Source organism: Rhopalosiphum maidis, chromosome 1, assembly GCF_003676215.2.
Source record: "Rhopalosiphum maidis isolate BTI-1 chromosome 1, ASM367621v3, whole genome shotgun sequence".
Taxonomy (NCBI): Eukaryota; Metazoa; Arthropoda; class Insecta; order Hemiptera; family Aphididae; genus Rhopalosiphum; species Rhopalosiphum maidis.
In genome coordinates, this window is record NC_040877.1 from 61,194,555 (window position 1) to 61,266,643 (window position 72,089).

The 72,089-nt window shown below is 28.3% G+C and overlaps 6 protein-coding genes and 1 pseudogene across 7 annotated transcripts in view; 5 read left to right on the plus strand and 2 right to left on the minus strand.

The window, feature by feature from the left end:
* Positions 1-13,359: 13,359 nt before the first annotated feature.
* Positions 13,360-18,198, minus strand: LOC113561236 (MAU2 chromatid cohesion factor homolog). The gene is made up of 10 exons (XM_026967538.1): positions 17,980-18,198; positions 17,713-17,892; positions 17,491-17,613; positions 17,274-17,402; positions 17,097-17,205; positions 16,256-16,420; positions 15,939-16,189; positions 14,941-15,146; positions 14,268-14,470; positions 13,360-14,147 (listed from the first exon to the last, which is right to left on the minus strand). Exons 1-10 carry the CDS (start codon positions 18,196-18,198, stop codon positions 13,819-13,821), a joined length of 1,914 nt encoding a protein of 637 aa, XP_026823339.1. The 3' UTR covers positions 13,360-13,818.
* Positions 18,199-22,425: 4,227 nt separating this feature from the next.
* Positions 22,426-23,505, plus strand: LOC113549307. The gene has a single exon (XM_026950541.1). The coding sequence runs from the start codon at positions 22,541-22,543 to the stop codon at positions 23,312-23,314; it is 774 nt and encodes a 257-aa protein (XP_026806342.1). The 5' UTR covers positions 22,426-22,540; the 3' UTR covers positions 23,315-23,505.
* A 2,929-nt stretch (positions 23,506-26,434) lies between these two features.
* Positions 26,435-32,817, plus strand: LOC113548606 (glucose dehydrogenase [FAD, quinone]-like). Its single transcript, XM_026949568.1, has 5 exons — positions 26,435-26,683; positions 26,832-26,973; positions 27,069-27,197; positions 27,302-27,522; positions 31,687-32,817. Exons 1-5 carry the CDS (start codon positions 26,435-26,437, stop codon positions 32,815-32,817), a joined length of 1,872 nt encoding a protein of 623 aa, XP_026805369.1.
* Positions 32,818-36,278: 3,461 nt separating this feature from the next.
* LOC113560805 (glucose dehydrogenase [FAD, quinone]-like) lies at positions 36,279-42,071 on the plus strand. The gene is made up of 5 exons (XM_026966891.1): positions 36,279-36,727; positions 36,876-37,017; positions 37,102-37,230; positions 37,335-37,555; positions 40,430-42,071. Exons 1-5 carry the CDS (start codon positions 36,464-36,466, stop codon positions 41,558-41,560), a joined length of 1,887 nt encoding a protein of 628 aa, XP_026822692.1. The 5' UTR covers positions 36,279-36,463; the 3' UTR covers positions 41,561-42,071.
* Positions 42,072-46,512: 4,441 nt separating this feature from the next.
* On the minus strand, positions 46,513-47,633 carry LOC113550391 (annotated as a pseudogene).
* Positions 47,634-54,711: 7,078 nt separating this feature from the next.
* Positions 54,712-59,878, plus strand: LOC113560755 (glucose dehydrogenase [FAD, quinone]-like). Of its 2 annotated transcripts, none has more exons than XM_026966810.1 (6): positions 54,712-54,819; positions 55,062-55,307; positions 56,306-56,447; positions 56,542-56,670; positions 57,844-58,064; positions 58,536-59,878. In XM_026966810.1, the coding sequence occupies exons 1-6, from the start codon at positions 54,799-54,801 to the stop codon at positions 59,664-59,666; spliced, it is 1,890 nt and encodes a 629-aa protein (XP_026822611.1). In that variant the 5' UTR covers positions 54,712-54,798; the 3' UTR covers positions 59,667-59,878. The 2 variants fall into 2 exon arrangements, with proteins under 2 accessions (XP_026822611.1, XP_026822612.1); XM_026966811.1 differs by lacking the exon at positions 54,712-54,819 and adding an exon at positions 54,866-55,005.
* Positions 59,879-68,437: 8,559 nt separating this feature from the next.
* LOC113560581 (inositol polyphosphate 1-phosphatase) overlaps positions 68,438-72,089 on the plus strand; it is a 7,921-nt gene continuing 4,269 nt past the window's right edge. Inside the window, exons 1-2 of the mRNA XM_026966547.1 lie at positions 68,438-68,702; positions 70,796-71,066. Coding sequence (XP_026822348.1) covers positions 68,445-68,702; positions 70,796-71,066 — 529 coding nt within the window. The 5' untranslated portion in view covers positions 68,438-68,444. The remainder of the gene's footprint in view (positions 68,703-70,795; positions 71,067-72,089) is intronic.

The following is a 72,089-nucleotide window of genomic DNA, read 5'->3' on the forward strand; positions in this document are numbered from 1 at the left end:
TAGCGCGAAAAAAACGAGTTGTCGAGTTATTCTTTTAAGATTTTTAAGTATAAAATTAATGCATTTTTACGTGTTCTATGTTCATAATGAAACAACTCTGAGCAATATAGCTGTAGGTAAATAGGTATAAGTAGATGTTCTATTAAAATATCAGTCTTGTATTTATCCTAGTTTATAATAATAGGTGAGTACACTGAAACTACTAGACTAAATGGTATTGAAACTATTGAAGTATACACAATACGTCATATTTAATTACCATTCGAAGAAATCAAGGTGATAAAATAACTATATTACCTAATACGTTTTACAAATATATGTTTTTTATATGATGCTAATAAGATTCAATCAGGATTTATAAATATATTTTGAATTTGAAGTAACCTTTGAAGTAATTATACAAATTAACTATATGCAAATACAATAATTAATAATAACTAATAAACCGATCTCAATGCAGTTACAAGGAAATATGTTTTGTAAAAACCTGCAAGAGATAATAAGAATGATGTTGCAGGTTCTGCATCAGAAATTATTAAGTGGACAGGTATACTGCTGTTATAATTTGTTTCAACCGTTTATTTATAAATGTATTACATGAATAAATTAATAATTTTATATATTAGTAATAAACGAATAATATTTTGATTTTGAATCACTTGTGATTAAGTATATACGTATATTATCACAAATGACCACCATCATCATAATGATTAATGCTCAGATTAATTTAGTATATAAGTAGTTGCAGTATAATAAAAAATAATAAATTTAAATGTACCTTCGTTGGTAATGCATTCGTAATGATAAAGTTAGATTTCTATTTTTTCTAATTGAAACTAAAAAATTACAACACCCACTTACCTACTTGTTTAACCTTCACAAAACCGGTCAACTGGTAAAAATATTTTAATATATTTAATAATTGAAAAATAACCCGAATATAAAGAAAACAATCATATAGGTACTCATACAAATGCCTATGCCCTATAATATTAGATAAACGAACACTTTGTACAGTAAAAATAAACCAGGAATTAATTTTACGAGATAAGATAAAATTGCTGAAAAACTAATCCTAAAAATAATTTACAAAGTCTACGTATACACACTACACAGCATGAAAATAAAACAATATCAAATAACACATCAACTTGAAGTAATTTTTCATACTTTCAACTTTTAAATTTATATAATATGAGTTATAATTGACAGTGAATGTTTCAAAAATTCACAAAACCTGTGCATAGCACGAAAATAAAACTATTATAAAATGACTACATAACTATATAACTTACAAATGTTCACACAAACTTATAATTTTTAAAAACCAATAATTTTAAGTATTATATATTATTATATCAACTTATGATATTATTGACTTTATTTATTTCTGTTGGAAATCTACAATAAAACTTACAAAACTATAGGGTTACCTGTACCGGCTATACCTATGTCTATTTAAATGTGTAATAATAAATTATATACAAATGTACAGTATTTTCTACCTGTAATAGTACAAAATGTCTGCGGTTCAGTGTCCTACAGGCTACAAACATTATAATACTCATACAGCTTGTGCTCTACGGATTAAACAAACAACCGTTTTTAGGATTCGCCATAATAATATTATGACAGCTACATGAAGACGGTCGTTTTAATCTTCGAAAATATGTGTCGGTTACAAAAAACGTTCAGATCGTTGTACTACATTCGTGTCAACTACGACAAAATAGCATTTTCTCATATTTTATTACATAGATTAAACTATATAATAATAGGTAGATGTACACAGGTTGGTGTGTGCATTAGAAATTTCGATTTTTTCACATTAACGATTTGTGACATTCGTTTATGCTGTACCTTATTACATTTTGTTTCGACTAAATAAACTGACACTTACCAAGTTCTATGTATTTAATATGATGTGAGCCAGTAGTAAGCACCATACGATAGTTCTTTCAGTCTAAACATGCATTTTCGCTAATCGTATTAAATAATTATTATTATGATTAGTTTAATCAGTATAGGTACGAAACTTAAGGTACTTAGTACAGTGGCAACTGCAGCTGAACTGTTTCACGTAAGTGGCGTGGCGTGATGAACTCGAAATTGTTCAAAAGCTAATCTATTCCATCCGGCATCCACCTAGACTGTAACCCTACTATAGAGCCGTTTACTGCTATGTTTTCAATTAAATTACCTAACATAGTAATTACTAGAAAATACTATAAATACTATAAATTATTTTGTGGGTGACCACACAAATTCTTAAAAAATTAGAGGCCTCTGCCTCTCGATTACTCCTCTTGCCCCGTCGCTGTTCGTGTACCTATATTAATATTAAATAAATCTTAATCTAAATACATTTTCCTTGGAAAAGATCTTATCACATGAGATATATTAATATAGCCTTATTATATGAATAGAACTTTGAATTCTGTCAAACTAATATTTCACAGATTGTATTAATATTTACAAATAATTATTCGATTTGAAAATTATTTTTTTTCACTAAAGATAAAATACAATTTTTTATACTTACTCAAATGTACATGTATATATTTCAAAAAATATGTATTCGCCTCGTACATTGATGTGAAAACAAGGAATTAATTTATTAATGTAATTAAATCGTTCGCCTCTCTAAAAAATGCGACATAATTTTCTTCTTCAGAACTAGAGAGCCATAACGATCCATGAAGTCAATTACATTATTCGTATTATGCTTGTATAATACTAAATACTAAATACTAATACGCACGATTAACCCATAACTACACTTTTAAATAAGTACTCATCTTCTGATCTTCAGTTTTGTTAAAGCAATTTTATTTATGCACTTCAGATTATTATTATTTTATAATTAGTTTTGTATTTAACTTTTTTCACTTTTTCTAAAACTCTATCTTTACAGCAGATAGGCAAACGATAAATTTAAAATATGGTTAAATATGGTCAAATATGGTTAAAACGTATATTATGTTTAGTATGTTTATAATATCAACTCATTATATCTTTTTAATACATAGGTACTTATAGGTCTGTATAGTTATTAGCAGAACTGTAAATTTAAAAAACTAAAAACGATCATCGTTTTCAATTTTAAATACCTATATATCATAATATGTACATATATATATATGTAAATAAAATAATATTATTATTTTTTTTTATTATTATTAAAATAATAAAAAATACAACTTATTACTTACCACTTAAGAAGCAATTGTAGTATAATTTTAAAGTTTGAATAACAGTATGTGTTCAACCCATGTGGTTAGGTCATTCATGTATAGCTCTCTACTGTCGATCCAAGTCGTTTATGGTCGGAAAATCATGCATATTTTGCATAATGTAATGCAGAAATGATATTTTACAACGTTGGATGTAGAATGAAACCAGTGACGGATTTAACGGGGGAAAAATGGACATTTTCCGCCTGGGCCCCTATACAAAAAGGCCCCCCGTACCCAGTGTCCCAGTCATCAGTCCTTACTTATTTTCATTTATTTTTTTATTTCTTAAGTTTTTGAAGTTTTGGATTGTAACACATCAAGTAATAATTGGGATAACAATAATACTGTGTAATATATTTGTACTCGTACGTATTACCTATGTACAGTCAAATCCACACACCGGCATCATTATAACTATTTTTATTTATATTGTTTCATTACCTAAGTAGTTTAATAGTTTTTAAGATCTGATAGAAGGTGGGGGTAAAGTTCTCCACGAGTTAGTATTCACGACAGTTCAAAATTATTGGGCCCTTTATGTAATATGCCGCTAAGGCTTTTCTCCTTAAATCCGCCACTGAATGAAACACTCGTGTCGGCTTATAATATCATACCATCATATTTTATAATGTCATTTAAAAATATTAATTTTTCTGCCCACAAATTAAATTAATATTATGTCTCGCGTTAGGTTACGGCGAGTAAGTCTCTTTAATACTATATTAAAAAAACTTTCTCACTAATACAATAACACCAACTAAGTATTTCACAAGCTAGATTTTGATAACGAATAAACATCAAACAACGAATTTTTTACAAAGCAGCTGTAGCGCGTGTATAATGTGTATAATACATAATAATTTAAAGGAGTAACATCTAGGCACACAATATACACACACTTGGGTCTGTCAAAGTGTGAAAAGTAAATTAATTAATGTTTGCAGACTGACAGATTGTTACTATTTTATAGCATCGTAGAACAAAATGTTGATAAAATTCAATTGCTTCTTTTTGTGTAATTACAAAGTGGCGAACAAATAAAAAAGAATGTGCAAACGCATTATTAAGAACTCACAACCTTCTCTATATTATATATCATGCGGTTATTGTTACCTCTTAATGGTGCTAATTATTATTATACCGTACTGTCTGTACTTGTATATTACGATACTAAACGCCGAACAAAGACGTTTAATATCCCCAGAAAGACATCACAGCAGCTGCAGCGCGTTTACTACTACTAATAATAATAATAATTTAATTTTTCTTCGCAGGTACCGCCGAAACACTACAGCCGTTGTACAATCCGAAATGAGCCCGAGAGCGATAATAATTAAATAATATTATGACGAAATGCGTTTGAACAAGACAGAGCTGCACGTAGCACGTATTCTATGCATTATACTTGTACCTATTATGCTACACATATATAGAACGAATAAAGACTGTAATGTCGCGTTCGCGGTATGTCTTACAGCAGACAACCGACTAATGCCCTGCACATGCACACCCGAATAACAATATTCTGACGTATTTGCCGCCGCCGCTGCTGCTGCTACACATAATGTTAATACTGTATAGAACACGACGTGTACGCATACACATTACAATGCCCGCGATGATTGTGATGTAATTCTGCATTTGTTTCGCGTCTGTTGAACCCGCGTCGTACGAGATGGGCGGCCCGAGATTAGTTCACCGGGAAGTATTATGGTATTACAAGTACGTACAAGCAATGGGTGTGTTTCTGAGGCCAAGTCCCATGCGGGTTGATATACCCATTCTGGTTTTCGCATCCGCACGACAATAATAAATAACAATTGTTTTTATAGTGCGCACCGCGGTTCGTATCTAACATCTGCAGCTCCTGCACTATAATAATGTTATTTCACGCGTGTTAATACAATTCTTATTATTGGCGAAATGGCGAAATGGCGATGATGTATATAATACACATATATATATGTACGATTATCGACAACAATGGTTTTCCTTGATATGCGGGCCGAATTATTTTTTAAGTCCATTATTGTTATACATCTATATTCTTTTAAAGAATAGGTAATTAAAACACGTGTTCTTGATCAGTATCGTGATATATAACAATAATATAATATCAATACATAGAAGCGATTATTATATAAATATATGTCATTAACATAGTTTTTAGACGAAGATTTTTGCATAGCACGACCAACTTCACGGAACCCATCACAGTTCAAACAGATTACAAGACATTGTTCATAGTTAGTAACATTTGTAGGCCCATCCCTAAAATTTTAAAGTCAATTCCTCGGCCAATACGAACTTTTAAAGTTTATACCCTTCCATTTTATCCCAGGCTTTCAAAATAGTACCTATAGTTAGTTTGAGCCAACTTCATAGACGCTGAAATTTGACTTATTAATCGTAATAAGTCGTGATTCGAAACTTGAAACGATTTAATTTTTATTTTTAGTTAAGTAGGACTTAAGGTGTACTATTTTCTCGTGCACTGAACATTTAAATATTGTTTATTCCGAATTTCAATAAGTTCTGTAGGCATAAACGTCATAAAGAATAAACTGGAGTCTATAGAAATAAATTTATCAACGACATGGATATTAATTTATTCGAATTTTGGATCATCTGGATTTTTTTATAGCCGCTACAATGGTCGATTTGAAAAATAATCGTAAAGCTTTTTCTTATATTCGTACATATGTAGATACTAAAACCATTTAATCGACACCTATCATTATATTATGTAGTCATTTTCTCCTCCAAAATCACACTCTTCTGCGGTCGTGAGAATATAAAGAGCTCGATGGAAGACACAAGTGCCAAAATGAAGTAAGAAAAAAAACCATATCGTACAAAAGCACCAAAATTCTAAGTACCTGTGCATATAGTTGTCCTACAAATGTTGGCACAAATGTCATGTAATTTTTGCACCTTTGGCGCTTATTAAGTGATATGGCCAAATGGCCCAACCCTCTATTGGCTATATTATACTTAAACTTAAATATGTAATAAGTAATTGTGTTTATTGTATTGCGGTGTTATATGTTCGTTAAACCTTACAACTTTCTAGTTTCTTATATATCTTAACTACCTACTTAGATGTAACAAGTAACACATATTATATAGGTAGATAAGTAACTATACTTATACCTAATATTCATACATTCATCTATTATTTGCTGTTTGGAAAGTGCTAAGAATTGGTCAAATTAAGTACCTAATAACGGTGGCTTAGAGATTTATACGTTCGCTTCATTATAAGCATTTTCAATGAGTCATTATTCGACATAAAAAATTATATTTTAAAATATATTTATATATTATTTAATTTAAGTGTTCGATGATTTTCCATATATTATTGTATTACTGTGTTATAGATAAAATAAATATTCCCACTACCATTGATTATAAACATCACTTTTATAATCAATGGCCAATAGTTAAAATATAAATACTATTCCAAGATAAACTAACGGTGAAATACTTTTTATTAGTCATAGAAAACAAATACATCTTATATAAATTTTTACACATTTGTACAAAATATTTAATTGTCTTAAACCCAAAATTACGTATTCCTATAAATACATTTATATATATATAGCTGCTACCCATCGAGAAGTCAGAAAAATTAAATTATTTCGCTATTGACACCAAATGACCAAAAGAAACTATTTTTATAACCCATAAAATATTAATTTTTTCACATTTTTATGCTATAAGGGCTTTCTATGAAATATTAATCTTGTTTTGTATTTATTTAAATAAATATTTAATATTAGTTAACAATAATAACAAATACTAGCTGCAGCTTGATATATTATCTATTTTATTTTATAATCATGATATCGTTTTAGACATTTTGTTATTTTAATAATACATAAACATAACATTAATACAACATTATACAAAGGTGGGTAGATACTTAAATACATAATTCTACACGTTTTTAATTATATAGGTATATTGCGTTCACTTATTTATGTTAGCAACCTTGAATGCACCCGAGAAGATTTTACATACGTATGATGAATGTTTAATAATATTATAATTTATTCTTCAAATGTGTATTATGCATATATATATTATTATTTACCTATTTAATACATCATATTTATATCAAAATACCTACCTACTGAGTACTGGCTTCTTCAAACTTCAGATTTCCTTTATTATGTGGTAGAAATTCTAGTTATATAGGATCGTTATATTCTGGAAATAAGATATGTACGAGTATATAAAATTATATTTATAATTTGAATTAATTTACAGACATGATAATTTCCGTCTTTTTTATTTTTTTTTTTTATATAAAATTCATTTAAAATTATTTGCTGTGTTGAAAGTTGAAATTCTTAAAAATTTAATACAAGATTTCACAAAAGTTATCTTATATCTAAAAATGTTTAAAATAATTAGGCATGTATTTTTTTTATGTGCATTTGAAGTTAGAATTTTGACAAATTTCATAGTTCGTTAGAATCGTACAAAATTGCAAACTATTTTGTAGTTAAAACTCATAAAAATTTTTTTTTTTGTATCTAAGGTTTAAAAATGGAACACAAGATTCTTCATGAATAGTTCATACTGAAATTATAAAATGCAAAAAAATGTCTAAAGACAATTAATTTTTTTTAGACATTTCAAGTTCCAATTTTGACGAAATTTCTTATTTCAGCGATGAATAACATAAATATATATATATATATGTTAATTGTTTTGTTATAATTTTAAAACATTATTAAACTTTAATATATTTTATATTATTATGAATTTTACTATAAGCAATAACATTTTTGATTTATTTTAAAATAATATTATCTACAAATTACAGGTATAGTAAATCTATTTTTACTGTATTTACAAAAAGATATGTTATTACATTTTATGTTTCACAAGTTGGTATAGTGTGGTATAAATACATATATTATACTATTTATACTAGTATCTTATTAAAATAATTAAATACTTGTCATATAATAAATACAATATTTTTGGAAACGTACCATAGTCCAAAATACTAAAAGTAAAATAAATTACTTTAATAGCTATATCAAAAAAACATATCGCTGTTTGTCGTTTGATAATATAAGCTGATTGACCGTTTCCGTTTAGAATCATTTTTCGTATATAATAATGATAATATATCATTTAATTGATTAATTCAAATTCTAAACACCTATAATAGTGAACCACTCGACACCTAATATACAGCTGAGTGGTACCCACTTAGCTATTTTTTTTTTTTTTATTAATATATTTTGAATACAATTAACTTTACATAATAATATTTGCAACAGATTTCAAAAAAATGTGTTCATAAATAATTCATTAAAAGCGTATAATTAATTTAAACATTAAATTATGGTTAGTATTTATTATGTGTTATGCGGGAAAGTAATGGATGCGGATAAACGCGATCAATGTTTGTAGTTTCTTTTATCCAACAAAATTATATACAATAAAATGAGATATTCAAGTATGTTTAATTATTCAATCATATAATAGTGTTTCAAAACTAACTTTATAAGAAATTATAAATGTTTTGTTCTGTAATCTGTATCATACTAATATTTTTCTATGCTCGTTTTTGTATGGATGACATGTATTGACCGCAATACCACATATAGGTACGGCATAGGATAAAATAGAATAAAATCCATTGTAAAACCTATTAAAAAAATACTTAAGAATCGGGTTTTGTTTTTATTTTTTGAATGCTGTGAAGTAGTTATATTGGCATAACAGTATTTTTTTTCTCAATGACGTCGATATAGTATCTATAGATCACTGTCAAAACAGGATTTAAAACATTATTATTAATTTATTGGTTACGGAAATATAAATTTTTTCGTGACTTATAAGATGGGACATGCATTGTATCAAATAGGTACCTAACTCTCGCAAACAATACGATAACAAAAACGACAGACAATTGACATGTATGTGGTGACTAAGAACATAATTACATGGCGTAAAGTTTGCTACATCAAATGGGATGATGTGGACCCATTGGACCCCCTTGAAAATATTCTAGTTGTATTACTGACTTGGACATTAACTACGATAGTGTCATATGAATATAAAACTTTGATTTTTTATAAGCTTGGAAATTTGGAAGTATGTTACAGTTCAGTTTGGTGTTGCAGTTGGCAGTTGCTAGTTGCTACTAACTGTAAGCGTACCCCCTCTCGCTGTTTGTGTCCTGTGCCCCTAACGACTTTGCCAAACGACTATACAATGCGATTTTCATATTAACTAAGCGTGTACTATCAATTCGAAAAGCATTAATTTTTTTTCGTTTTTCGTACTTGGTTATAGATATAAAACACAATCCTATATAACATTTTATCGTTACTTTATTTTTCACACTTCAGTTTATTTGGTGAAAAAACTTTTGATTATTGTCAATTTGTAATGCGACCTATAACTTTTATATTACATCTCATGTGGAATATTTTTCAAAAGATGTCGATACACTTAAAAATTGAAAAATTGAACTTCAACTTTAGGAGGACAGCTATATTTATATAAACATGCGAATACGCCCCTATATCATTAAGAATATTTGTTAACTAAGATAACTCTGGGTGGCTTGGTCTCCACACGAATTTTTCTCAATGAGGTTCAGTAATTTTTTTGATATATTAATTCAAATAAAATTATATATATATAAGTAGGTTCAGGTTTATTTTGAGTTTCCCTTTTTATCTTTTTAATAATTATAATCATAGGTAGGTATATACATTCGCTTTCTCACAGTTATGTACACGTTGTTATTTCCTTTAAACACTAATACTTGTTATCTTAATTTCTAAAAATAATAAATACTTATCGTACTTATATTTTTATAAATGCCAAGTAGAAATATAATAGTTATTATAAGTATCTATTTTTCTGAGAAATTTTTCTACTCAATTAAAAATACTTATATGTATATAAAATGTAAATGTTTTATATACATGTATGATATGATATAAGTTTTATTATTTGTAAAAATATTCACGAAATTTATCAAAAAATAAATAAGTATCAGTTTTTTATATCATATTTCACCACTAGAAATCGCCAAATGGTGTAGTCTTATTAAAATAAACTTATAATTTATTTCCCATACATTGTATATAATCATAATTTATAATGTTATGATATGATAAATAATTTGAAAACGTTTGTGCCACAAACGCAGCATTTTCAATGCTATTTTCATAATTTAATATATTTTAAATGTGTTTAGACAACACGTATCATGTTGAAATAAACTTGATGTTTTGATAAATTATATGTTTGGTTATTATTATAATTACCTAAACTGTAATGTATATAGGTACTTGTTTATACTTTATACGTATTATTTAATAATTAATTATTGTACATAATATATCGTTTGTATAATTGTATAATCGCACAATTATAAAGTTATCTACAGGATATTTATGATTAAGGGAACAAATATATACTTAGAATATTTATTGAGACGCCGGTCATGGCCATGAGATGTGTGCTTAATTAAATAATTACCTTAACCCACTGCAAATGATCACGATGCTTTGGAGAACACCGTTCGTCGCGTATCAGCATCGTGCGTTGTTTTAGCGATCTCACAAATGATTTTTGTCAGGATCATATTATAGTTTTAAGATAATTATTAATGTACAATAAAGATACTTTCTTCATTGTTTTATTATGAAAAAAAACCACCTCGTGCATTCTACATGGTTTTAAATATTAAATCAGATTCATTACGGATTGTTTGTATCATGATGAGAATCTATAACTTCTGATTTTACATCCTGCGAAATTATATTTTGTACATTATATTAGATTCTGATCGGAGCGATGGCCGATTCATGCATTGATTTCAATACGTGTTTTTTTTTTTTTGTAGATGACTGATGAGAATACGTAACACGTAAGTAGTAGATAAAATAATGCTTAGGTTCGCAAAAACGGGTGGTTTTGGATATCTAATTATGTTTAATTTGAAGAGGCTAAACTTAAAAATTATTGTTTTTAAATTTTTAAATTGTTATAATTAACAAAAAAAGAACAACGAACTTAAGGAAAAACACGAATTTCTACGCTAATCCAATTTCGATAAAATGTTGTTTTGTGACGTAACTCCAAATAGAATAACCATAGATATATTAAATTTTCACCAAGTGTTTATATAATCTTTTTTATCTAAAATAAAATTTTAAAATTTTTTTAGCTTTTTTTTGTTATTTTAGGCATGATAAATTAAAAATTTTTTTTCTATATATGTCAATAAAAAAATATTTGCTTGGTCTGCAAAATTCTTCAAAATTTAATACAAGATACTTAGTAAGTAGTTCACACTACACCTAAAAAATTTAAAAAATATACAATTATTTTTTATAAAATTCAGTTTGGACGAAATTATTTATGTAAACAATAAATAATGATAATAATTATTATGTTATAATTTAAAAAATATTATTCAACTTTTATATATTTTATATTATTATAAATTTTATTATGCACAGTAATTTTTTTATTTATTTTAAATTAATATTATCTATTTATACAATAAAGATTAGCATACTTTGGGGCTTTTACGGTATTTACAGAAACATGTTACTGTAAATATTTTCTTAACCTACCGTAATACTAAAAGTAAAATACATGACTAATAAAAAGTAAATACAAAATATACTCAGTGATAAAGCTGACGTTCTAACAGACCGTCTTTGCTCAGAACCGTTTTTCGTTAACAATGACAATCTGTCCTTGAACTCAAACTTAACACATCCATAACGAATAGGAACCAAACCAATTCAATGATGGTATCTACAGTTGTAACACTTGTAAGTTGTAACTATACAGTTGAGTTCTCCAGATAGGTTTTATTTGTATATATATATACATTTAAATTCTAAAACTTTAAGCTGTTCCGGTCCTATTATATTATGGTTTGTAATTTGTCACCTCGCCGTATACAATTTAATGTGGGTAAAAACGTATAGTATTATTGTGCATACCTATCACAGACACATAGGCACCACAAGGCATCATCAATGTGCAATGTGTATGATTGCACAACCACATAATAAAATGTATATGCCTACACAGCAATCTGTGCAGGACATGTTTACGTATTATAACATATACAAGCCCTACGTAACACCTATACCGCCGTATGATATAATATTATACCTACCCATCATTGACCGAAATGCGATACATACATATATAATTATTATAATTCATTTTTAATGAATTCAAGTGATTATTGTACGCACAGGAACTTAAATGTGTTTTGCAATAGATTTCCACAATACCTATATTATAAATCCAATGATAGTTACTAGCTAGGTGAATTTAAGTGTGCGATTAAAATATACAATTTGTACGATAGCCGAAGAGCATTAACTGTGACTTCCAATGTTCTGTTCACCTTTGTACAATTTGTACAACAATTTTACTATATATTTATATTATAGTCTGTAAGATGTACTGTATGTATATGCGAATAAACCATTTACATTGTATTTCTTTTAATCTCTAGGCAATTAACTAATTTATCTGGATATTCAGTTTTAATTTCTGATTCTTTCATTTTATATACATTGAAATATTTTATGGGTATCATTAGTATTGCAAGTGAAAAAAAATATATATTTTTTCATAAATAGATACAAACATTAGATTTTAAATTGTATGAACTTAAAGCTTTATTGACTTTATAATAAATAATATATGTACACACGTTCATTAAATAAAAAAGAAATTAAATGAATAATAAATATAAAAAATAATAATAACAGGTATTAAAATTTATAAATTATATATATATATATATATATATATATGGTAATAGTAAGCAGACATCTTAATAATTTAATTGCCATCGTTGCTCAGTGATCAATAAGAGTTTTCAACCTGTTTATTTTACAGGAAGAAAGATTATTAAGTTTAGCTCAAAAGTTGAGCTATTACTTATATAATAGGGTATAATACACTTATGTCAACATTTTGGTCTCAATATAAATTCATTTGACAAAAATCACTTTTACCAAAAAAAAAAAAAAAACATACATATATACAAATAATTATTTTAAAAACCTTAAAATACATTTCAAAAAACTCTAATTACACAAAACAAAAAAATAATGTTTAAAATTAATGATAGGATAAATGGGCTTTCACGGTTTTTATTTGTAATATAAGGATAATAGGTTTCAAACAAAAATACTGTTACTCATTAAACTTTTAGAGTTAATATTTTGAAAGGAGTAAATTGTTTTCTATTCAATGTACTCAAAGTGAATACTGTACAGTGCACTTACTGTATAACATTTTAATTTAATAGATATAAATAAAAAAAAAATACATTGATAAATGTATAAAACTTATGGTTTATATGTACCAAGAATACAACTTTAAAGTATAAAAGGACCTTTAAATAAGCTTTACACATTCAAGCTATTTACACAATACAAAACATGTGTGTGCATAATTACAAATTTAACTAACATACCTTTATAATGACAGTTTTGAAGACATGTCGATGGCACAATGTATGTGCTTTGATCGCATTGGTATATGGCAGGTGCTAAGAAGGGAGTCCAAGAGCTGCAGGGTTAGGCTGTTTAGACTGTAATTGCATGTGTTGTTGTTGCATGTGTAAACTTTGTTGTTGTAGGTGCATCTGTTGTTGCATATGAAGTTGTTGTTGTTGTTGTAAATGAAGTTGATGTTGTTGAGGTGGTGATACAAATGGTTTCAATTGAATTGGAAATTGTCCGTCTGTCCACGATATAAGTGCATGTTCCGGCATTTCGGATGATTGAAAATGGTCCTTAAGTAATGTTTGTGAAAAGTTTGAGTGCATCTGTAGTGCTTCATTTTCTCTAACTGGATCATTGCACATTCTGTATAAATCTAAACACATTTGTAAAAAATTAGAAAATACTCAAATTACTACATAAAAAAAAATAAACTTAAAATAATATTCAAGTATGAATATTTATAATAATAAAATACAAATATAATTTATAATACCTTTAAGAATAGCTGAAGCCCAAAGTTGTACATGGACATCAGGAATTTTACTAGCTAGTTGCATAGCAGGTGTAACCATATTCATACTTTCTCTACTATTGCCTAATGATAAAAATATATGGCCAAGCAAAACTAAGGAACAACTTGTTAGACGATTTAAATCTTCTGCATTAGCCATTTTTAATGTTTCTCTTAAGTATCTCCTAGATAACAATAATAAAAAAATAAACATTAAACACATTTTTAAAATGTATATTTATGTTTTAATACATTTCAATTCACAAAAATTGAAAATAAAGATAAAATTAGAAGAGCTGCTTCATAGTGAGTTTATGTATAACATTTTAAAAAAGTTTAAACTATAAATATATATTTTTATTTGATTGAATTCAAGGATATTCAATATTATATTATTATTATTTTAAATTTAAAAGAAGTCATTAATTATTCAGTTCATGAAAAATAATTAAAAATTATTCTAATTAACAAAGAATTATGAGTACAGATTATACCTAATATTAAATATGATAAAAAAATAAAAAGCTTGCCAATTAATAACTTATGAACAATAAATATTTTAAACCTAAATAAAAAATTAATGTTAGGTGACTTTTGCTATTTATAGAACAATAATATAAGAAGATTTTGTGTTTAGATTAAATGGTTTACTTACTTTGCTTCATTATAACGGGCTTGAAAAAATGATTGCAACCCTTGAACATAGTATGCAGCAGCTCTGAGACTGTGCGAATGCGATGTTAGAGTTTCTGGGTTTATACGATCTAAAAGAGCATTTAGTTCAACATCTCTTTTACCTCTTAAGTATACAATTGCTAAATTGAGGTTCGCAAATGTCCACAACTCACGTTCTTGTGACAACTGTAAAATAAGATTTCTGATATATTTTCAATAAATATTTATATAATATACATTATACACAACATGTTTTATTCATCTCTTACAATACATTTTGTTTGTTAATATGAATTAAAGGAATTGTTAGTATGTATGTGTAAGATATCAACAGTTAAGTTGATCGTACTTATGGTTCTGAAATTTAATACATAGGTGATCATATACCTGAAGATGTATATGACACAGACAAATTTTTAAATTTTGCATTTTTAACATGGATCACTCGGGGATTTGTTGGCTCATAAAAAACAAATATTTTTTGTTTGTATAGAGTTACCAATGGATACAGAAAATAAAATGATTATAATTTGATAAAATTTTAGACAAAAACCACTATAATAGGACAGGTGTAACTGACATTTATTCGTTTAAAACAGTGTAAATTCACTATTAAGTAATTTCATAATATAGTTTAATAAATATTTGATTATATTGGATCTTGAGTACAACTATATGAAAGTCAAATTTATTTTTTACTTAATTTTTAGCTAATTTTGGAATAAAAATAAAACAAAATATTTAAAAACAATATTGAACTGAGAATGGATATGATTATGTTCATAATCTTAAGATTAATTTCTGATGTCATCAAAATATAAAATATTAAGTGAAAGAGTATCAAATTTTTAATTTATGTGAAATATTGTGACAATGAAAGACAATTATTGTAAAACAATAAAAATTTAAGACAATAGTTATGTTATATTATGTATATTATTGCATTATATTAGATGTCTTACTGTAAAGTATACCTACCCTTAAAGAAGTAGTAAATTGCATTTCAGCAGCATCCATACAATTCATACTCATTGCATATAGGCCGATAAGCATATGAAGTTGAGGACGATGAGAGTTTAAAAGCCGTGGATGTCTTTGACAAATACTACATACTTGAGACATTTCACGTAATGCTTGTGATTTATTTCCTGTAACTAGTCGACACATAACCATATTTTCAAGCAACATTAACTGGAAGACTGACAATATTGGTGTTTTGTTGTCACCAGCTGTTAAAAAATGTAAACAGTACAATTATAAATTAATTATCTTTTATTTTTTAACTCATAGATTACCTTTTAGTTTTTCAATCTGTGCCAAAGCTTTATCAGTGTACTTTTGTGCTTTGTCCATGTACCCTGCCTGCATACTATGCATTACAGTTACTAGATAGACTACAACATATAATTGTTCTTTAGGCATCCATATAAACATATCACCCATGTTTGATCCACAAACAACTGCAATAAAATTATTTTTTGTTTTAAATTACAATAACTAACATCTTTATTGTATAAAATAAAAATGAAGTTTTTTTAATTGGAAATTCACTTTGAAGAAAAATAAAATAGCTTATAAGAAAAATAATTGTACTAATCCTTATTAAAAACTTATTTTCATATGATTATGATTAGCAAGGGATACAAATTGGGTGTTAATTACATTATTTTATTTACAGATAGAATGTTAGAAAAATTTAAATTTATTTAAAAAAATAAAATAAATACTACCAATATTTAACTAATAAATATTATATACTGATAAGTATTATGTAGTATATTTAAGTACTTTTTTGATATTACAACATTTAAAAAAAATGCTATACATTTATAATTTATCATTTAATTTTGACCTGAAAAAAATCTGTTATTTTGTAAAATAATATCTAATAACTAACTTTTAAACTATTTTCATATAATAAAAATTATCATTTAATCAAAATTAATGTGTAATTTTTCAAAGTAAAGTTATCTTTTAAATAAGTTGAATGTATAACTTTTTTTATTTTATAGCATATTTAAATAATTTAATATTTTATTATATTTAATATTCTTGAATCAAAAAATAAAAACTAAAATAAATGAGTAAATAGCTAAAGGATAAAGACAAGGATTTATTTAAATTGTCAATAGTAACCTTCATCAGAGGGCCAAGTAGGCTGCATGATTGTCAGAATACTTTGTTGTAATTGTTTTAAACATGGTTTGACACTCTTTACTTGTCCAGCCATTAAATAATGACATACCTTTAAAATAATGACAAAAGTTGAAAAATACGTACATGAAAGAGTTTTAATAAAATTAAAATCATTACTTGTAAAACTAAAAAGAAAACTTTTAGATATTCTTTCTGATATTGGCTGGCTTGCCAGTTATCAACTAAATATCCCGCCTGGGTTAATAATGGAGAAACTTCTGTGATTTTTTTGTCAATAAGCAATAACTGGTTAAAAGAATAAAACAATAAATATTTAAAAAAATCAGATTATAAAAAATGTCTTATTAAATGTTGCAAAAAAAAAAAATCATACCATGCATCTACTAAGCAGAAAAAGTACTCTGGTATAAGCTGCTGACGATATGTGAGCGTAATCGACGCCAACACCAAGTAAGCTGCTAGCCAATTCGTAATCTTTTTCTACAGCATGTATTTGCTAGAAAAAAAAAAAACAAAAATTAATATTGAAAAAATTATGAACAATAATAAAGTTGGACACGCATTTGCGGAAATAGCCATGAGCATTTTTACTTACGGCTAATTGAAATATAAGTCTACAGTGCCAGTAGATGTTGTGCTGTGACAGTTCGACGGCTTTCCTCAGAATGGGTTTGGCTAGATTCGATTGGTTCTGTTGCTGGTAGAGCTCGGCCACGACACTGGCTGCCTCGAATTTGACGTCGTCGAACGCGTTGATGGACTGCGACAGCAACCACTAAGGACAGGCAAAAATGGAATTAAGTATGTCGTTGTCCCATGGGGTGGGGAGGGGGGAACGATTTCCGATCGGCAGCGAAATTACCGCTTGTTCGAGATGCGTCCGAGCCAGGTCCGTGTTCTTCGTGTACTGGAGGAGTATGTTGCCCAGCTGCAGATGGGTCCGGGCCTCGACCCTTGGCGGAGGTTTGAAACTGAACACTGCCTGTAAGCACTGGATGCACATCTTGATGCGATTTGACGTCCGGAAGTTTTCTGCCAGCCCCAGCAGCGACAGGTACCAAGCGTCTTGAGATGACGCCATCGGACGGCGGCGATGTATCCGTCGGAATCGTTGAGGGAAAGTATAGGACAACTGCAGCAATATTCTCTTTTTTAACAGTTACATATTACATTTATCAACAATTGTTATAATCACGAAAAATTGTCAACAAAACACACACTGAAAACACCGTCAAGGATTATTATCGATAGAACGTGACCGCTGTTACTCATATACCAGTTACCAACTGTGCGGTATCAACATAAGATAACCTTATCACACTGTGCGTACAAAGTGATAAGTGCTTATCACAAAAATGATAACTCCCAAAATAATGATTTTCGAGAATTTTTGAATTAGAATTTTGTATTCAGTGCTTTAAAACACACATTTGAGGAGGGGGGGGGGGTAATCGAAAATATCGCGTGGGAACTAAACTGCATTTGTTCCGCACTTATTATTTAATTTTTTTTTAGATTATAGACTATAGTAAAATCTACGGAGTACGGACATAATGCTATATTACAGGGATGGTCAACATGACTATGTACGCGAGCCACACATATTAATGCAATTATATCAGGAGCCAAATTATCTAATCTGTACTTTTATACCGCAAAATTAATAAAGATAGCTAACATCCGATAAACATATTAAATTACGAAATATGTGATTAAAAAATAATAATAATAAAACATTTTTTTTTTATAAATGTATGCAAAAAAAATTAAAATTTTGGTTTTTGTAAATAAGACCGCGAACCGCATACGTCGATGAAGAGAGCCGCAATTTGGCCATCCCAGCTATAATATATAACATTATGTACACAGTTAAAGGCCTAAGTATAATTCAGAGGCTAGTACTTTATAATGATTTACCAATAAAACTAAACTATTTGAATTATGAAGTAAAAAATGAAAGTTATATGTCATTTATTATAAGGTCATATACAAATTTTATTCTTTCTTTGATATGTAATTATGACGGGGGAGGGGGTAAAAAATTGAAAATAGCTCCCCCCCCTCGATGTTATATTAAAACCGCTGATACAAACAAAACACACAACATTGTAAAATTAATTCATTCATTGTTCTGTTCAAAATCTAAAATCACAAAAAAAAAATCAGAAGACAAAAAAAAATGGACAAGTGCCAAGTATAAATATCAGCTCTTCCTGGTTGGGTTAAATCTCACTAATCAATATTCATCTATCTTAAATGCATTTAATTATATAGGATTAGTTCACAGTTGACACGAATTGATCGTTGGTACATTCTTGTTATACAAGAACCATGATTTATTAGACTATATCTATTATCTAGACTGACCCAAAACTACCTTCGTTAATCGTCATTATCGTAAACAACACAATCTTAACCATATTCACGCGCCACGTTTCAATTTTCAAATTTACAATTATAACTTACTCATAAGTCATAAGTAGGGAACGGATTTATATGTTCTATAAAAAACAAGAATAATGCCTTAAAAAAATACGATTTATGCACTTATAATAAAAATTTTTTTTTAAATGCTTTTAAAATTTGTTTAATTATATCAATTTTTATTCTTAGGTATTAATTATTCAATCATTTTCATCATCTTCTAGTTCTCCTATCTTTTTTTTACTTTGAAAATTATTTCCAAAAAATGAATATACTAATATACATTGATTATACTTTTACCTTGTGTTTCATAATAGCACTGTGCCGCACTGTATAATCAGGTGCTGCTTAAGTTTTAACAAATTTTATCAATTCCTATATAAAAATGACTTAATAACATAAAAATGTAAAAATATATTTCAAGAAGTAAAAAACTCTTAAGAATGTAGAAAAATGCAAAATGAAATTTACAGTTTTGATTCCTTGATGTATCAAATTAACTTTGTGCATGGAAAGCAATGTTTTCGGTCATTCAGAAAAAAATGCAATTTTCTTTAAATCTGTTTCCTAGTCATAAGTGATGACCTCTTATTATATAATTAATTTTTTACTAGTTATAAAAGTGGTCTAGTTGATCACATTTCAAAATTTTAAATAATATATTATTATTTATTAGTTTATTTCTATACATTCATATAGGTACAGTATTAATATAAAAAACCTGAAAAGCGGTAAAATTTTATAATCTCAGATAGTTACAGGATTGTGACGTTTTCACATTATAAAAAAATCTTGTATAACAGGAAAATACCTGATTTGGTTTTATGTGGTTATATACATTTGACCCCGCTCAGTGTACGATATATACGATGACAATTAGGATTATTAATATGTTTAATTTATAAGGTGATTGTATGGTGACGTCATTAAGAGAACATAATATTATATTCAAATTTAAAAGAAAATACGTCACATAAAAATATTATATAATGATGCTGTACGTCACCATACTATTACCTATATAGCTATATTACAAGCATAAATGTATAATATTTTAAGTATAAGCATACAGTATATTGCTTGTATGGACAAGAGCATACAAAGTAATATTTGCAAATGGCCTGTGGTTATGAAATCGATAGAAGTGTATAAATTACAAGTGGAATAACACATCATATATATGTATATAGATAAATAGATTAAAAAATACATTGAATAATTTATTACAATACACACTGCATATGGTGCTGGTGCTGTCAGTACCGCAACTATTAACTCTGAGCCCCGTGTGCAAAATTCATTTGGAGGCCCCAAATTAATATTATTGTTTTTTGTATTGCTATGGCAATTAATTAATCGGTACTTTTTTAGTATTTTAACTTGTATGGAATAATTTCTGTTATTATACGTACATTATACCAATTAGACAAGAAGTTTACCTTACATTATATAATTTGATTATATTATTATATTATTAATTTGAAACGTTTTTCAAACCAGAACCAATTTAAATAATGTTATGTCTAGATTAAGCACATACATGATATACATGATACCTAGTAGTTGCGGCACTGGGTGCTGTATATTTTAAGAAATGGGTACAAACAATTACTCCTAGCAGAATTTTTTGGGGCTTACAGCAATTTTATTTATAATAAACTATACGAGTAAGTAAATCATACTGAATTATTTGTTATCATCGTGTTCAATGATTATCATCACATTTGTATTATTAAATTAAATATTTATAGCATATCATGTCCACGCATTTGGCGACACACGTGTAACGATGAAACAGAATGCAATTAAACCTATTCAACAATTTTGTTTACCATTTGTTGGATAGCATTAGAATGTTTTCATAGTTAGTTGGGTGGCGCTTAAAAAGTTATGACTAATTTTTAAAAACCGCTGTTAAGAGGACGTTAAACCCGCATTTGTTGTCTCTGTCTTACTAACATACATGATGAATATGATAGCAAATTTGCATTCAGAAGAACACATTTTGTGATGTTAGATTTAATATTAAAGTCAATTTACCTGTTATTAAATTTAAAGGTAAGAATATTATGTAGAAAATGTCATATTCTTTTATTGGTGATATAATTTTAAAGTGAGTTATGAACATATTAAAGTTGTAGTATTTTACATAGCTGTAACACAATTTAAAATCATAGTATTAATAAAAGAAAATGTAATTTTCTTTAGAAATGTTCTTACCTTTAAGTTTACTTTAATATTAAAGCTAACATCACAAATTCACAAAAAGTGTTCTGCTGAACGCGAATTTGCTATGATATACGTTAGTAAGACAGATACAACCATGCATGTATACAAAAAAAAGATTGGGAGGGGGGGAGGTTACAAAATGTAGCAATAAAAATTGTGCCGCAACATAATAAAACAATTTTTTCCTCGTCACTCGATATTATTTCGGGGAAGTTTGAACCCCACCCCCTCCCCTCCTGTATACGTACCTGTATACAACACATGCGGATATAACGTCCTCTTAAGTTTACACCAACAGTCGACACTTGAACAGTTCAAAAACAATACGAAATATTGGTTATTATCTATAACATTTGGTTTATTTCCGGGTCCGTAATCGGCGCTTTCGCGTACGCCTGTATATATATATAAGTATATTAATAATTTTTTTTCCACGCGCGTAATATAATATATTTAATAAAATATAATATGTTTTTGGATTTCGCTTAATCGCATACATTCTTCGTTTATCTATTTATGATTGTTATTGTCATGATATGTGCGCCATCGAGTTTCGAGTTACGTTCTCTGTCCCATGTATATACACACGATCCTCTCGTGTCGCACGCGTACAATATCACGGGCCGCAATCATACCCACTGTACGCGAGTGCGGACACGTCGTTCGTTGTTTTTAGTTTTGGCATTACAATACGTACGCTGCAGTCGAGGCACCGTCGCGTGAGCCGGCGCCGTCTGACACAAGGCCGTCGTAAGAGGTTTGCACAAGAGATGACCGCCGAGGCGAGACGGTACGCCGTACCCAGCCTCATCAAGTCGGCGTACCGGGCGTGCGACAAGATCCAGCGGCACACGTACCGGACGGATTACTGTACGCTTCCGCGCGTCGACATGCAGCGCTGTTGCAAGTCGCTGTTCGAAATCTTGAAGCTGAACACGGAAGCCGGCGGTTTCGACCCGGAAGGCGACAGGCGGTCCATGTACCGGAAGGTGATGCGCCGCGGCGGCAACGGCGGCCGCGGGTTTGGAGCCGTGTGCGAGATGGCCGCCAGTTACGGGCACGTCGACTGTCTGCGGCTGGCCCACGAGATCGGCTGCCCGTGGGACGCGTCGACGCCCTCGGTCGCGGCCCTCGGCGGACACCTGGAGTGTCTGATGTACATGCACGACAACTCTTGCGCGTGGGACGAACGGACGTGCAACAAAGCGGCGGGCGCGGGCAACTTGCACTGTCTCAGGTATGCGCACGAAAACGGATGTCCGTGGCACGAGCTCACGTGCGCCGATGCTGCAGCGGGCGGACACCTGGACTGCCTGAAGTATGCGCACGAAAATGGATGTCCGTGGGACGAACACACGTGTTTTCTGGCCGCAATGTTGGATCAGTTGGCGTGTCTCGTGTATGCCCATCAAAACGGATGTCCCTGGGACAGGGACTACACCGACCGTTTGTTCATCAGTCGGCGATGTCTCGAGTACGCGTTCAACATAGGATGTCCGAACTTTTGGTGGACGACCAACGCCGGTTATAATTTATTTAATTAGGTGTAGGTATTGTAATATTTCTTTCATATTTATGTCTTGTACATTTCAATAGATTGTTATTATATTAAGTAAGTACTACTATAATACGTAAGTCTTATTATTTTATCTTGATATAGGCATTTTAACTATAATTATATCAACTTTTTGTGTAAAAATAGGCAAGTGCTCTGAATTCGCTCATGATTTTGATATATTAGCCAATTCCATTTTTTTTTCAGAATAATTTGTCACAGTTATTTTGGCTATGTTAATTATTATATATATTGAATTTTTTGTTTTACTGAAACATTAATATTTAGTGTGTAAATATTGTGTATATGTCACGGTGAAACAATGTAAGCTATATATTTATAATGTTGCGTGTCATCATGATTTATAAAGATAACAACATTATAAACTTTAATGTGGTGTATGATTATTGAATTTTTTTTTTTTTTTTGTTATTATATCTATCTATTATTATAATTAAACGATTTTTGCAACGCTTTTACTGAAAGTATAATTTTTGATATTGGTTGGTTTTGAAACAAAACTTTTTTTTATTCGATCAGAGGCTGATAAATTGAAAATATCTAGTTACTAATTTTGTGTAATATGTCATATCTACTATAACTGTCTACAACACTGTTTTTTCTTACTCACTATAGCGGTACACGAAACCTAACTTATTTTCCTAATATTTATAAAATAAATACTTTTATAATTTTATAGTAATTTTAATATTTATTTTATACATAATAAGTGAAAAATACGTTAATGAGAAAAAAATATGACAAATGTTTATAATACCAAAAAAGGCATTGCCGGGAAACACCTAACGATATTATAGGCTCGATCGCAATCGTGGTGTTTTTTGGGGCGTATACCAGTTGCCTTCAAAAGTACCTTTTTTTATACCAATTCCCCCCAAACTACCTAGAACAAAATGCACCAGTTGTCTTCAACCAAATGTACCAGTTGCCCTCATATATTATAGACATGGATTATAATACCAATCTGTAAAATAGGGTAGGTAAATATGTAAATATGTAAATAATAATAATATTTATAATAAAAGGTCGAATACAATAATTATAAGCAGAATACAATGTAATTTTCCAAAACCATAAGATAGTATAGCATGATAAAAAAGTCGATATTTGCAATTATACAATATAATATAGTATGTATAAAAATATGTGTGTATTGTAAAAAATAGAATAAAATTTATAATATAGGTAGGTAAAATTTATATAAATAATATGAATAGGTACAATAATCATAATTTATAAGTATACTAAGACGCGTCTAAAATTACAATTTTTATTTTTATATACTATTATTTATATATTTACCTCTTCTATTTTACGGATTGGTATTATCATGTATATAATAATATGTGAGAGCAACTGGTACATTTTTAAAATGCCAAAAACAGCCATTAAGGCAAATAGTCAACACCCATTTTTTGGGACATCACCAAAAGATAATTACATCCAAAAGTAACCTTTTTACCTATTCTGAATGTGGCGAGTACATAATAGGTAAGAAATACTATTTTTAGTGACATTTGAAATTAAATGAATTAAACTAAAAACCTTATTTTGCGTCAGATAAGTATTTTGATATAAATATAATTATCATATTCACAATAAATTCATACGATTACCAATACTCAGCGTGATAATTTCTAATCCATTAAAGATAAAAAAAAAAAAAACAGATTTAAACTGATAATTCCGATTTTTTACTTGAAATATGGACCGCTTGTAGTTCTAGTATGTAGTTAACAACGAATGCGTGTGATAATTATCATACAAAATTCAACTCTTTATTTTATATTTCACATCTAAGTACATTTTAATTTTTGAAAATTTTAAAACAATACTAAACAGATTTTAAAATAAAAATGCAATCAATAGTTTGTACTCATTGACAAAAAAATAAACAAATTAATAAAAAATGTGCTTAAATCCAAATTGAAAAATTAAAAACTAGGAAATAAATAATAATTTTATTAATAAATTAATTGATAAATTAAACACAAATTAAGTTTCAAAATTGCTATATTTAAAAGCATTGGTAAATAAATTTAAATCACGAAAACTATGCTAGGATACAATAAAACAAATTTTATTTTTTATGTGTTGATTATTAATTACTTTTTATTATATTAGCTGTTTTTATTGATTTTTTAAAAATTTTTATTCTTACATTTTTCATACTTCGTCTAGATTATTTTATGTATTGACAATTTAATATCTGTTTTTTCCCTTTTTCGTTCAAATAACCAAGATTGGTAAAATTAGAGCATCGTTTATATAAATATAAAGTATGATTATTAATTTAATCATACTTATTGACCGCGACGAATCTCTTAATGAACATTCGGCAATATCAAATACTTATATTCAAATTACTTTACCTACCTTATAAGTAGTTAAAAATATTTTATAAAATTTAATTGTTTATAAAAATAAAAATTTAAGCAGTAATGGAACGATAAGATATTTGATGATACATTTTTTTGAATCCTATAACAATAAAAAAAAGAAGAATAAATAAAAAAAAAATTGAAAATACGAAGTATTACGAATTTCAATACTTGTTCTAAATACTGCGACCATATTTGAACCACTGTTCCTTGGAAATAATCAATATAGACTAAATTTTTTTCTGATCCAAATTTGAAGTTACATTATAATAGAAATTTCAATTAAAGTATACACCAAATTTTTAAGTTTAAAAAAAACTGTCATGGCGTAGTGTAGTGTGATGTCAACCTATACATCCATATTAGATGCACAAGTAATTATTAGAACTGGTTTTATTGAGTTAACCTTCAATTATATTGAGTTACATAATAACTAATAAGTTATATAAAGAATCACCTTATTGGCTAATCGAAATGATTCCACCTCAGTTTATATACGAGGGTAGTCAAACTACGTTCAAAGAAAAATTTTAAATTCATAATGTGATTTTTCATGTACCTTGTAATTCTTAAAATATTTTGTCATAAAATTTATTATTTTTATAAGCAAGTAAACTAACTGCTTTATCGATTTATTGAAGCTAAAAATATAATACTGGTGCACACAAATTGTTTAAGAAAATTAAAAGGAGTGCAGAATTTAAAAAATGGTTTCATTATCGATTCAGGTGCGAATATCATTGTATATATTTATAGTTTCAATCGAACGTGGATTTACAATATCCAGTAGTACAGAATTTCCTCCATTATTTGAATCGACACTCAAGTATTTAGCTGAAACTTTAGAATGGGAGTCACAGGAGCCCATCAATCAGGCAAGAGTTCTTCCGGAATACGATTTCATCGTCGTCGGCGCCGGAAGTGCGGGAGCGGTAGTGGCGAGTCGATTGTCCGAAGTGAGTGTCCTTACCGAAAATATACGAGTATAATAGAGTAACGTTTAAATTAAAATATAATTGATGTGATTTCGGTGTTTTCCATTTTAATTCATAAAACTATTATTAATCCGACGATGATGATTTGTGCGGTGTTTGTGACGATCAGATCAAAAAATGGCAGGTGCTGTTGATCGAAGCTGGACAACACGCCACTCATCTCATGGACATACCATTGGCTGCTCCACTTTGGCAATTTTCCACAATCAATTGGAATTATAAGACGGTACCGATGAATAATTCGTGCCTAGGTAATTTATATAATCAATTAATATTTTGCAATAAATTAATATAGAATAAGTTTTCTGTATATTGTCTATAAACGTTTGATTTCCCCGATTTATAGGTTTCGAAGGTAGACGGTGTAAATTTCCAAGGGGCAAAGTCATGGGTGGCAGTAGCATACTAAATTACATGATATATACACGTGGTAACAGAAAGGATTATGACGATTGGGCTAAAATGGGTAACACAGGTAATTGTACAAATTGTATTTAAATAATGCAATAATACGCAACTATCTCATCGAGATCGAATTTAAAAACTTAAAAATCAAAACATTTGAATACGTTTTTTAAGGTTGGGACTACGACAGTGTTCTGAAGTATTTTATTAAGTCGGAAAACGCTAACTTGTCACAGGCCGATTCGGGTTATCACGGAAAAAATGGATTGTTGTCCGTGACCGACGTCCCTTATAGGACGCCAATAGCGAAGGCTTTTGTTGATGCCGGATCGCAAATCGGACTTCCCGTTGTCGACGTCAACGGAGAAAAACAAATCGGAATCAATTATTTACAGGTAATTAATAGAAATAAATTCTGTTCTTGTATATATTTATATTTAATTTTTATTTAATATATTATACAAAACATTTAAAATATAATTATGCGCTATTAACCACGTTTTCAATAATCTCGGAAACACAAAAATAACTAAAGACAGCTAAAATATTAAATTTTGGTTTATATTATCAAAAATACATTGGTTCAATTGAATTCAATTGTAACAATATTTATATATGCTACAAGTATTAAATCAGTTAGTTTAGGAAATAATTAGGTCATTTATAAAATAACTAAAACGTGTAAGTAACATATATAATTTTTACTTAAACTACTTATACATTCTCTGGCATCACTTCGTTAATGTGTCAAATTGTACAAAATATAATATAATATAATATAAACATATTATACAATATCATACAATAATACAATATCGTTATTTTATTGTCCAGTGGTAGTTATAAATTAGATAAGACTGATAAGATTATTGTTGTTAATTTATTTGATACCTATCTACACGTTATAATTCAAGATTGTTTAAATAACTATACTCTCGATTCCAGTTCACAGTGTGTCTAGAAAGTTTGTTAACTATGGAATTTTTTCCAAATGAAAGTGTTACATTAAGATCTGCGGAAACTGCGGAATCACTGGGAACTGGTCAGGGTTTCTTTAAGTGCATTTGTAAAAATGTGATACAAAGCGGCATCTCTAAGAATAAAAAAAAATACTGTGCAATTTTAAATGCTTAGTTATTTCATAAAATAACGGAATTCAACACTTTAATTTTAACATATAATTTAACTTACATTTGTATTGTTTTTGTAAACATTTACTCCTGACTATCACATGATAATATAAGGGTTAAAAATATTTATTAATTTATACTTAAATGGTTTCTTAAATAATTTATTTCGTCCCTTGATAAATTAAAATCAATTTTAACATTTATAATCTATTCATGACAAATTATTAAAACTGTTAATTTATTAACCGTTACTACAAAACAAAACCATAATATGTACACATGTGAATTATTATTGCCTATGTATTTTCTTAAAAAATCTAATTTCAATGTAGGTACAATAATTATTTTAAGTTTATTGAAATTATCACAGAGCATATTATAATCAAAACTGAAACTCACACAATACGTAAAAATAATACAAAATATTACCTAGATTAATACTTTTGGTACCCGTAGGTTGTGAAAACTTTGGTGCTTCTATTTCACTACTATCACTACTATTTTTTTAAATTATTTAATTTATTTTTATAAATTTATTGCACAAACTGCTTAAATTTTTTAATCAATATACAAAATACAAACATGTATGTAGCTAAATAATAGAATAATACTATTTTTCATTATTTTATAAAATTATTATATAATATACACAAATCATTTTAATTAAAATAAATGTTAAATTTTGATATAATATATTATTTTTTGTTATTTTTGTAAACATCTGCTGCTGATTATAAGTTTTAACGTGATTTAATAATAATAATATGTATTAATTTATACTGTAAAGGTGCTATACTTATTTAAGACCAGTAACTTTTTAAACGTTGATTACACTTTTTTGGTTCAAGATGCTTGAAATTGAATGTAAGTTTCCTTATAAGTTTATTCACCAAAATTTTATATAAAGTGATGTAATAATGAATTAAAATTCATCATAACACATCCATTACAATTGTCCACTTGTAACTTGCCTACCTTTCTTATCTTTCGATTTCTTTAAAAAGGAACTGGATGTAGTATTGATATTATATTTTAAATGTTAACCGCAATATTTATTTGTATTTTATTTGACTAATTTTTCAATGTTAAACACTATAGTTAAATTTAACATAGTGCATTTTTTCTTTTAAACAGTTATCATTTATGGATTTTAAAAATGTACCCATCTAAATAGCGGATACCTTCAAATAGTGGACAAAATTCGGTGACCTAATCGGCTATTCAAAAGTACCTACCTGATTTAAGTTTTTTATTTATAAAATTTTAATTTGTTTTATGCGTTTTTTAAAAAATAAAAACATTAAATAAACAGCTTCATATTTTCAAGTGTATATTGATTATTTTGACTGGATATTTCGATTATTTTTAGTGCAATAAATCCCGAATTTTAGTTATTATCATTGGAAAATTATTAAGTTTTCATTTTTTAATTTGGTACTTACAGTTAATAAAGTTGCCAGATTGTTATTATTTTAATACTGAAGACAAATTAAGTTATATTAACAACATTATCACGAATTTGAACGATCTTGATAACCAAGATTTTGTTGGTCAAATTTGCTATTAATTTGTAAATCTCCTTAGCTGTTTCTTTTCTCGTATCGTGATACGATAGCTTAGGAATCCATGTCAGTCCTATGATAATAATTTTTCTAGATCCAAAATAACTTTGAGAAGGCACCATGTATACTATACCACTTATTACTTATTCATAATTATTCCAACATCGGACTGTAAACTTATTATTTAAGTTTTAAATAATGATTATTTGTCATACAAAAAAAAAAAAACCAAAAAATGCCTAGGCGAAATGTAAAAAATTCTTAAAAAGCCCGATTCAATCTTAGTTTAAGTCAGATCGGAAAAATTAAGTGAAAAGGAATTGGATTCAACAATCTTTAAAAAAAATCTCGTACCCTCGTCTTAGATAGCTTTTTTGAGTTAAAAAAAAAGTGTATTACTCAATAAAAAACTCATATTTAAATTGTTTTGCTATATTATTTATGTGCACATTTTATTTTAATAAAATAAAAAATATAAAAGTCAGTAAACAAAATTGTAATTTTTAAAATTATATATGGGGAGGCAGGAGTTAAACCACCTATTGCTTTAAAAAAACACTAGTATCTAATATTTGTTTTTATGTATAATATAAGATATTATAATATAGAGGTCTAAATAATTTTACCGGACCGAAAAATTCTGCCAATCCATCCCTGGACCTATTTATACCAGTAAATATATTCTATTATAATTTGACAAGTTGGTAGATGATACATTATAGGTAATTGTACTTGGTCATATTCAATTAACGGTTTTTAGCATTGCAATTTTACAAGGTTATCGAAACACGAAAACTGTCTACATTTGTGTGAACGGACACAAGTAATACAAGTATAATAACTCGTGTTTTTTTATTAATATAATATTAATCTAATATCTCGATATTTGCATGATATAGTACATTCTAGTTCAATATTATATAATATTTTTTTTTTTTTTTTAAATCGAGGAACAATATAATATTGTTTCAGGAAATACAAGTAATGAGAAATAACCTTCTATTGATGTATTAAATATATTTGTATTATATAAAATAATTATACACGTATACTCATTATTACATAATAATATATGACAAAAAAATATTTTATTTCACTTATTTTTTATTAGGACATCGCGTATGTCTAAAGAGGTAGATTACAATATCAACTCATCCTAGACAAAATTTAAAAACCTAAAGGTGCTTTCAATGTTTTTCATTTAAGGGGAAACAATTAGGCAATTTCTAATCTGATTATTGTCGCTTGAGATAGATGTATTAGTCGTAAATGATCATTGAACTATAGTCTATAGTATGCACAATCATACGTCATTAACTAAACATATAGTGATCCATAAGATCTAAAAAAATTTCGTTTTTGTCTGTTTAATTTAAATTTAACATTAAGTGGTTAAAAATAACTTTAATATTTTTAAAACTTTAGATCTATTATACAAAATTGATGATAGCAATGGGCCTCCTAAGTACATTATTAAAAAAAAAAAAAAAAAAGGGAATTACAGTTTTACAACTAATGCTATACATTATACAGCCATATATAAATCAACTTGTAAACATATTTATTGGTTACCAAAATAAATGAATAAAAATAATAATAATAATATAATATCTTTAGTTAACTTTGGCGCATAATTCCAAAATATTATTATTATTATATAGATCACAGACAAATCTATAATCAAAATAATGGCAACGCAGCATTATGTTTTTTTTTCTATCTCTCTGATTCATGCGTTGCAACATAGAAAATGTGCAACGAACGAACCCATTGTGCATTGAAATATTTTTTATTAAATACGTATAACAACATAATTATTATTTATTGCTTATAATTTATATAATAATAGATTTTTTTTAAATTTCAGGCTACTATTAAAAACGGTCGCCGTTGGAGCACAAACACTGCGTTTCTGTTTTCTGCGAAAAGAAGACCAAACCTGCACGTGAAAAAGCTTAGCACAGTAACCCGGATATTGATAGATAGAGAAACGAAAAACACGGTTGGTGTAGAGTTTGTCTCAAAAGGCAAGAAATATAAAGTGTTTGTGAGGAAGGAAGTGATCGTTTCCGGAGGTTCCATAAACTCGCCACAGCTGCTCATGCTGTCCGGAATCGGTCCGAAACAACATCTGACGGACCATCGCATCCCGTTGGTGAAAGACTTGCCAGTCGGCGAAAACCTGATGGACCATGTAGCGCTCGGGAGTTTGATCATGACGATAAATGAATCCATCTCGATCCGACAGGATAACTCTTTAGAAGATCCGAACGCAATCAACGACTACCTCGTGCGCGGTGTCGGCGTGAACACTGTGCCCGGGGGCGCCGAGGCTCTTGCGTTGGTGGACACGGATAGGCCCGGGTCGACGGACGGACAAGCCAATCTCGAGCTGTTGATGGTGTCGGGAACGTATTCGTCCCACGAGCTGATGCCTGGCCTTTGTGGCATGAGGGACGATCTGTACAACGCCGTGTACCGGGCCACCGAGGGCGCGAGCGGGTTCACGGTGTTCCCGATGTTGATGCGTCCCAAGAGCCGCGGTCGGGTGTGGCTCAAGAACGCCGACCCGTTCCGCCACCCGCTAATCGATCCCAATTATTTCGCCGACGAGACCGACCTGGACGTTATGGTAGCCGGAGTCCGACTGTTCCAGCGAATGTTGCGCACGGGCCCGATGAAGTCACTCGACGCCAAGATCCTGGACACTCCGCTGCCCGGGTGCCGGCAACACGTGTTCGACACGGACGCCTATTGGAAGTGTTCCGCTCGACAGATATCGTTCACGATCTATCACCTGTCCGGCACGTGCAAGATGGGACCGGCTTCGGATCCGTCGGCCGTCGTTGACCCGAGACTGCGCGTGCACGGCGTCCGCGGTCTGAGAGTGGTGGACGCATCGATTATGCCGGAAGTACCGTCGGCCCACACCAACGCGCCGACGATTATGATCGCGGAAAAAGCGTGCGACATGATCAAAGAAGACTGGAACGTATAGACGTCGTAGTTAATGACGTGAAAATACACATATTTGGACATAATTGTCTTTAAAGTCTATTTTTATTTTTATTATATATAGTATAAAGAAAACACTAAATGCGACATCAAAGGTTACGTGTTTTTGACAACCAAACGTTGGTCATATTTACTAATAGGTAACACAAAACAATACAAAAAAAAATTTAGGAAAATTTAGAACTCAGAATTCTATGATTTGTTCATATTAACCTATATTATGTCGAGTTATAATAGCCGATTACGCGTGTTAATTAACGATTTCTTCTATATAGGTATATATATATTTTTTCTATTTATAACATAAGCTGCTGTTATTTATTAATTATTGCGCATGAATTTTTTTTTTTTTTATAACTAAACTAGTATTATTTGAATGCTTTGGTATTTTATTTTTGTATTATAATATTATGGTCAACAAGTGTTGATAATATTTTCTCAATGCACAACGTCACACCAGTGATTTTGGTCGAATAATATGTTCGGAATGTAATTCTCTATTTTACTAGCTAATTATGTAAAGTTTATCATAGTATCGTTTCAAGTCATTGTACAGATTATCGATGGCGAACAGGCAAACGTATCCACCACTTCGGAAATCTTTACAATATCAACAGATTACCTACTAATAAGCAAAACAAAATATATCGAATGAGATTACTCTAGTGGTCTTAGCTACAACCATTACTAAGTAGTTTAAATATGTTTCTTAATGTTAACTACCAAATAATATTGTATAGACATTTACTTTATCTTTGCCCCAATTCTTATTTTATTCTATTATACCCATAGACCTATAGGCCTATGATTATACCTACTTATAATATATTGTGTAAAATATGTTTAATACACGATTATAATTAAAAAGAAAAATTACTACTATGTATTTGTATAAATATTAAGTTCATTGTATACTATTTGAGGGGATGAAACTCACGTAGGTTCACAAACCCCACCAAAATTGTTTCATTAGGTATATGGTATTAAGCTATGGTTGTAACTGTTATTTGATACAGTAGTACGTGATTTAAAAGCTGATGAACTATAAATTACAAAGCACTAAAGACAAATAAAGATAAAAAAAAACCCATTATTTTCTGTATAAACAATTAATTTTGTTAAAATGTTGGTTATAAAACTGTTTTAAATTTGTTTGATTTGAATTGATTTCTTTTAAAGATACATCGTAATAATATGTAAAAACGGGATAAAAAATCGTCCCATTAGAAGTTTGTTGGGACAACGGGATATGATAATCAAAAAGGACAACCCTGTTTTAAACGGGGCGTTTAATCAGTGGTCACCCTACTTTATACTATGTATAAAAATTTATTGAGTATGAATTATTTCGAAATCAATTATTTTTGGAAAATATACATGGTATACAATATACAATATAGCAATATTAAAATATATAGTTAATTATTATCAAACATTTATATTAACCTTGTTTTTATTCATTGTCATTTTTATTCATTTGTTAAAGACGGCATAACAAGTCTTTAACAAATACCAATAATTTTTGATTTTTTAAAAATTCTAATCTATATATATTTTTAAATTAAAACCTTAAATCATAATAATTTTTTTTAAATGTTGATAAATAAAATATCAAATATTGAATGCTTTTCATAGTTTTATTGTATTTTATAGAATTTAGATCTCAGATAAGACGTTAATGGACATCGTTCTTGATTTTAATTTTACAACTTCCTTCTAAAATAAGTCGAAGAAAAAATATTTGTTTAAAATGTTGTTTTTGTGTTTTATTTTATTGCATTTTTTAAATACTAATAAAATACTGACAAAAAATACCTTTAATTTAATTTTAAATGTTTAACTCTACTTGAAATAGAAGAAAAACTTTTAGTGAAGAATGGAAAGGATAATATAAAATGTATATAATTATGTTAGGTACGTGTTATATCTACTAAAACTAGTAACACTTACGTATTAGTATACTAACTAAAGTATTATTTTTGTTGGTTACACATGATTTACTATAACAATGGTGTTGATTAATTTGTTATTTTTTAAATATAGAACTGTTATGAATATACAATGTGTCTTATAACATTGACATTATATACATTAAATTCTTAAAATACTGAACATTTATATCTCGAATTTTTTGTCATCTTAAGCTACACGAAAATTTCCTTGAAACTATACTATTTCACAATAGTGCTATTAAAATAAAACACAATATCTTGAATTTTTCTGTTCCCCTCGATATTCAACTTAACGAGTGTTCAGTGTATATATACTATATAATATTGGTGATATTACTAATTAATAATGTTTTTAAATTCCAAAATTAAACTACCATTAAACTTAGAAAAGGATAGTTATCCACAAATCAATATATGGTTGTATAACTAGAAAATTATAATTATATTGTTATTATTAATCATATATAGATATTTATAATTATGTATACCCACATTAATATCCTTGAACAAAAAAAAAAAAAAATCTGATAACACTATATAAATATATAAGTTTAAATAATATTATTAATAAGTAAAATAATAACAAAATGTTTAATTATGATGTTCAACAAATTAAAGTCTATGATCAAAATTCAAAATGTACACGCAAATATTTTACTACACCCTATTAAGAGGTACATGATTAAGATACCTATATTTAAATATTTACAATTATAAAAATGTAAAGATAAATATAAGTTTGTACTAAAATTGGACTCTAGCTGCCTAGTAGTCCACGTTTGTGTATAGAATAATCTATTAACCAAAATCCAGAAATATGAGTGCGATAGACTTAGCAATGGATTGCTTACATGTAAAAAAAACATATGTATTTTATTAATACATATAATATAATTAAATTAACTACATTTATTATTACGAAAAAAAAGCAAGCTCTTTATAGTGTATACAATACACATTATAGTAAAGCGATATGGCTGCTATAGCTAGATAATTTTAAGCTGAGCCTTTAATCAATTTAATAACATAAATAACAATTTATAGTTATTTATTTAATAAAAAAATAATAAACAAGTTATTCTCTGATATTTTGATATTTTTATTGAACTAAAATATAATAATAATTAAATATATAACAAAAATAAAAATACACTTACATACTTACATTGTTCCTAAATAAACAGTGACATATTCTGCAAGAGACAAAAATACTAAATTTCTAGCCATTGGAGTGGCATAAGGCATAACCCTGCGACCTCACTAGGAAAAATTTCTAAATATTTATTATTTTGGATAATTGTAACTAATAAGGATTATAGGAAAGTACAAAAGAACTTAAAAATAAAAACGAAAAAAATATATGCTTACTAATAAACTACTTTTTATCTACACGACCTTCACTAGTAAATTCTTAATATTGTATAATTAGTAAAATAATCATAGTGAATTTATAATTGAACCTAGTCTCAGTTTAAATCTAGATGCAGTCAAACTATGTTTAAAGAAAAGTGTTACACGTGTAACTTGATTTGTGATTTCCATCATTTCTACAGTGATTTTTAAAATTGTATACTAAAATATATTATTTTTCGATCATTAAACAATATCCTAACTTGCCTACAAAAATACGATATATAATAGCATAAATAAGTGGTGCATACAATTATTTTTAAGAAAATGAAATTTAAAAAAATAATTTCACTATCGATTCAGGTGCGAATATCATTGTATATATTTATAGTTTCAATCGAACGTGGATTTACAATATCTAGTAGTACAGAATTTCCTCCATTATTTGAATCGACACTCAAGTATTTAGCTGAAACTTTAGAATGGGAGTCACAGGAGCCCATCAATCAGGCAAGAGTTCTTCCGGAATACGATTTCATCGTCGTCGGCGCCGGAAGTGCGGGAGCGGTAGTGGCGAGTCGATTGTCCGAAGTGAGTGTCCTTACCGAAAATATACGAGTATAATAGAGTAACGTTTAAATTAAAATATAATTGATGTGATTTCGGTGTTTTCCATTTTAATTCATAAAACTATTATTAATCCGACGATGATGATTTGTGCGGTGTTTGTGACGATCAGATCAAAAAATGGCAGGTGCTGTTGATCGAAGCTGGACAACACGCCACTCATCTCATGGACATACCATTGGCTGCTCCACTTTGGCAATTTTCCACAATCAATTGGAATTATAAGACGGTACCGATGAATAATTCGTGCCTAGGTAATTTATATAATCAATTAATATTTTGCAATAAACTAATATAGAATAAGTTGTCTATAAACGTTTGATTTCCCCGATTTATAGGTTTCGAAGGTAGACGGTGTAAATTTCCAAGGGGCAAAGTCATGGGTGGCAGTAGCATACTAAATTACATGATATATACACGTGGTAACAGAAAGGATTATGACGATTGGGCTAAAATGGGTAACACAGGTAATTGTACAAATTGTATTTAAATAATGCAATAATACGCAACTATCTCATCGAGATCGAATTTAAAAACTTAAAAATCAAAACATTTGAATACGTTTTTTAAGGTTGGGACTACGACAGTGTTCTGAAGTATTTTATTAAGTCGGAAAACGCTAACTTGTCACAGGCCGATTCGGGTTATCACGGAAAAAATGGATTGTTGTCCGTGACCGACGTCCCTTATAGGACGCCAATAGCGAAGGCTTTTGTTGATGCCGGATCGCAAATCGGACTTCCCGTTGTCGACGTCAACGGAGAAAAACAAATCGGAATCAATTATTTACAGGTAATTAATAGAAATAAATTCTGTTCTTGTATATATTTATATTTAATTTTTATTTAATATATTATACAAAACATTTAAAATATAATTATGCGCTATTAACCACGTTTTTTTTCAACTTACATTTGTATTGTTTTTGTAAACATTTACTCCTGGCTATCACATGATAATATAAGGGTTAAAAATATGTATTAATTTATACTTAAATGGTTTCTTAAATAATTTATTTCGTCCCTTGATAAATTAAAATCAATTTTAACATTTATAATCTATTCATGACAAATTATTAAAACTGTTAATTTATTAACTGTTACTACAAAACAAAACCAAAATATGTACACGTGTGAATTGTTATTGCCTATGTATTTCCTTAAAAAATCTAATTTCAATGCACAATAATTATCATTTTAAGCTTATTGAAATAATCACAGAACATATTATTATAATCAAAACTGAAATTCGCACAGTACTTACAAAAATACAAAATATTATTATGTCAACGATAGTTTTTACTTTTATATTTTATTTGTATTTAAGTCTGGATTAAGACCATTGGTATCCGTAGGTATCTTACTCGTTAAAATATGTAAAATCATAGGATAATTGTTAAAAAATGTAATAATTTAAATAAAAACATTTGCTCGTTGTCTTCCCTCAATTTTGGTTCTAGCCAATATTAAGAGGTCAAAAAGACTCAAAAAAATTCGGTCTTTCTGAATTTGGTATTGAAAACACCTGTTTTTATTTAAAAAAATGGATGTTGTATTACTCATGCGCATATTGAAAAATAAAATTTCAAAAAATTTAAATTTAAATTTCAAAAAATTTGAATTTAGGTGTTCCTTATCTCCCTATGAAAACCTGATATTAATCTGAGGCCACTGGACTGAAATATTTCGTTTTACATTTAAAACGAATCATAATATATACACAAAACATTTAAAATGGAATTATGTTGGAAAAACAAAAATAATTAAAAATTCCTTATAATATGTTAAATTTTGGTATATATTACTGTTAATTTTATACAAATTAAATACTTTTTATTATGGCGTGATTTACAAGCTAAATAATATGTATTCACTAATACTATAAAGGTGCCATACTTAAGATCGGTTTCATAAATAATTTAATTTTAATGTTAGTAATTTATAAGTATTATTAAATTACTTTAGATATTAAAAATACACAGTGTTACTAAAAAAAAAAAATTGTATTTTTTACGTGTATATTTATTGCCTACGCTGTTTCTCAAAAGAATATGATTTTAATGAATAATTTATACAAGTTTATTGATATTATCATAATTTTTTTTTAAGTTCTTTATTGAAAAAAAGATATTTAGAAATAAATTGAATTGGTTTGAAACTAACTGTGCGTAATATTATCAATCCCTGAAATATGCACAGGATACGTATATAAATACAAATATTATTATCTATATGTTAGTTCTTATACAGCGTTTATAATATGCTCGTACTTGTAACCGACGTTTTAAAATTTTGTAAATGAGTAGATGATACTGAGCTTGATACGATTATGCTAGATCAGGGGTCGGCAAGATGGTTACTTTTTGGGACAGTGGAAACAAAAATTACAATTTATATAATTTCCCAGTTTTTAAAGAGCCATAAAAACTTTTTATTTCAATATTTTAGAATTTGTTTTATATATAAGTAATTGATTTTCGATAAAAAATAAACGAATTTATACATGAAAAAAATATTTATTCATGTAATAACATACAACTATTTTTGCATAAAACATATTTAAGTATTTTAGCAATAATAATAAATAATACAGTTATTGAATAATAGACAGTTAAATCGTTATTATTACGGAGCATTATTGGTTTTGCATGTACCTATTAGGAAAGTTTGGTACACAATTTCAATTTTAGTTGATTTTGATAGCCTGTGCAAGTATTTCATATTATTAAAATCAACAAATATATAATGTAAAATAGTATATATTTATATATATGATAATATTTTTTTTATTGGTAATAAAATAATTTTTTTTGTGCATGGACCTAGAGATCCGCAACTTAAGATTGAAAGAGCCGCAATTTTCCGTTAGATTGTTTATATTTAATTATTGGTTGTGAAGGAATTTTAAAATTTTCAATACTCGAACAACTATAATTTTCATTTATAGTCATACTTTAGAAAAATCTAATTAATAAACTAATATGCATATTTTTTAAATGTATTATATTAGCATAATATGGTAAATTTTACAATCTAAAATTGTATTGAACAGACAGACAAAACTAAGAAAATGTATAAATACTAGTTAAAGAATTTAAAAAACGATAAACGACCTTGAACTTATGGCGAATATACCTATTGGTGTTGTAATAAATACCCACGTATACTTATTATACTGTTAAATATCATATTCCTAAAAAAATTATATATTATTTATAAAATTATATTTTTACTAACTCCAGTATACTAATTGTAATGTTGTTGTTTTTTAATTTGATTTTATACTAAAAACATTGTATTTCGTCTATTTAGATAAACTTTAATCATAACTAACACGAGACAGCATATTTAAGAAATTATAAAAAAAGGTGGCAAGTGAGAATCACTTTGTCGTACAATATCCAGTCATGATGGTCACTTACTTCTTAATTGGTGTGTTATTTGAATTAAATTAAAATTAAATGTGGGACACAAATTTTAAATCCAAAATCCAAATTATAATCAAGATTAAAATTCATTACGCGGAGTTTTGTTGTTTTTAACTTAATTTGAAATAAGGTTATGGATATTCGATAATTTTAATATTTGACACAGTTATTAAAATTATCTAGTTTCATATTATTATGGTCATATAAACGTATATTTTGATTTTTGTTTTAAATTTCAGACCAACATGAAAAACGGTCGCCGTTGGAGCACAAACACTGCGTTTCTGTTTCCTGCGAAAAGAAGACCAAACCTGCACGTGAAAAAGCTTAGCACAGTAACCCGGATATTGATAGATAGAGAAACGAAAAACACGGTTGGTGTAGAGTTTGTCACAAAAGGCAAGAAATATAAAGTGTTTGTGAGGAAGGAAGTGATCGTTTCCGGAGGTTCCATAAACTCGCCACAGCTGCTCATGCTGTCCGGAATCGGTCCAAAACAACATCTGACGGACCATCGCATCCCGTTGGTGAAAGACTTGCCGGTCGGCGAGAACCTGATGGACCATGTAGCGCTCGGGAGTTTGATCATGTCGATAAATGAATCCATCTCGATCCGACAGGATAACTCTTTAGAAGATCCGAACGCAATCAACGACTACCTCGTGCGCGGTGTCGGAATTAACACTGTGCCCGGGGGCACCGAGGCTCTTGCGTTGGTGGACACGGATAGGCCCGGGTCGACGGACGGACAAGCCAATCTCGAGCTGTTGATGGGGTCGGGAACGTATTCGTCTCACGAGATGATGCCTGGCCTTTGTGGCATGAGGGACGATCTGTACAACGCCGTGTACCGGGCCACCGAGGGCGCGAGCGGGTTCACGGTGTTCCCGATGTTGATGCGTCCCAAGAGCCGCGGTCGGGTGTGGCTCAAGAACGCCGACCCGTTCCGCCACCCGCTAATCGATCCCAATTATTTCGCCGACGAGACCGACCTGGACGTTATGGTAGCCGGAGTCCGACTGTTCCAGCGAATGTTGCGCACGGGCCCGATGAAGTCACTCGACGCCAAGATCCTGGACACTCCGCTGCCCGGGTGCCGGCAACACGTGTTCGACACGGACGCCTACTGGAAGTGTTCCGCTCGACAGATATCGTTCACGATCTATCACCTGTCCGGCACGTGCAAGATGGGACCGTCTTCGGATCCGTCGGCCGTCGTTGACCCGAGACTGCGCGTGCACGGCGTCCGCGGTCTGAGAGTGGTGGACGCATCGATTATGCCGGAAGTACCGTCGGCCCACACCAACGCGCCGACGATTATGATCGCGGAAAAAGCGTCCGACATGATCAAAGAGGACTGGGACGTATAGACGTATTGCAGTTAATGGCGGGACAATACGCATATGTTTACTTGTGGTTATGGTTATAGATTTTTTTTTTTTTCATTATTTTTGTATAGAGACGATTGATTATTATGTACAAATAATTTAGATAATTCAGTCCAGCCTAAGATTTCGTGTGTATCTGCCTACCAATATAACTATTATATAATAATGACCACCAATTTTATTGCTAATTAACGATTTTTTTAATATACATAACATTTGTAACATCACCGACGGTATTGTGTTATATTTGAACTCGTACATAATCTACCTATGTAATATTATTATGGCCTATCCAGCGTGTTAAGAATATTTCACACGATGCACATCTACATGTGTCACATTATTATTATGCATGTGTAATTTGTGTTGAGCTAATTTAATTACTTTACTGACCATGTTAGGGTTATCATAATATCATCTCTATCCACTGTACAGTTAATACATACTTCTATCGATATATATATATATAATGTTTTGTATACATATGTCATTTAAAAACATCACTCTGTAATATTATTTACTTCATATTATGTATATAAATTAGATACTAATTGAACATTTTATATGAAGTTATTATGTAACAAAAATACGCTTATACACGTGTATGCTTTGTACATATTTTCAAGTCGTTTTATAACAATATTATTGAAAAAAATTATTATTATTATTATTATTTTTCCTAATTTTCGTAACTTAACCTCAAAGCGTAATACGATTTAAAGTATTTTGATACCTACATTAAAATCATATTTTGGACAAGGAAGTCACTAATTATAATAGTATTTTAAATATAGACGAGTGTAAATTACACTATGTAATATATAGTTGTCTATACAAATTTTAAAAAATAGTAAAAATAAAATATTTTATAAAATTGTTATTTACATTAACACTTTACAATAAAGAAAATATTTAATAAACTTTAATAGCTTTTAAAAAAATGATTGTCTTATTTGTTAAATTGATTATCCGGTATACTTAACCAACATAAAATATACACATTACATAAAATGACTTTGTTCCTACATACCAATTAATATTTATAGTATATTATTAAATTGACATTATAATGATAGTAAATTTAATATTCACCAAATATACGAAGAAACTCAAAGGAACACTTATTAATCACAATTTCCATTAAATTACGTGTTAAAATGCACTAATTAATGCTTATAGAACTCACTATACTACCGAAACGTTTAAGATAATTGGGAAAAATTCTCACTTAAATAAAAAAAATGTATGTACGTAATTATTATTAAATATATAATGATGTTGTGTTAGTTGAAAATACATTTCTTATGAAATAATAATAATATATTACATTATTTTCAATAAATTGCACAATGCGCATATTATGTATTTTGCAATTAGAGCTAAATCAACACATATAAATTCAAAAAAATTACCTATTCGATATTTGTTCTCGTATCGACGCCATCAATCGGCGGTAGTAAGTTTAAAAGACAAATTATTTTTATGTATTAATATGTGCCAATAATTGTATTCATTGTAGCTAGTCCGCAGTTTGGTCCAATAGGTGTGTATGTTTTTGTATAATTTTTATTATATTTAAATTTGCACTATTGTGTAGAAGATGTATATGTATATAAGTGTATTACCTACATTCCAGATGTGATTAAGTCCGTGATTTATATCGTATAAAAAAACTTTTAATTAAAAGCGAAAAATATCAGAAAAATGTTTTGCTTATAGGTACGACATAACGATATTTTGTAGAATGAGTCAATTAATCGTTAGTGGTGGCTACTGTACATAAATAATATTAGTTATTGCAGTCGTAAGAATCGAAGTATAGTTTTATTATTGATAAGAGCCTCTTTAAATGATGCTCAAACCCTCAGGAAAACAGAAACTACTCCGTAAAGAGATTAATGACTATAAAGAAAAAAAACCTTCTCCGAAGGAGTTTATAATTGGTTTGGAAAACTAAGCTACAAATTATGAAATTATATAATATATATAGTAAACGACTGCATTTGAATTGGTTCCCATATCTGAGAATTCCCAACCGGATTGGTTCCCGACATTTTAGGTAAGACACAACCGAATTAGTTTCTGATATTCTAGGTTGGCAGCACACATCGAAATTGGTTTCCAAAAAACACTTTCGAAAAAGACGAAATACAGTCTAATAATATTTTTAATAATAACAGTAAGTTTAACAGTTGTTTCTATTTCACACATCTATACATCTTTCAATTCATGGATTAATTAAAAGAAGTCCAAATTGAAACATGTATATATGTAAAATTGCAAAGTACAGAGAAACTACAATATCTTAAATCTAAAAATAAGGAAATATAATAAAATATAAAACAAAAATAATGAAATAAATAGATTATAAAAAATGTTTGTTATACATTTTTATCTCAATAATATACACTATTTATATATATAAAAAAAGAAATGGACGAATTAATAAGATATTATATGTTTATTATTATTTATTTTATATTTTATATTTTTAATTAGAAAAAAAACATTATTATTATTATTTATATCATAAAAATTATAAAAATTAAAGTGGCGAAAAATTGTAATTTTTAACCATATATATGCATAATATTATATGAACAGTCATAAGTCTATATAAAATTGGAAGGAAAATAGAATATAATTTGACCCGGGAACTCGGAAACCAATTCGAATACACCGTAGTTAACGAATAATAAAGATTTTAGTTATTTTGATGTACAACAGTTTAAAATATTTTTAGGGGGGGGCTGATAAATTTTGGTAAAATACAATTTTAAGACTTTTGTAAAAATTTTCATAGACCATTAAAAATTAAAATAATTTTTAAATTAGTAGAATGTATTTGTATATTCTGAACACTTTTGGGCAGGGAGATTTTATAAGTTTAAGTGGGACTTTCCGGCTCAAGCCAATTTTTCCCTGAAACACAAAAAAACACTGTTTTTCAAAAACCATAATGTTTTTTCTGAGCACTTTTGGACAGGGAGATTTCAAAAATTCAAGCGAAAATTTCCTCCTTAACACCATTTTTTTCTCCTGTATATCATACATGTTGGTTACACTGTATTTTTTAAAAAAGCTATAAATTGTTTATTTAATCCACTTTAGTTCAGTTAGTAATAAACCTTTGTTTGTTCAAGTTCTGTTATTTTTTTACAACAATTTTTTAATAAGTGAATATTTTCAGTTTAAAAAATGAATTTTCAAAAATGTTTGCTCACTTATTACTTTAGTACGAAACAATGTATATCCTGCACATCCACGATATACTACATTTTCATCAAGATTGAAAACATTCAATTTATTTCCACTAACTTCATCTCAAGATAAATATTAATTAGCTCTGAATGCAGTTTTATATATTCAGTAAAAAAAGATATCGTTGAATGTTTTTGCTGAGGATTTATCTTACATAATTGGGAAAAATATGATAATCCGTGGTTCGAACACTCAAGATGGAATCCGAAATTTATATATGTACTTTTATTAAAAGGAAATCAGTTTATTGAAAATGTGATAAAAAAAATACGGTAATATTAACAACATTTGTGAATGTAATTGTGAATCTAGGTCATATGATACTGTTTGCTAACAAATTGTATGATTACTTCTAACTTTTTTATGCTATGATAAATAATTTAAATGTGTTAATACATGATTTAATACCCCGTGAACATGTGGTCTAGTAGGATAACGCGTCTAGTTTAAATTAAATATGTTAATGTTTATAAAATTTCAGGTTCTATGGTTAGGTAAGTAGGTATGTATAATAACCCTTTACTCGCTATCTGACTAGGCTAAATGTTCACATTTAAAAAAAAAAAATTTCTATCCCTCCCCCCACAGGTTTAGTATATAATATGTAGAAGTAAATAAAAATTAGTAGTTTAAGCTAAGCTTCATACTGATCATATTCATACTTCAAAACAATAGCTGTTTACTACATTTTTTTTTTTTTAATATTTTAGAAAATTACTGTTGTTCAAAAAGTGTTCACCATTGGTAGAACTCATCGTCATATAATATGAATCCATCACTCGTTGTATCAAAAGCAGTGTTCGATATCCGTCCTTTTAGCAAGAAAAGTGTGACGGTTGGACTTCTAGTTAATAAACAAATTTCAATTATTATATTATTAGAATGTAAATTAACTAAAAAAGTTGTAACGCTAGATCTAGAACAATGGTGCAAATTAATGTGTGAAAACAATTTTAGTACAATTATTAATAATTTACATACTCGATGTAAACGTGTTAGAATTGCAGACTTTTTACTTTAATTTTAACTTTTTCTACTCTGTTAACGTAAACCAATCAACTATTGTTTTATATTCTAATGATAATTACATAACATTATCTCATGTTGATCTTCGTCGTTTAAAACAATTACAACATTGTATAGACTTGTATATAGAATGAAAAACAAAAAAAGTTGGAATCATACCAAAAAACATTCGATACGCGTTAATAAAGGCTGACGTTAACGGGTTACCATTCTCTTGTCAACGAAACGAGTTTACAAACCAATATATTCAAAATTATGATTTCAGCAATATACAAAGTGATGATATTTCATTCATGTAAGAGCTATTATAATTTAATTTTAATTCTTTATCAGACATGTTTTTTCAGGATTTAATAATATTGTAATAACAAAAAAAATATATTTATATATTTATGAATTTTTCGAAATATTTCGCTATCAACAAAAATATATCATTATTTATTAATCTGCTTATATAGTTATATATTAACTGTTAATAATAATTTTTATATTATTTTTTTTTATTTTAATCTATAAATGTATTATTTTATTTTTATTTAAATAAAAAAACAAGACATAATATATTGCAAACAAAGTTTTGTTATTGATTTTCTACCATCACTATTATAAATATATAGTTTATTTATAATACATATCAAATTCGTGTAATTTTTTATTCGAATCTTTCATGAAATGGTCGAAAAGTGTTTGGACCAATTCGTTCAGCTCACTCGATATTGTTTAATCCTTTACTTGATTGGTTATGCAAGCTTCATTGAACATTCAGCATGTTTCCATCTGTAAAAAATATTCATACAAAAATTATTTTATAATAATATCTTACTTAAAAAATAAATAACTATAGTATTATTGTATACTATAGTTATTTAGTTAAATTTTAAGCGATAGTAAAATAATATAATATATCACCTGTCCTTGGAATCAACATGCTCAATGTTTTTCGTTTTATAATGTGACAACGTCAAATAGTCAGTAGATTTTTCGTCAGCAGGTGCCTTTACAATCAAAATCCCGTCGTCTTGTCAAATGCTTATTGAATTTGTAATTTCTAGTCCAATTTTCTGATATTTCATCATTTTTTCAATTTTTTTTCGTTAAGAAACATTCTATAAGAGAATAATCTAATTATAATTTTGTTCACCTGATGTGTTATGTAAATCACTCACTTTTTTTATTTTTTTACATTGATTTTTTTCTCGTAGGTCCTCTTTTGACTACCCGGTTTTATTCCTGTTTTTCTGTCTTGCGTTTCTATCATATTCACCAATAACCATAATAAGAGATTAGTTAATGTTTTTTTAGTTTATAAATAGTTTTAATTAAATGTTTAATAATTTTAACATTTAAAAAGTAATAGTTACGTTATATTTATCTTTACCAATTATGACTTAATATTTGATTCTATTACAATATAAAAATATATAGATATATTTTTTTATACTTACATCGCTTACAGCAAAAGATTCTTCATCATCAATCCTAAATTAATTGACCGACATTATTTTATTTTTTTGAAAGGTATTTCAATTTAATAAAAATAAAAACTATTTGTATAAATACATGGGCTCGCTGTAGACTCGTTGAAGTAGACTGAAAATGCTATATCAAAAGGCTTCCTTATAAACGTGTTCTCTCCTGGTCTCATAGAATGGAAACCACATCTATATCTACCTTCATTCACTTCACGTGTTTTATCGATAACCATAAATCCATAATCATTATGATTCCAACATAGATGAGAAATTTTCCGAAATTCAGAGAAATCCATATCTGCCGATAAATGGTCATTAAATACATGGCGTAAATTCGTATCATGTTGTTTAAGTATTATTAAAAATTTCGAGTTATCTCTTACTAACTGTTTTGGTATTTTACAATAGGTTTGTGCTAAATAAAATATAGAACTAGCACCTGAATGCCTACACATTGAGAAGAATTGCTTAATTACAGATTGTGGATCACAAATCACATCATCAAAAATTATGATAACATTTTTCTTAGTTAAGTTTGGTTTTATAACTTTATCAGCAACTGTAAAAATGAAAAAATTGGCACCTTTTATATCGTTTATTATTTTTTATAATAAAACATATTTTTCTTGATTAGAAGTTTTAGAGTATAAATAAATATTCTCAAATCTTAATCCGTTTTCATGTGTGATTAGATTATACATTATATTTGTTTTACCTAAACAACTAGGACCAACTATAATAGCACGTATAGTATCCGGTAATAATAGTCTGTGTCTTGATGATTTCTTTATTATTTGAGCATCTACGTTTAAAATATCTAATTTATCTTTCTGTACAATCAAATCCATTTTCTTATAAATACTCTAGAATTTTCAAATTATAATCAGTTATAGATGATGGATTCAACCCATAAGTAGAAATCAGATAAGACTGGCAAAGGTTTCGTAAATTTCCTTATAAATAGTCTCCCGTTTGAAGCCCATGTTCCGAAATATCAGTATTGTGGACCTGGTACGAAATTAAAAAAGAGGTTAGATCGTGGCGATAAAGGAATAAATCCATTGGATACTGCATGTCGTGATCACGGTATTGTGTATGCGACTATCAAAAATTTAGACGATAAACATAACGCTGATAAGGTGTTAGAACTCCGTGCTTGGGAAAGATTTAAAGCAAAAGATACACCAAGAAAAGAGAAAATTGTAGCGTTCGCAGTAGCTAACACAATGAAAGCTAAAAGAAAAATAGTATGGGCTGTAAAGGTAAACGGGGACGTGTTAATAAAATAAAAAATGGGACACGAGTTGCTATAAAAAAAATAAAGGTTAAGAAAAATTATAGAGGTAAAAGACTGATTTTAGCACCGGGTCAGTCAGGTGGTGCAATTCCCTTAATACCTATTTTCGCAGGATTATCGGCACTTGGTAGTTTAATGTCTAGAAGTGCTAATGTGTGTAATGTAATCTAAAAAGAAAATAGAAAAAAAGATAACGGATTCGATTTAAAAAATAAAGGATCGAGAAAAAAAAACTGATGAAAACGCTAACAGACCACTTACATTTAGAGATATTATAAAATATGTTACAAAGTTTAATATTATTCATTTCCGTGGCGTCTTTTCACGAGATGACTTGCCTAAAAAACCTTTAGATTGAATGTTGCATATTAAACTTGGACGTATCTTCAGGTGATGGAAGTCATTGGGTAGTGTTTTATAAAAATAAAGATTAAGTTATATATTTAATACCTTCGGTGATTTACCTCCACCAATTGAATTACAAAAATACTTTAAGGGAAACAAAATTATAAATAACTATTCAAATTATCAAGATTATAACACATTTAATTGCGGACATTAATGTCTTGATTTTTTACAATGTATGAATCAATCACTCACTTTAAGTTTGACAGGTAATGATACTACATTATCTTCAAATTATTTCCGGTCTCTAAACGTGTACGAAAACTCTGAAATAGCTTTGTTATGTTTACAAACGTTCAATTGGTTTCCAAACATAAATTCTTCTAATAAAAAATTTGCTATAAAAGTAATAGACGATAATGATAACGATAGAAATATATGTTATATTGCATTAAAAACGGGATGTTACGAAATTACAGATAATGACCGTCAAATTAAGAAGCAAATAAATTCTTACAATAAAGAAAATGGTACAAATTTAACATTCGATATTTCAGTTGACCATAATGATTTTAGTTCATACATAAGATGTAATGGTAAAATTATGTTTAATATGGTTAATGGAATAGCACCTATATTAGGATTTGAAAAACGAGACTATCCTCCGGAGTATGCAATTCATCGATCAGAAAAAGTTGTAAATTTAAACACAATTAATTCTATAAAAGTGATGTGTATTATAACTCAAGGATCATTCAACAATCACCTTCAAAGTCATACGATTTACGAGTTTTTTTCCGAGTGAAAAGACTGAGACAAAAGTTGTTCAATTATCACAAAATGTAATATATTATAAATAAAATAAAATAAATATTGATTCAATAACTGTACAATTAGTTGATCAGGATTTTAATCAAATCGAAAATTTTGGTGACACTTTAACAGTCGTGTTACATATTAAACGTTACGGTTCTTAAGATGGGATTAAAATACAATACGTATAAACCCATTACTTCACGTTAATCAAACTAGTCATACCACTAAAGTGTTACCGATAACATCGACTAAAGTAAAAAAATTAACGGTGAAAAATAAAAAAATTCTAAAAGCTCTTGGTTATAAACTAAATCAAAATGCCTGAAAGTGATATTTTGGATATAAGTTCACGATTCGAAACGGATTCTAAAATTAAGAAAATTGAATATCATTCATTACACCATAGACGACTTAATTTAGTAATAATGATGAAATACGTATATCAATCCAGCAAACAGATGTTTATCTGTATCTGCATGAAAGTTTTATATTTATAGAAGGTACAATATCAGATGCTACAAAAGTAAAACTTTCTAATAATGGTTTTTCCTATCTCTTTGAACAAATACGACTTGAAATATATGGGATAAAGTAGATAGCACATGTGTAGTTGGTATTACAAGCTCATTGATAGGTTATCTATCAGGTACGCCAGATAACTTTAATTGTTATGAAAATGCAGGATGGATTTTTAAAAATAATACAAACCCTGTAAATGCTAATGATAAATTTAGTGCCTGCATTCCACTGAAATATTGGTTAGGTACATTTGAAGACTTTAAAAAAGTATTAGTCATTCTAGATTAGAACTAATATTAACTTGAAGTCATAGTGATTTAAATGTGTTAAACCTAAAAACTAGTGGAAGTGCAAATTCTGGAAAAATTGTTTTGAATAAAATAGTTTGGAAGGTACCACATATGACTGTTGATGATGAAAAAAGGTTGAAATTATTAAAACTTAAAGAAAAAGAAAAATGTTTGTTTATCCCGTTCAGATCTTTGGAAACCTTTGAATATCCTGAAATTGGGCTCCCTAAAAAAGTTGTACGGAACCTGAAAACTGCTTCGAAATTAGAAAAACCTCGTTTCATAATAATTGGGTTACAAAAGGGGCGTAAAAATTCAATAGAAAAAGATTGTAGTATTTGATCATTGTAATCTAACAAATGTAAAGGTTTTTATTAAACTCAATAGCTTATCAGTATGATAATTTAAATTTAAATTTTTCTAAAAATAATTTTACCTTATTATATGATATGTATACATCATTTCAAGAATCATACTACGAAAAAAATATTCGGAACCCAATATTAAGTCCTTCTAATTTTCTAACAAACGCTCCAATTGTAGTTATCGATACTTCAATATAGAATGATTCAGCAACAGCTTCATTAGTAGATGTTCAATTAGAAATTGAGGCATCAGAACCTCTTACAAGTGTAACTGCTTATGGTTTATTAATTCATGATCGTATTGTAGAATATATACCTTTCACTAGAGAAGTAAAAACACTAGTATAAATAATTTAGAATTAAAGTTACATAATATTTAATGAAACAACATATTATATTAATAAATTATTTTTTATTTTAATCAAACAGTGTTCTTATTCAATAAAAAAAAAAACAATTATTTTTTTAAAAAGTGTGTAAAAATCAATTCTCGATGTTTTTTTCGTGTTATAGGGAAAACAAATGGCTTGAGCAGGAAACTCCTGCTTAAGCTTTTAAAATTTCCCTGCCCAAAAGTGCTCAGAACACACAAACACATACTACTTAAATTTTCTTTATATTTATGCACTGCTGCAGCCCCCTGGCCACGTCACTGATATAATACGATAAAATTATAGGATAACTGAATAAAACCAGTCCAGTCAACTCTTACTATAGTATAGTCTTATATCTAAAATAAATGTGGAACAAACTATATATTAATACGATACTTTTAAAACTGAATAGTACTATTTAGTATACAACTTTATAACATTTTATATCTACCATAATATAACAACATATTTGTTTCAGAAAGTCATATCATTAAGTAAAGGTAATAAGGTATAGTGGTATATATGGTCTTTTAGACTGCAAGGCTATTGAAAGTCCTTCATCGTATTATTTAGAAGATTATCACATTTTTTCAAGTTTTTTTTAACAATTTTTCTTCAAATAACATTTGTTATATTATTAAAAATAAATAAAAAAAAAATCATCGAAAAATTTGAAGTATTTTACTACTGTATACAGTTTTATTTAAAATGTTTTTCTAAAATAAATACATTTTTTAAAATATTTTAAACTGTTTATAGGTAAATAAATATTGTAATTTATTGTAGTATGGTAATTTATATTATCAAATATTTTAAGTTAAACGAGCTTGAACTTGGATAATCCAACGTTCTTATAATTATTACTAATTTATAAAGATCAAAAATTCATATTAGGTAGGTACAATTATTTTGATGTGTATCTAAGAATTCAAAATTAAAAAAAAAAATAATTTAATTATTTTTTCCATTTTATTAGTTAATACTTGAAAATGTATTTCAAAGTTTTTCATATTTTTTATGGCATTTTAAAATGTCTGAAATTACATATAGGTATAATTTATTTTTATATAAACATTTAATGTTTTAATTTTGATATCGACAAAATTGGATTATTAAACGAAAAAAAGGAGGAAATAGGTAACCACTAATAGGTTACTGAAATAAAGGATATGTTAAATTGTAATTCAATGATAATGCATTGCTTATGATTAACAATTTTGAGTGAAGATAATCTGTCAGTCTAGTATCGTATAAATATATTAACTAATTAATATGTTACAGTAGTTAATTATTATAATAAATAATTTAACTATTAGTTATAGTAACTATAAATACCACTAAACTAGAGAAAATTGCATAAATAATTAATCTAAATGCTATGAAAACGTCACTGTTTGTTAAATAAAATCGAATAATAAACTAAAACATATACCCTACTAACAATATTTTAAAATATAACAAATCGTTATTCTTTGTTTAAATATTTAATTTCGTTCAATTTAAATATTAAATGTTCATTAAAAAATTGCGTATTATGTTTTTTATTTTTATTTATTTTTATTATACGTATAAAATAAAAATTTATTATTATTTATTTTTATTATACGTATAAAATAAAAATGTATTATTATTTATTATATATAAATATATTTTATTTTTATTTTCATATTGTCAAAATCTGGTATATTGTAAACATTCGCTTTTTTCTTTTTTTTATCCAATTGTGTAATAATGTAAATAAACATTATTTTTAAATGGATAATCCCATTTAAATTTATAATTTTTTTAATATATTATATTGTGATGAAATTGGTTGACAATTTTTGTTTAATAACAGTCTATATTCTTATAGAATATAAATTTATTGATTTTGGCTGGTATAACATTTAAATTAGACAACCACAAGTAAGTAATTATTAGGAATTTATTAGCATATATTTGTTTAAGTTGTATACTTAACACTTTTTAATTTATTGCTAGATTTAATATTTTATTAACGTATAATTTATTAAAATACATAACCGTTTTTATTGAGTTTTAAAATTATAATACGTTAAAGTTGTTTCATTTAAGTTTATTTATATGTTTAAGTTATCACATTCTAGGTCGGCTCGCTTCATATATTTTACCCGTGTTAAAAAAAATAATACATCGATGTATTCCCAATATTTTACATATTATTTTGTTTATAATTTTTTTGATTCAATTTGTATGGTAAAAGAAACAGAATAACCTATTTAACTGTATACTAGTATATTAAAAAATAATGTAGAATAACATTTTTATATTTAATTCGTCTAATATTTTAAAATTAAAAACTAAATCTAATCATAAATTAGTATTAAACTAAGTGTATACAATATTACTTTGTGTTTTCTTTTTTAAGTTTCCGTTTTTGCATGGTTAGCATTCAGTAGAGTAATAAAACAACTTATAAATAGAACGTTTATTATAATTAATAACAAATCGTCGAGTTTCCTTCGATTTTAAGAAATTGATAAAAAATGTAAATCATGTATAATATGTATTTTAGATTCTGAACGAAGAGATATAAATGTATTGATTTTATAAAGATGTGTCATGTGTGTTTTATTTTGTCTGTCAAGAAAAGTTTCGATTTTTATTTTAAAGAATGGTTTTGGATATAAAACTAGGTCTAGTTTGTACTTGAGAAAGATCAAAATTAATATTCTTACTACTGTTTTTATAATAGGAAAAAACAACCAAACAAATTAAGGAAAAACTGAAAATTTTACGCAAATCTTATGTTATTTTTAAAATAAATAATTATTTTGACACTATATGATGGTTAACTTTTACGTAAATTATTAATTATAATAGGGCCAATTTTAAGGAACATATTTTAGTATTTTAAGCGATTTTATCTTAGAATTATACGATAATGCGTATAACTTCACAGAATATTTGTTTTTATACTGTTGAATGTTAAATCGCAATGTTGTTCACCATTGAATATAAAAATAACTAAAATCCTATCTGGTTTAAGTAATTAAGCACAAACAACATAAAACTGGGTGTGTAAAAATATTATTTCATCAGAAAAATCCTAAAGGTTATTGAACGATTATGCAACTAAATTATACATTTTCAAATACCAAATACCTACCAATACTATTCGTAGTACCTACTTGTAATAGTAGATTAACTATAATTGTACTTTCGCTCGTTACTTTAAAAAAAATATCTTCATATCGATTTGTTAAATGACAACCATTTTGATCATACATTTGTAATTTGATAAACCGTTAGTGCTCATAAATAATGAAAATGTTAGCGCACGCCGCACATGGACTTTTAAGAAAATAACTAAACGGATAATGAAGAGTGTAAAATTAATAATAATACATCTTATCTTATATTTTAATCCTGCAAATATCAAGCGAGCGAAAAAAAAAACAAGAAACGAGTTTTGCGCAGAATGACCTTCAAAGTCTATGCCATTGGTAATGAGTGAGGTTAGTATAAACTGATATCGGTTTTATACATCCTGGGAGGACGTTTAATGCGATCACCTGATCATACAGTTAAACGACTAAAATTTTAAATAATAACATATAAAGATCGTCGTATACGGCTGCTGTGAATTTTGTTGATTTAATTTACATTTGCCGTGAGCTCGTGGTTGAAATATAACGTTTATCGTATGTAAATCATCTATTCGCGAAAATATATTATTATGGTTTTCGCTTCATTACAGTTTCAGGCACAGACAATCATGGTTTTGTTATTAATGTTGCAATGCTTGTTTGTGATTATCGTTCGAAGTTCACCGTCGCCGTCATACTATCCACCGCTATTCGAATCGACATTAAAGTATTTGGGAGAAACTCTAGAATGGGAATCAAATGAAACCATTGACCAGAAAAACCTGCTTCCAGAATACGATTTTGTCATTGTCGGTGCCGGAAGTGCCGGATCAGTAGTGGCAAGCAGACTGTCCGAAGTAAGTATAATTAAAATATTCGTAATAAGTAGTTTTCAAAGATTTTAATATATTATAAAAATATCCAAGTTATAGTAGCATATTGATAGTTAATATCAGTGCTTTTTAAACTGGGGGACCGCGGCCATATGACTAGTGGGCCGTGAAATATATAATATATATCTAACTTAATCCTGTAGTTCATAAAATAATTAATGATTTTAATAAAGGGAGCCTTGACAGTTTCACATTAAATTTAGAGGGGGGGGGCGTGACAAAAAATTTGAAAAGCACTGGATATCATTTGAATGTTTTATTTATATAGGTATTATATATTTATTTATACGTATATTTTTTTTAAGCACCATATGATACATTATATATTTATTATTAAAGTAATAAATTTATAGTTTTATCAACAAAAAATATATAAATTAAGAATTTTATTTTCTGAAAATACATTTTTTTTTAAATAAATTATGTAATTTCATAATGTATAACAATAACATAAAATAATAGTTCATAAATAGTAAGTAATTTATTAAAGTAATAATTCTTCGTTTAAAACATTGTTACAATTTCAAAATAGAAAAAATAATAATAATATTACACAGATACTTTGGCTATTAATAACCTCTTCTTCCGCAGTTTTGAATACAAATTGAATACAATTCTACAATCGTAGGATCAACAAAATATTTATTAAAAAAGTTAGTTAATTATATAATATTTAAGTTATAACTAATAAGGAAATAGTAATAAGGTAATAAACTAATAACCAATAAATTAATAATAATTAAACAGTTATCTGTTTTAGAAAATCAAATAAATTTAATAGGATCACGATGGCATAGAAGTAGGTACCTACGTTAAAAACTTAAATATTTATAATTTATATTATAATGTTTAAAATAAATATGAATTCGACCGAAAAAACCCTAAACAGATATATAGTTTACCTATAGTTTTGTATTGCAATTTTCCATAACAAATAATACGGTTTTATATTCGATGGGCAGGTCAAAAAATGGCAGGTACTATTAATTGAAGCTGGACAACATGCCGCACATATCATGGACGTGCCATTGGTTGCTCCGTTTTTACAATATTCCTCGATCAATTGGAAATACAGGACAGTACCGATGAACAATTCGTGCTTAGGTACTATTATATGATAAAATAATCTTTTGTATCCAATTAATAGAGTCAATTGTCTGTTTATTTGCAATAAACGTTTGACTTTTCTGATTTATAGGTTTCGAGGGCAATCGGTGTAAATTTCCAAGGGGCAAAGTCATGGGTGGCAGCAGTGTACTAAATTATATGATATATACACGTGGTAACAGAAAGGATTATGACGATTGGGCAGATATGGGTAACACAGGTAATTGTGCAAATTTTATTTCAATAAAATAACTATTTTTTAAATTAAGAAAATTTTTTAAGTTCGAGTAATTATTAATAACTACTTATAGGGAACTTAATATTAAATGTGGTTTTATAATAAAAGGTTTTCAAAATTGTTCTATAAAAATTTCTCGTTTTATACATTTTCAACTGCAAAATAATTTTCAAGTTTTCATGATTTTGATGAATTTTATCAAAATTTGTACTGTATCTGTAAGGAGAATTTGTATAAAATGTTCAAGTATTTTTATTCCACAAATAATTTCATATGTCAAATGTATATAAATAACTCAAAAATAGTATAAATATTTTTAAAAGTCTATAATGTATGGTAAATGATCATTTCAAAAATTAGTGAAAATTTCAAGTTTCTAGAATTATTTGTTTTTTATTTACAACATAATATCAAAAATCGTTCGAGAATAAATAGTTAGGTATACGAGTATAACTGGTGATATGAAATGTTAGAAACATTTTAAACGCTCATAAAAAATTAATTTAAAATTCCACTACATTTTTATGTAGTACCTAATAAAATAAATTTAACCTATAGATTTTACTAATTCTATTAACATTTTAAATTTATACGTCTATGAAAATATACTGAGGCTATACATTTTCGATATTTTTTAATCGGTAAATTAACAATGTATGAGAAACCTTGTATACAACTTTAAGTATATTAACCTAAACTAATCAGCAAATAATTTTTTATTGACATTTATGAATAAAAATTTGAAAATTACAAATCTCCATTAATAACTTAAAATATAAATGGAAATTATATTATGAATAGAAAGTAATCATAAACATATTTGGTGAAAATATCATGTATCTATAGTTATTTGTTATTGATTTACACCAAAAAACTTTTATTAAAAATTGGATTTGCGTAAAAATTCCCGTTATTCCTTAATTTCTTTTTGTTTTATTTTGAAAAAAATTCAACTTTTAAATTTTGACTTTTATAAAGTACAAACTGGATCTATTTTTTTTCCAAAACTACCTTTAGAGTAAAAAATTTGGTTATCTATCGTGTTTACAGAAAAAAAAACACACATCATAGAATCAATACATTCATGGCATTACTCAGAATATAAAATTCAAATAATAAAACTTTAAAATTTTAAATTTTAATACTTATTTTAAGGTTGGAACTATGACAATGTTTTCAAGTACTTCATTAAATCAGAAAGTGCTAACTTGTCAGATGCCGATCCGAGTTATCACGGAAGTAACGGATTGTTATCGGTGACAAATGTTCCTTACAAAACTCAAATAGCAAAGGCATTTGTGGAAGCTGGCTCGCAAATCGGACTTCCAGTTGTAGATTTCAACGGGAAAAAACAAATAGGGATAAATTATTTACAGGTAATTTGGAATCAATGTGGTATACATCATAAGTGTATAGTTTTAACATCACAGTTTTACGAACATATAAGTAATTTGTAACTTACTAAAAACATTTAAAAATCATAAATATATCATAATATTATAAAACGAATATTAAAATAAAGCTATTCTAACACTATACAATAGTTACATTAGATGTTTAATAACATACTCGTAAAATTGACCCCTCATTAAAAATGTTAAAATAATAACACTAATAAACTATTTAGGAATAATAAGGTTACAATAAAGCTGCAAATCTTTTTCAATAAAAATATGTATACGATTGGTTATCTGCAATTACCTAAGCTTATATTTGTGAGTGGAATTTAGTAATATATATGTATAACACAATTGTAAAAGCATAAAGATATATAACCGTACTGTAATTATTATAATTCAATCAAACATTATGAAATTGTATATTTTTTAATTTTAAAATTATTTTAGACGACCATGAAAAATGGGCTCCGTTATAGTACGAACACAGCGTTTCTTTTCCCAGCGAAAAAGAGATCAAATCTGCACGTAAAAAAGCTCAGTATGGTAACGCGCATACTGATCGACGGATCGACGAAGAAAGCAATCGGCGTGGAGTTTGTCAGGGGTGGGAAAAAAACCAGAGTGTACGCACGGAAGGAAGTGATCGTTTCAGGTGGAGCCATAAACACTCCGCAGCTGCTCATTTTGTCCGGAATCGGGCCCAAACAACACTTGGCGGACCTTCGGATCCCGTTGGTGAAAGACTTGGCCGTTGGTGAGAATCTGATGGACCACGTGGCGCTGGGAGGTCTGACAGTGACGGTGAACGATACTGTATCAATAAGGCTGCATAAGGTGCTTGATGATCCAAATATTCTAAACGACTTTTTGCATAACCACAACGGCATCTATACAGTGCCGGGTGGCCCCGAAGCTTTGGCCTTTGTGGACGTGGACAAGCCGATTTCGGAAAATGGGCGTACCAATCTCGAGCTGCTGCTAGTGTCAGGACTATACTCGTCCCACGAACTTATGCCTAAGCTTTGTGGTATGAGGAGTGATCTGTACGATGCCGTATACCGGCAAACCGATGGCATGGACGGGTTCATAGTGTTCCCAATGGTAATGCGTCCCAAAAGTCGCGGTCGGGTGTGGCTGAGGGATGCCAATCCGTATCACCACCCGCTAATCGACCCCAATTATTTCGCCGACGAAACTGATCTGGACGTTATAGTAGCCGGAGTCCGACTGTTCCAGCGAATGTTGCGCACGGGCCCGATGAAGTCACTTGGCGCTAAGATCCTGGACACTCCACTGCCCGGATGTCGGCAACACGTTTTCGACACGGATGCCTACTGGAAATGTTCCGCTCGACAGATGTCGTTCACGATCTATCACCTGTCCGGCACGTGCAAGATGGGACCGGCTTCGGATCCGTCGGCCGTCGTTGACCCGAGACTGCGCGTGTACGGCGTCCGCGGTCTGAGAGTGGTGGACGCATCGATTATGCCGGAAGTACCGTCGGCCCATACCAACGCGCCGACGATTATGATTGCGGAAAAAGCGTCCGACATGATCAAAGAGGACTGGGGTGTATAGACGTGGAAAATAATGAAGCAGTTATAATATTAAAATGAGTGTTAAGAATATTGATTTAAGGGAGCAACATCATTTGAGTACACGTATATGCATCATCTTTGTCTCATGTGAATACTCGTATTTAACATACGAGTATTTCTAAATACCTCTATAAAGATCTTTAGTTTTGAATTTGTATACCCATTTTCAATTATATTTACATTATTGTTTTATATTGTTTGTCTACTTCGAACTCTTCGAGGAAATAGATTATTTGATAAGTATGGACATATTGCTTCGTATAAGAAAACAGATTTGAATTTGTCGTCAAGTCCACTTGAGATTACATTTCCATCATTCATGAATTTTTAATTGAAACTTTTCCAAAAAATTAAATATTTCAATTTAAAAAAAATGTTATAAATTATATTATATTATTTAAATGTTATACTTATAATTAATAAAGCACATTTTGTTATATCATACAGGTACTTATTCAATAATTAATACACATTTTAATGTTATATACATATTCTGCAAGTACTGATATTTAAATTGTATTTATTTTTTACTTAATACTATATATATTTTTTATTTTTTTATATGTTTGGTTTTTATAACACACAATAAGTTTTTTGTTTGCATATTTTTGAATTGTTGAGTTCATAAATATGTGCATATTTAACAACAATTTTCGTTAAAAAAATCCGAGCCCTACTTATTAAATATAACGTTTTTAGTATTTTGGTAAATATTATCAAAAATAGGAGAAAGTCGATCTCAATTACGCTCGACGACAAATTTAAATATATTTTTAACTTTTATAGCTTAGGTAATATCAATTGATAAATTGTAAATAAAACACCTTTATAATATTGTTTTAAGCGTATATTTGACAAAACTAAACGATCACCGCTTTCAAAAACCTTAAAGAGAATCAACATTACCGTTTTATGGGGAAAAATAGACATAGGTACACGCTTTCCAACTTGCTGACATGTATTTTATTGCGATAATAACTATTAAAATAGATTTTATTACAATGTCAAGTCGACTTTTATCCTTCGAATAAAATGTCAATGTCAATATTCAAAACCGACTTCATCACCTACAATCTAGGTGGTTCAACCTAGGTCCTATATGATGAATAGAAGATGTAGAAGATGGTTATTTCAATGATTTTCGTTGTATATTTTTAGATTATTAAAACTATTATTTGTTTTAACAAATGAATACACGATACACTTCAACTTAGCATACTTGCATATTTGTAGTAGTCTAATATAAACTCTACATCATAAAAAGCTAAATTTTTTTTATTTGAAAAGACAAGCCACGGATGGCCGTGGCTCATATGACAAAGTAACCTATCGAAAGAGACTATATCAGGAGACTAAATTTAAGACTGGAAGACTTATGAAAGAGGGATGTCAATACACTTGGTCCAGAAATAAGTCGGCGAAGAGTGGTAGAAAATTTAAATATCCTAAACATTTTGTACTTAACAACATGTCAAAGGCCAATCATACTAGGAGATGAAAAAGAAAAAGTGTATCATCAAACTCGATTCTACAGAACCGCAGCATTCTGATGATTGTATTTTCTTATATGTGTATATGTTACTGTGAATGTCCGCAATTGGTGAGTGCTGACAATCACCTAGTGAATGTCGACATACACCCACTACATTGGTAAATGATGAAAAATTAAAATAATATAGACATGTACTAGTGGATGCTGATATTTACATTAGGATTTTGGTCAATGTTGACAAACACAACACGGTTTTGGTTAATGTTAACATAGGTTATGTATTCGCACATAATATTATAGTATAGTACTATAGACTATAGAGTATAGAACTAAAGACAACTATATAAAATAGAAATGATAAGTTTAGTTATAAATATTAACAATTACTTTTATTAATTATGATTATTATTATTGAACAATATTATACACGTATTATTAATTTAAATTATTATTATTTTAAAATAATGACAAAAATTTTTCTACTTATTGCAACATGACAAACTGTCATGAAATTTAAAACTGCACAAAATGCCAACATTTCTACAACCACACTTTTTTGTGGTGCACTTTGTTTTGCAATTACATCTTGTATAGGTAGGTACTAGCATTTTAGATAAGATCAGATTAAATAATATCGGCATTACCAACATTCACCAATATCGTTATATAAATGTCGACATTCGCTAGTAAATGTTTACAAACAGTACAAATTCAATCAATATGCCAACATTCACTAATAACTTTGGTGTATGACGACATTAACCGATGACTGTCAGCACTCACTAATTGCGGACATTCGCAGTAACATATACACCTATGTCATCTAAACAATGTATGAATAGTTATCGATGTCTCGTGGTGTGTAAATTTATCTAAAATAATACACTTAATATTACATTAAACTTGGCCTATGTTTTTATAAAAAAAAATAGTTTTACGTCTTTTCAAGTGTGTAGATCGCACGGGGAGCTTCCAAAAATGTTTTAGCGTGCAAAAGGGACCGTCGTCAAAAGGGGCCTATGTTTTTATATAATCTTATATTATACATAAATTGTTATATTCATGTTACCATAGGTAATGAAACAGCAATATGATAGGTACCTACTATGATTATTAATTATTTCTATAATTTAGGACGTCATAATATACGTATATAGGTATTATACACCATGTGTTTATAATTTAGTTAATAAAAATTGTTCAAACAAATAAACTTTTAATATGCATTTATTATACTATTATATTATCATTCATCATTGCATAATATTTAAACACACTGGTACATAATGTGTTGATAAAATATTTAATATAATTTAAACACTACAGATGTGTGCCATATAACGGTTTTATATGACATACAATTCAGATTTGATAATTAAATATCTAACGCGTGATGATATACGTATTTACTGTATGATATATATTAAGTATACAATATACATTTTCACCTCAATCCTAATAAACTATGTTAAATAATCTATTTTACTTACTATACAGATAGTATTTATTACGCCCTACGAAATATTTTATTCTCGTATCTATTATACCTTTACCCTATTACCCTAAGAAATATTTCCGTCGATTACCAGAGAAAATACTTACTTAAAGAAAATATATTATTACTACAATTTATAATTAATTGATACATTATATTAAAAGGTGTATCAGATCAAAGAACAGATGTTGTTCTGTGTACATGACATACACAACGGACCTATATTATTGAGTATATAGTATATAGTATATAGGTATATATATAATCAATGATTATAGGTCCCATAACTAATAGTAACCATGATTTTTTTTTTCATATAAATGTAACGATAATGAATAGCGTATTCATTGATGATCAATAGTATCAACAAATATTTAAAAAAAAGTATAATAAATATTAATATATTGATTTAAATTTCTTAGCATTTATATTTATGTATTATTAATCATAATAATTCAAAATATATTATTGTGAATTATGATTAATTTATTTATGTCTTGTGTGAATCACTAGCTAATCAATAGATGTAGTAGCTAACAGCTGTAGTATTATACAACGGTGTTAAACATATGTCATCTTTAAATAAGTTGCTTTAGTTTACTTATATTATGTGTTTAATTCGTATTCAGTGATAAATAATTCAGTGTTTACTAGTTGCGATCAAAATCAAAAATTACATACTAGTTGCGGTTAACCAACTAAAAGATTACTTACAAATTGCGGTCATTTTTTGCGCTTTTATAACTCAATAATGGGATAAAAGCACATATAGTATTTTTATATTCCAAAAACAACAGTGATTGACTTCAGTTGAAGTTTAGTATTATAATTATCATATTGTTTTTTATCGTAAAAAACTTCGGTGATGGTTGATAATCATTTAAGATTACTATACAGTATATTATATAGCATAAACTTACATAAACTTACATCAAATGGTATTTAATAGCTCTAAATTCAACTCCAATATAAAAGTATTGTACTTGTACATACCAAAACAATTTCCTGATTGAACTACTTAAAAACCGCCGGCTTTAAATTTCAATTCTAAATTTTTTAACTCATTTTATTATCACTGTAAAAGCTCAGTCTTTTATGTGACTGCAACATTTGATATTACCTACGATTGCAGTGACCGCAACTGCTGTATATGGTTATCTCAAAAATCATCCATGACCACAACTATTATGCAGCCAAATAATTGTATACAAAAAATGATTTTGACCAAAGACGATGACAGCCTATATTATTTAATATTTTATATTGCTACTAAAGTAATTTATTTTACTATTATATAGTAATACGCGGTACGTAATTATTTTTTACTGAAATAAATTAATTTGAAATTGTTATTATGCGTGTAAAATAATATTATATACGTACGTTTAAAAGTATCAATATCCACAAATAATATTTTTTTTAAGTAAAACGAAATAACTAAAACCATTTTTATTGTTTGTTTTACTGTAACCGATTTTTTTCAATAAATAATTACAGTTCTAAATTTTGTAAAAATTTGGTCTGAGTGAATAAAATAACTTGACCAAATTGGGTCCGTATATATTTGTTCATTTTATTCTTTAGTAATATAAAGTAAAAATGTACTAAATGATTTCACGATTACCTTATTTAAACATAAAATACTATCACGTTTATAAATATGACAAAATTATATTATACGTAAGAAACTGTAAAATATCTAAAGAAGATTTTTTTATTGCTAGTAATTTGTTAAAACTATATCTTATAAATGTTAACCCAATTATCAAAAAGTAAACAAAATATTAAATACCTAATTAAATTTATGAAAAAACACACAAAAGAGAAAAAAGCATTTTTAACTATATCTGTATAGTGTATAACTAGAAAATAAATTATACAGATAATTTTAAGTCTGTTAAAATGTAAAGTAAAATGAATTCTATTATCATAACTTGATAATAACACTTAATTAATACAATATGATTTTCAACACAGGATCCAATTAGTATAATATACAATTTAAATCCGGTACACAAATGATATATATCGCTTTGTATAAATATCTAATTTTGTTGAAATTTAAACTTTAAGTATAAAAAAATGATGTATAAATATTTTTTCTTATTGTTTGTACAAAATACCTATGAAAAACTTTATATTGAGTCATCAACTTTATGCTATAACATTTAAATATCTTACAATATTTTAACTATAAAATTATTGGTAAATTTTTAGGTTTTTGTTAAAAATTGAACTTTGAATTCTTAAAAAAAAATTCTTACATATTTTTAAAACTTTTAAACAACTTAGAATCTAAGATCATGTAGACGATATTGTAATATATTAATATAGTAATGAAGTATATTAAATTAAAGTATTTATATCATTTTTAAATTAAAACTACGCTGTACTCATAAGTTATAGAGCGCTAATAATAAATTAATACATGTAAAGGATAATAATCACATATATGTAGGTTATGTGTGCATATGTATTTTTAGTCGTATTGTATTGTACGTTGACTAAACTGATCACTGCAGTATTACATGATACGTCATAATAGTAAATAATAATAATTTTAAACCTTCGAATAGTTCAAATAAATTAAATTAAACATTGATAAATGAGTGTTAGTATGTCACCCTCAGCTGTTGCTATATTACGGCCAGAGAATAATTGAAAACTATAGGTGAAAATATTAATAAACACTAAACATTTAGGTAATACGACTATATGGAGGGCGAATAATAATAACAACTTATATACCTATTTACATATACGTATTACATACATCATTCATATTATACATACTACTACATACTACATATTATACACACTTTCCGTGTATACTATGTCCGACAATGTGAAGTATTTGAGGAATATATTCAACAACTTTTGCACAAAATTTAGTTAAAGATATACTATTGAACACTACTCCCATAATATAGTTTTTCTCAGTGTAGATGATCCAACTATGTTAAATAGAATCAACATGATGGATCATAATATATGAACACATATTATTATATCATAGTTAGGTACGTTAATTATAAACTAACAAAATAATAATCAAAAGTTTTTGAAAAATGTCTATAAATTAATTAATGTTAATTTAGACATATGTATTATTTCGCCAATAGTGGATAATAATATTTAGTACCTATTGTCGAAAAAAACGCAAATTTTTGAACATTTAGAAATTAATTTTAATCTATCAACATTTTTAATTTTAAAAATAACCTGAAAAGTATAATAAATACTAGATCCAATAAAATGTCTATTTTATATTTTTTTAAAACTATTTTTAAGGATTATTATCCTCACTATTCCTTGGGATAAACATTTTAATGATTATTGAGAAACTGTTTATTCGAATTTTGAATTAAATACATTAAAATATTTAAAACAATTATCTGAATTATCTACTAAATAATTTACATTTTACAGTAACAAAGGAGTATTCTAATTTAAAAAAATGAAGTTTGTACTGCACTACCGCCACAGAATACTCCTTAAGTAGTACAAAATATTCTCATGAATTATAGATCATTGTCATCCTCCTAATGTAATAATGTAATACCGCCCGGTGAACTGTACTCTAGTTAATTGGCTCCAAAGGGACCTCGAAAAGCGGTTTTTTTTTTGTATGCATAATACATTATGTATACATATACAATTAACAATCATCACCATATAGTTGTCGTCATTATACGGCTTTCTGGTGACGTAAATGCAACGCCCACGTATACGTAGCGAACAATACGAGTATACGACGACACGTTATATTATTACACATTATTTGTACCATTTATACATTGGTACCTATATAAACATAATAAACTATAGTCGCTACGTTTCGATAAATTGAAATATAAAAGCTGAATTGTCAAGATGTTGCAGCTTAAATATTTAACTGTATCCTAAAATAAATGTCGAACAATGATATCATATCCCAAAATTGCAGCTGGTTGTATTTGTGTCATAAATATGTATAAAATTCGCGTCTATTTTGGACTTGATGAAACACATAAAGCGATATATTCAATTTTATAAGTTCTAGTCTAATTAAAAATGTTACCACTTTAAACAGATAACTCTAAATTAAGTCCGGGCTACTTTTAGGTGTGTTTGATTGAGTCCAATTTATCATCTTAATGTATTTGATTTGAGTTTGTTGAACTTCACACAACGTCCAATACGCAACGTTTAGGTATATTCGTCAACGGTTCAGTGATGTTCACAGTAAGTACTAATAGTATTCGTTCATACTACCATGGTCCACGGTTGTATTCACATATACGTTGTAAACACACAATATAATATATATTGCATGTGCGTAATCATGGAGCATTTGTCGAATGAAAAACAAAAAACAATTTTTATAATTAATTAGTGAAAGTTTTAATTTTATAAAAATAAGAAGTTATAGGTTTGTTTGAAAAATACTTAGTCTATTCTGTAAAAAAAAAAAGACGTCTTAAGCATTTATTTAGATTGCCGTGTTTAAAAAAAGTACTGATTTTAATTTTTGACTGCCTAAAGTACTTACTAGATCCAATTCACCAGAAACCATCCCAAAAATTAGAAATTCAAGCATTTTTATTTTTTATAGCTTCAAAAGCTGTTAAAAAACCAATTATTATTGTAAAATCAATCGGGGCAACTGATTTTACATCGGGGCGATCAGAATCTAAAAACCATTGAAAAAATAACAACATGGAAGCAGATTAAACATTGCACAAAATTAATAAATTTTCAGATTTGTCTAAATAAAATCTATTCCATTTAAATTTTTACCAACAACTATTAACATTTTTACATTCATAGTTAGTTCTAAAAATGATTAAAAATAAAAATATATTAAGTATTTTTGAACATTTTTAAATAGTATAGCATAAACATTTTTTGTATTATAACTCAGCCAATCTCCATGTGGTATCTTTTGAACAACGTCAATTGACTGAGAGGACTCAAATTGTCAAACCGGACAACCAAATTTGTTGGACTCAATTCCGACAACATAAAAATACTCATGGGACTCAATTTAATTATACCGCTTTAAATTTTAACATATTTTATCTTAACAGATGAATTTTTACTCGCGTGTGGTTAAATGATCAAAAGACGCTTATTATAATGTTATAATTGAATTAAAAAAAAAAAACAAAAAAACAACACAAAAACCGTACCTAGTATAAACATATATCGTGTCTTAGACACACTTGTTATAAACACTTTTAAAATAATTTATTTAATAGGTTTTTTAAATAATTTAATAAAAATAGTATTTCATAAAAAAAAAAATATTTCAAATGCCTTTCAATACTATTATAGGGCATGGGAGTAACTCAAAACCGGAAGTTTTCCCGATAACTTTTATTTTATCATACATACATTAATTAATATGTGATATGGTATCGCAGAATGGAGCGAAGTCAACAAACAAATCCGCACAGAATTCAGCACGAAATGATATTATAGACATGATACCTATTCGCGTATCCTTTTATAGATTTAACGCTTTTAGTTTTACGTACCGATTTTTAATTTACGCTGAAATTGGCGCTTAACAAAAACACCCATATGATGATTCCTACACGGCTTTTCGCCGCATCGTATCATAATATTATTATTTTACAAGCGGCCGCGCACGCGCCCTCCGCCGCCGCCGCCGCCGACTACCTCGCAACGCAGTGATTGATTTTCTCGCCGCCGGCCGATGTTGTCGCGGCGGCGCTCACGCCGCACATCACGTTCGAGTTTCGCGCGGCGCGCACCGTGACTGCACCATGTTCTCCCGCGACGGTGACGGAACCGAAGCTCGCCCCGAGCGACGGTGCAGCGGCGGCTTGACCGGTTGCGCGCTTCTCGCTTCCGAAGCGGCCGCCAACGTCGCCCGGCTGTGCCGGTCCAGTCCGCGGCTGCTGTCCATGCTGGTCCAGGAGAAATGCGGCGAAGACGCCAACAGTAGCCGGTTCGCGCACGACTTCAAGACGCTGGCCGACGTGCTGGTGCAGCGCATCGTTGCCAAACGCATCAGCCGACAGGTATACACAACGCAAGTACACGCGTATTATATGGGTCACGTTTATTAGCGCGTCTAGCGTGCTGTACGGTGCGCCCGCGACAGGCGCGTGTTATAACGCGTGATGGTATTTTTTGTTGTTGCGATCGAATGTCGCGTGTGCGTGTGTGTTCGATGCGCAAATGTCGACCGATAGTCGTGTTGCCCAGTGTTGCCTATTACACGTGCGGGGCACGTGCTATTTGAATTCGGGGGGATCGGAACTTTACTACCTATATTATACGTACGTGAGAATGCGCTCAAAAATGTTATTCACGTCTACCGTTACTGCCGTAATTCGAAAATTGTATTTTATTAAAAAGATGGGGTTTTCACATCATTCATAGCTGGTAAACAAACACGAAAAATTACGAAAAATGAATAAGAATAGTACTTATAACATGGTTGTGATTTTTAAATGAAAAAAAAAATAATGTTTAAAAAAACATTACAATGCAGTCAATTCTGTTAATACATTTTTTTTAATAACTTCCCATCACTTCTAAACAAAAATTGTATTGTTGTATGATTTGATAGAATATACCTATATAATACCATAATATATACATTTAAAAGATAACAAATAAAGTAAATAAAATAATTTAGGAACATCAATTTATTTCCGATTCCTATTTAATATTTATCTCAAACGTTATATTAAATATTCAGCACGTGGAAGGAGGTCCTAGTGGTAGTCCTTGCTTCCCTCGTATGCGTATAAAAACCATAGATTTTTAATAATAATTACATTTTTATAATATAATATATTCCTTTATTTTCCTTTATATTATTAGACTAAAGTGCATTAGCGCATCTAATATCTATTATAATACGTCGTATATAACTGTATTATAATTCATAACTGCATAAGTACATACTGCATTACGACTATAACTGAATGGTTATTGGCTAGGGATATAAGATTAACAAGTAGCTAGTAAAGCTTACCTTGAGATGCGCCGATATAAGTGCATGCAATACGAATATTATAAAAGAAGTAAAAGTATTCATATGTACAAACTCAATATATATATTATTGTAGGTCATTAGATCGATAATAATTGTTTGCTTTGGCGCTCCACTTTGGCAATCTTCCTATTAATATGTTTTAATTTAAACATATTTAATAATATTTAAACCTAGGTAACAATAAATAATAGAAACATTATTTTCAAATTACAATTTATTTTTTGAAATAGAATTCGCATTTATTCATTTCTATTAAAGTAATTTATTTTACTATTAGTATTACGGAAGGGGGTAGGTTAAATTAATTTTGGCTGAAACCATTGTATTTACAAATATTATTAATAACTAATCATTAAAATAGTATACCGTAGTGTATTATTGTTATTAACTTTTGAGTCAATACCATTTTATCATAAAACAGTGTGAATAGGTTCGTAATATAAATAAATATTATCTATAAGTTAATTTACAAAAATTAAAATCTTTGAATTTCAAATATACGTTCAATTTTAAATTTCCATAAATAATATTATTCAATTATAATATTACTATAACAAAATAACTAAAATTAATATTTATCATTTAAACATCTAATTTTATTAAATTTTAAGTTCAAATAGCTATTACAAAAAAAAAAAAAAATGTAGTTATGTGTTTCTTAGATTTTTTGGATTCAGTATGAACTATTTATGAATTATGGCGAATCTTCTATTCAATTTCAAAATCACCATAACTATATACAAATTAAGCGTTTAAGATTTTGAACTACGAAATAATTTAATATTTTTGAGATTTTACAAATTGTTTCGAAATTTTAACTTCTCACGCTCGTTTTCTGTTTATAGCAACTTATGAAGAACTTTGTCATTACATTTTCAAACTTTTCATTAAGAGATGAAAAAATATCGACAAAAAAAAGTTAGAAAAGTCGAACATTTAAATTGTGTTTATTAGTGTTTAGTGTTGCATGACCATTGTTTAATTTGGTTTTGAAGTTTTGATCCAATCTTAAACAAGGAGAATTCACATACCGTATTTCCCATGAACCATAAAACCTTGTGAACATATTTGTATAGGAATCTTATACATTTTAATTACTATTTATAGTTTCCTAAACTTGATGGAAACGTGTATGGTGAAGAAAACGATACAATACAGAATAATAAAGGTCAAGACGTGACCATACTAGTCGGAGAGACGGTAGAAGAAACATTGCAGTGTTTGTCCAAAGCTCTAGGCGATGATTTAGACTCGGCAAAGAGCTTAGCTGAAGCTGCTCACAAAGAGTTTGAATTGAATGATCTCAACGTTGACTGTTATCCACCCGAAGAGGAAAATTTAGATATGGACAAAATCGGAATATGGATCGATCCTATTGGTAATCACCGTATATTACGTATATACGTATGTTATAATAATATAATATTATTATAGAACGAACAAAATTATGTCAATGTACCTTGTCGAATTATTATCTACTAAAAAAAAAAAATGTAATGACTTTTAATAACCGCTGATGAATGATGGATAACAATTACTTTTTTAACAATATCCAATATTGAAAATTTACAGTTTAACGATATTATTAATAGTCATTACTAGGACTGGGATTTTAATGCCTTAAAAAATGCATTATAGAAATTACTTTAAATTTATTAAAAAAAAAAATACATTACAAGTGTATTCTTGTACAAATGCACGCAGACGACTAGCCGTCGAACATTTTACTTTTGACATTTTTATTATTAAAAATAAAAGAAAATTAATATCAAAGAAAATTAATTAGAATAATAAAATAATAGAAAATAAATTCACGTAATAGTTACGACAGCAAAACTCGTACTGAACGATATCATCGAACGTCAATTTTGCCAATTTAAGATTATTAAACAGGAAATATAGGCAGTGGTTTTAAATAAACCACGTTAGTTTTACCGTAGATGTCGTCTTGGCTCGTTATCTAAGTTATATCACTTCAAATCATGTCCGATAATATAATACGAATTACGAGTATCTACTTTATAATCTGTTATATTTATATATAAAAATTATATTGGTGTGCAGAAGTCTTGAAATAAAATTTAAAATTCATATTTTATTTCTAAAATGCCCTAAAAAATTAAGAAAATGCCCTAAAAACCAAAAATTTTCAAAACATACAAGAAAAAGCAAAATAAACTTTCTTATTTTCATTTTAAAGTAGATGAAACAAATTTGTGACTATACAAGCGAAGTGCATCGAAATCCTAGCCGTAAAATCATCACGTTACAATTCATATTTATTTTATACTTTAATAATTCGTTAGTTTTTTTATTAATTTTACTAATTTTACTATGCAAATAGTCTATAGTATAAAATTATTATAATACAATAATATAAAATATTTATTATACCTACTAC

Bases quoted from the DNA above. Each gene is read 5' to 3' on its own strand.
- LOC113561236 (XM_026967538.1), bottom strand. From the start codon at position 18,198: ATGGCGTCATCTCAAGACGCTTGGTACCTGTCGCTGCTGGGGCTGGCA. The intron at 17,206-17,273 runs GTAATGATTTTA...ATTATTTTAAAG, and splicing joins TTTTCTTTTTAGTTTTACAA to GTATGTCATTATTTAATGGC. The intron at 16,190-16,255 runs GTAATCTATGAG...ATTTTTTAACAG, and splicing joins ACAGATTGAAAAACTAAAAG to CTGGTGACAACAAAACACCA.
- LOC113549307 (XM_026950541.1), top strand. From the start codon at position 22,541: ATGACCGCCGAGGCGAGACGGTACGCCGTACCCAGCCTCATCAAGTCG.
- LOC113548606 (XM_026949568.1), top strand. From the start codon at position 26,435: ATGGTTTCATTATCGATTCAGGTGCGAATATCATTGTATATATTTATA. The intron at 26,974-27,068 runs GTAATTTATATA...CCCGATTTATAG, and splicing joins GATGAATAATTCGTGCCTAG to GTTTCGAAGGTAGACGGTGT. The intron at 27,523-31,686 runs GTAATTAATAGA...TTTAAATTTCAG, and splicing joins TCGGAATCAATTATTTACAG to GCTACTATTAAAAACGGTCG.
- LOC113560805 (XM_026966891.1), top strand. From the start codon at position 36,464: ATGAAATTTAAAAAAATAATTTCACTATCGATTCAGGTGCGAATATCA. The intron at 36,728-36,875 runs GTGAGTGTCCTT...TGTGACGATCAG, and splicing joins TGGCGAGTCGATTGTCCGAA to ATCAAAAAATGGCAGGTGCT. The intron at 37,231-37,334 runs GTAATTGTACAA...ACGTTTTTTAAG, and splicing joins GGCTAAAATGGGTAACACAG to GTTGGGACTACGACAGTGTT.
- LOC113560755 (XM_026966810.1), top strand. From the start codon at position 54,799: ATGCCATTGGTAATGAGTGAG. The intron at 54,820-55,061 runs GTTAGTATAAAC...GCTTCATTACAG, and splicing joins TGCCATTGGTAATGAGTGAG to TTTCAGGCACAGACAATCAT. The intron at 55,308-56,305 runs GTAAGTATAATT...TTCGATGGGCAG, and splicing joins TGGCAAGCAGACTGTCCGAA to GTCAAAAAATGGCAGGTACT.